This window comes from Megalops cyprinoides, chromosome 16 (assembly GCF_013368585.1).
Source record: "Megalops cyprinoides isolate fMegCyp1 chromosome 16, fMegCyp1.pri, whole genome shotgun sequence".
NCBI classification, from domain to species: domain Eukaryota; kingdom Metazoa; phylum Chordata; class Actinopteri; order Elopiformes; family Megalopidae; genus Megalops; species Megalops cyprinoides.
The window spans coordinates 7,813,475-7,873,038 of record NC_050598.1 but is presented as its reverse complement, the minus strand read 5'-3'; the positions used below and the strand labels follow the sequence as shown (position 1 = coordinate 7,873,038).

Here is a 59,564-nt window from a genome sequence, read left to right as displayed (position 1 = left end):
GTCAAACAGAAATCATATTATCGGAGATTGATTACACAAGTCAATTTTATAGCGATTATGCCGTTCGTGTTTAATTTTGCACTAGCTTCGTACACTAAAAACGTAATTATTGGGAAGTATAAAGCAAAGAGTCAAATATGTTACATTAGCAAGGTTTAAGGGACAAAAAACATGCCAGGAGTTCTGTGTAACCTCAAATGAACTTGGTTGACATCACACTTGTTAAATATCTTCAAACGCGTCTGTAAAACAAATGTGGAGAAACTATGATAGAAAACAGGCCACATGTGCAACCCATATTCATCTCAAGGGACAGGAAGTTCTCGTGTGTTTTTGCATAATAGCTAGCCAGCCAGTTTACCACAATTATCAGTGTTCTTTGCTAGTCAACAAATGTAAATTGTAACAAAATGTGCATAATGTTTTAAGATGTGCCGCACCTGCCTGGCTTGAATGCCACAGTTCTTCCTTCCTTTGATGTTATTTTGAGGGCTGCATCTTTAACCCACGTAAGCCGCAAAACGCCAGTTATTCAGCACTGCAGATGCACTACAGTACAGAGGTTCAACTTTTTCATGAAATGGCGAAGTACTGACACCTAGTGGGCTTACTGGACACAATTACTTATTTAACTTCAGAATCTGTACTTGGAAGCGTGTTCAACCCTCAGATGAGAATGGACCTCATAAAATATACGAGTGAAGTCCTGATACATTCAGATTTGATAGATATATAGATTATATGTTGATATTATAAATATCATATATAAAATGAAATTATGTTGGGATTCTGTCCTCATTGGATATCAGAGAGACTGTTAATCTCTCATTGTCTACCAGACAGAAATACTGTCAATAATTTATGTTAATGGAAAGCTGTTCTTAAGGAGGTTCAAGTTAAAAACTAATGCTAATTTTTGTGACCATGCGACTTTTCCTATTTGTGTATTTACATTTTTAAATGGAAAAAAATTGTGTGTGCACAAATGGAAATCACTGAGGTTTTTGTTATGGGGGAAACATTATGTGCATTCAGGTGATGCTGTAAGGACACACCAGTATGTGTCTGAATTTGCTTAATAGGTAAACTACCTGGAATGAGTAATACATTCTTACGAATGGAAAATGACCCTCAAATATATATGCCCAGTTCTGGTGATAACAGCATGAAAGTTAAACTCCCTGAGATTGCAGATATATTCCTAACAATGAAAAATGAAAACCTTGAAACCTGTTTTTCCAATTCGGGTGACTGCAGCAATTTGATACTAATAGTAATACTTTCTCAGATGTTTTCTGTGGGGGGGTTATTGTACCTGTTAGGCCATATCCAATCCTTCCCTGCCAGGTTCCCTTCCTGGAGGTCTCCGCTGTCTGAGTGCTCCACGTCCTTTTCTCTAATCTCAGATACTGCCGTAGCAGTTGGGTCAGCTCACTTCCTGTCTATAGACCCTTTCCAGCCCCAGCCCCAACCCCAACCCCCCCCCCCCCTCCCCCCATCACAGTGTTTTATTTAGACTATTCCACTGGAGGGGAAAAAGAGAAGAAGGAGCCGCTGCCAGAGAAACCCATTTGAACTGCACGGGGTCAGCAGGGAGATTTTGTTTTGACTGAGGGGGGGAGTGGGGTGCCTGGATTATGTCTGTCCTTGTAAATGTATAATCAGCTGTTCTTCCTGCACTCACATTTTGCGAACTGTAAATATTTATGCACCTTACTACCCACAGGGGGGTCCAGCTTACTCATGGGGCCTGACTCCATGGAGCATTAGGGCAACGCTAATAAGAAACCACTCAGAAAACTTTTATTTCTCAGATGTGATTTTTCACATTTACAGAGATGGGGTTATGTGTGTGTGTGTGTGTGTGTGTGTGTGTGTGTGTGTGTGTGTGTGTGTGTGTGCGCGCGCATGTGTGCGTCTAAAGCATTGCCTTATTTTTCAAAGGGACTACTTTCAAACCTCATTTTATTTCTTACCTGCAGTAAGTTCCATGTCTTCAACAGATCATTTATTAAGAGAACTGAGACACTGAAATCTCTTAAGTCTCAGCTACAGGAAGCTCTGGGGGAATCTGATTAATATACTTAGATATTATTTGTGTGTTAAGGTATAAGGTTGTGAGTTAAAAAATAAGATGGATGGCGGGGGCTTTTTTAATGAGTGAACAGAAGAGGGAAAATGCAGAAATGAGGTAAAGCTGAAGTCAAAAAGTCAATTGACTTCAAGTCAATTTCACACTGGCACTAGAAGGTATTCTTTCAGCCATAAATGCATGGAATTTTGCATGGGCTTTGAGATACACCAGGCAATCTGGATTTCTTCCGTAGTATACTGAACAAAGCAACTAATTCACTTTATAGGGAAACGAAATGCCACAATGAGCCAAATGTTTTGTGGTTACACTCTACACCTACAGTAAAATGATAAAAATGCTAAATATAAAATCTAAAGTAAACAAGGCTAGGTGAGTCAACATAAATGACATGGAAGAAATCAAACATCAAAGACTCATTTAGATTAAAATAGTACATAAATGACATGGAAGAAATCAAACATCAAAGACTCATTTAGATTAAAATAGTATTATTATTATTAATGGAACTTGTCAGACATCATACAAAACTTGTTTTTGTTGTTGCAATAAACCAAGAACCACATAAAAATATGAGGCCTTGTTCCACATGTGTGTCTGTTCCGCTCCGGACCAACGGGCTGCTTCCAGTTGGTGGGCGTTTACAGGATGTGGAATGGGGCATAACATTAAAAACAGGCATATATACACAGTACACAATCAACAAAGGCAGACATGTGCTTCATTGTATAATTCCAATAAAACATTTACACATTTCCATTCTATTCTGGCATAGGACAACAGAACGGTCCCAACAATAACAGGCTGAAACAGCACTTCTGCTGCAGATATGTCTAACTCTGAAAGGCAGAAATTAAAATAGAAAGCAGCTTTGTCTCTTTTTTTTTTTCCTTTTTTTTCTCTGAAGCAAATCCAGTTTCTCTCCAGTTGGTTAACGCTGAGACCTAACAACCTTTCCACTACAAGCAGTACTGCGGGACAGTTGGCTGTTGTACCGCACGTGGAAAGCTGTTTTCACCGAAGTCTATGGCATGAAGGATGAAGTGATAAAACAGATGAAGGGGAGTGTACGCGCGAGCTGCCAGCTTCCAGCTTCCAGAACCTGGCCAGACGGAAGCTGGCAGCAGTGTTTTGCGAACACGTTGGGGGCAGTTAGTTGCGATTAATACTGCGTTAGCACGCTGTGCGCGACTTCTCCTAAAGCACCCGATCCCAGCGATGCGCTTCTTTCCAGATTGCCTGACAGAAGGCTGGCAAGACCTGCAGAGGTTATTAAGGCAATCAGGATCTAAGGAATTACATTCTATTTCGGGAAAGGCATGGGAACTCCTGTGTTCGTGTTTGTTTAAAAACAGGGCAAGAAAATCTTTGGCAACTGTAAGAGCGATCCTGTCTCCAGAGCAGAGCAGGAGCATGCATAAATATGACAGATGGCAGAAGGATGGCGGACTCGTCTGCACTGCGCGCCCCTGCCACAGGGGGGCGCCTCATTTTTCAACAGGTGTGGCACAATTTCGACTCTGCGTTTTGGGGGGGGGGGGGACACTGTCGCCAGCACCACGGGAACAGGACCTAGTTCTAGTGTTTTTATACATTAAACGGGCGGCGCTCAATGGTCTTTGCCCGCATCTGAGCTGATTTCTTAGTGTTTCTGTGGCATCTGTGTGTCTGGTTCGATCCCTGCTTCATCCCTGGGATGGAGGTGTTGCAGTAGTGTGGAGGCAGGCGCAGGCTGAAGTTGTCTCCGCTGCATCGTGATCTAACGTCAAGCATGCGACGAGCCCGGTTTTAAAGCGTCCATCCTCACGCTGCTGACATTAATATGCGCTTCTTGGTCCACCATTTAATCCAGCTGTACCACCATTTTGTCCTTCACTTTTAAAGAATGTTACCTTCTTTTCTTCATTAACATTCTTCATTAATTTCAGTAACTGGCAAGCTCGTAACACACAAAACAAAACAGTCACTTTCTGTAAGAATAGACTGTACAGAGGTCAGTTTGAAGAGACACTAGTCATTTCCCTGGATGCACATGACAAACATTGCACTGCAACACACAGCAAGAGGACGACTTCCGTTTAGCATGGACACACTGCATTAACAGCCAAGGCAAGCGGACGGCTTGGCCTGCACTGACAGCCTCTGACTCTCTGAGCGTCTCGCCTTGAAGGTGAACTTGGCACGCGCTAGCACACAGAGTACATCTGCTGATATGTTTGGAGGTCCTGGAGAGCGTACTGGGGGCCTGAAACGGGACAGGGTCCTTCTGCAGACGCCCGGGAAACGCCGCCGTCTACCAGCTCAAAGGATCGTGGGACGGTTAAAGGGATTGGCCAGCTCCACCTGGCCCCTCCCCTGCAGATAAATAAATAAATAAATAGCAGTGCCTAGAGGGACCAATGCTCAGTCTGCTCTAACACACGCGTGAAAGGGCACTTTGGACGTAGTGTGTAAGGTTGTGGTCACCGCTGGCGTCAGCCAACGGCGGCCCAGCACCGCGCATGAGAAGAAGCTCCATGCGGTCACTCTCTCAGAGGTGTGTGGTTTTAATACGGCACCAAAAATCCACAGAGGAGAGGGGTGAGCTCACCTCTGAAGTAGTGTTATCAACAGAAGGCAAAGGGAGGCCACAAGGCAACGCTTAACGGAAGCGTAAGGCAACGGAGGGGACACCCCCCCCCCCAAATTATTCATACAACAAAACACGGGTCTCTGTGCCCCACACCCCCTGCTCAGTCTTCGGCTCCCTCTCCCCAGTTATGACACAAAAAGCCCAGATTAAGGAGCCCGGTTAGCGCAGGTTGTCCCTCAGTCCCTCAGTGTCACTGTCCCAGCCGTCCCTGCGGGGTGTCCTGCCGCGGGGGTCAGTAGCGGCCGTAGCCCAGGCCGACGGGCACGGCCACCCCCAGCCCCAGGCTCTCCCGCAGCGCCCGCAGCTGCTCCTCCCCCAGCCGGATCTTGTCCTCCAGCTGCCTCTGCTCCACCAGCAGCGCCGCCTTCATCTTGACGAAGTGGCTGTAGTCGCGCAGCTGCTCGGGGGTCAGGCAGCGGCCCAGCACCCGGCACACGGCCTGCTCCCTGCGGTCCACGTGCTCCTTCAGCTCCTGCGCCTCGCCCAGCTGCACCTGCAGCAGCTTCTTCTTCTCCAGCAGGGGGAGCTGCGGAGCGGGAGAGAGAGGGAGGGGGGGAACGCTGTTAGCGCGCGCCGAGGGAGAGGGCCGTGGTGCACAAGAAGGGGAAGAGCGTCAGAAAAGAAGGGGAGGGAAAGACGGAGACAGGAAGAGGAAATGGCCGGAAAAGAGGCGAGGTAAAGAGAAACGGAGGATGCAGAAGCAATGCCAAAAGGAACACCCTTTTAACGTTTTACTGCTGCAGAAAGAGTCATGCAAACCCTCCACATACACACATATAAACACACAAGTAACCCTGAAAGAGCGAAAGAGGGAGAGAAAGAGAGAGGGCAAAGAGGAGAGCAAAGGAAAGGGAGCAGAAGGAGAGAGGGCAGACAGGGAGGAGAAAGGAGAGAAGGACAAAGAGAAAGCACAGGATAGCGAGAGGGGGAAAGAGCACAGGGAGAGAAAGAGAGAGGAGACAGAAAGAGGGAGAGAGGAAGAAGAGGGGTGAGAGGGCAGAAGGAGAGATACAGAATGAGAGGAAGGAAGAAAGAGAGAGCGGAAGAAAGAGGACAGAGAGAGGGAGAGAAAGGAAGAAAGACAGAGGAGAGAGAGAGAGGGAGGGAGGGGACACGGGGAGAGAGAGAGAGAAAGAGAGACAGAGACGGAGACAGAAGAGGCGCTGCCCCGCTCACCCTCTCGTGGTGGCTGCACTCGGAGCCCAGGCAGTCCAGGGCGCTCTCCACGCGCAGGAGCCGGCCGGACAGCGACAGCAGCAGGCTCACCACCTTGTCCAGGTCCCCGATGAACATGCGGTACTTGTCCACCTCGTTGGGCTTGCAGACGGCCAGCACCAGCGCCTCCACCTCCTCGCCCAGCTGGGCGTTGGCCCGGATGTCCTCCTGCAGGCCGCGCTGGGCCTCCCGGAGCACCCCCAGCTTCTTCCGCAGGCTCTCCATCAGCTGCCGCTGTGGGGGGGGGGGGGGGGGGGGGCACCGAGAGACATCAGGGTCACCCCCACAAAAAGTGCCACAAGGGCACTCCAGCTGCACTCCCCTATTCTCCTTTGCAACCTGATATGAGACCATCAGCACATTCCTCCCTTCTTTCTGACTGACCACAGATCAGTACAACTGAGTGGCATAAGGATGGAGGGAACAGCTTGCACAGGAAACCCTGTTTCTGCTATGTTACATATCAGAGACATGAACTACACGCATAGCCTGATGACAGGGGTTATCAAAATCTGTCAATGTTTGGACGTGAGAAGGAGGATACCATATCATAATTTTGAAAATTATGATAAATGTTGGACTCTGAATAGGATAATTAGCTGCAGTCCCAAAGTCTGGCATTACCTTGTAGGAGAGCTCCTCGTCTTCAGCTTTGTCATTCATCTCTGACAGTTCCTTCATCTTGTTCAGGAGCTGGGATTTAGCAGCAGAGGTACTCTGGTAGGAGGAGCTGCCGGAACCGGGACCTTGAGTACAAGGAGGTCCCTGCCTGGAGCGCCTGCAGTGGGCAGAGAGAGGGAAAACAGAGGGCTGGATGAGTTGAGGCCTGTGGAGGGCTTCCAATATCAACTTCTAGGTCCTTAAATCACATTATCCATTTCATGTCTTAATTAGAAAATTAACCTGGCCCCTCTGTAAACCTATGGGACCATTTCCCACTCTTTGGCGCAGTTATCAGACGACCTAAATAAGGCTCACCTCTCCAGGGTGTCCACGCTGTGCTCCAGGAGGCTGTGGCCGCCTCTCCAGGTCTCCCCGCGCGCCTCTCCCTCTGCGCTGTGGGGAAACAGCTCCCCCATGAGGTCAGCCCGGGACCTCACCCCAGAGTCCTCCACCAGGAGGGCCTCCACCACGGAGCCGCGGGGCGTCCTCGAAACGGCCGGGGGAGGGGGCTGCTCCTCGGGGAGGGAGTCGATGTCCGTCTCCAGGACGGTCACGGGCTGGGCGAAGCACTGCGTCTCGGCGGCGATCGGGCCCTCGGCGACCCCGTCGCGGAACTCGTCGATGTCGGTCTCGAAGGGGCCGTTGAGCTCCTCCCCTGCGGGGGCGGGGGCGGGGGCGGGGGCGGGGCAGGCCGGGGCGAAGCGCTGTTCCCTCTGCTGCTGCTGCTCGCAGTTTACAGAGAAATAGGACTGAGGCGAAGGCGGAGCCAGGCGGGAGCTGCCACCGACGTCCGCCGCCGAGACCCCCGAGCCGCGCCGACTCCCGCTCGCAGGGCCCCTGTCCCACTCCGCTGTGCTCCGCCGCGTCACGGAGACGGGCGCCAGCGCGGCCGGCCTGTCCTGAACCAAATCCGCCTCTGGCTCTGTCAGCCTGGAACGCAACATGCACACAAACCACAAAGCACGTGTAAACACAGGTCCGCTGGCAGCAACAATCTCACTACAACAAGGCAGAGGTGGAAGTGAAAGCTGAGTTTTGATTTTAGGCCAATACACTTCGCCTGAGGGTTTTGGCCTGAGGCTGGATCTGAGGGTTTGTCATCACCTCTCTACAACTCACAGAAAGCTGCACTTCATTTCAGCTAACCATAAGTGAATAGACAAGCTACGGAAGAAATAAGCTGCAACAACATCGGCTACACCATAAAAGTAAATATAAGAACAAGATACTTTAAATCAGTCAAACAAACTTAAATATTCATTCTCAGACAAGCAATCTGTTGTAGACATACATTATTATTACTGCTCTGCAGCAAGGATTTATAGACCTTATGTTGTGGTTCTGTCATGTATGGAATGGTAATATTGGTAGTACTGGTATATTGGGTAGTGTGTGAGGGAGAGAATCTCACCTGGTGCAGGGCTCTGCTGGAGGCATGACCGTGCCCTTCAGCCTGGGCGGGTTCGGGTGCTGGAGCGGCAGGCTGTGCTCTTTAGGGGACGGGGCCACGGGTCTGAAGGCTCTGAGAGTGAAGGCAGGGCCGCTCTCAGGCTCCTCCCTCGCCGGGGGCAGGCTGTGAGACCTCGGCCGGGTGGCGTCGGGGTCGAAGGGAGGGCGGGCGGTGCTGTTGGGGTAGAGGAGCCCGGAGCGCTGGGAGGAGGGGCCGTCTCTGGGCGGCGGGGAGGAGGAGGCGGAGGACGGGAGGTTGTGGTAGGACGCCGAGAGGAGGCCCTGGTGGGAAGCCCTCCTGCGGTGGAACTGCTCCCAGTTGGGGGGTGGCGGCCGTGGCGGCCCCTTCTTCTTGGGCGCGGCGGTGGTCTCCTCGAGCTCGCTCAACGTGGGCGGCGTGAAAGCCGCCATGCGCGTGCACAGCCGCTGCGCGTCCAGGCGGATGTCGCTCTCTGAAAGGGCGCGGCCTCGCTGCGGGTACTGTGCTGGCGGCTGCAGTTCCTCCACGCTGCACACAGACAGCCTCTCCGGGAGCCTGGAGTCGCCCTCTGCTGGCTGGAGGTCTCTTCTGCACCGTCCATAATCCCTTTACAGCAGATATGAGAAGAGAACACATATTTTACCATCTATAACCAGGCAGCATAGGAAATAACCTTTAAAAACATTTAAGCAAGAACATGCCAAATATGAAATGGGAGAGGCATGGCACACTCTCAGCTTTGGAACGCAACTAAAAACAAGTCATAAAAGGGAAAGATTGCACATGAAATTATCGGCCTTTTCAAATTGCCCTAAATGACCAATCATGCGGTGCTTAATGGTAATCAGACTGCTCGATGGGAAACTATTAGGATGTCTCTGGGAGCCAAAAGTGAAGTGCCTTACCTCTCCGTCAGACTGAACTTCCTGTTGAGTTTCGTTTGTTCCCTCTCTCGCACAGGATATGCCTGCAGAAGAGATTTGCCATGTTACCCAAGAGGGGAAAAAAAAAACATGCAGAGACCCGTGCGAATTGTCCCAACAATGGCAACTGTATCGAGGGCCGCAGCTATTGCAGATGGGTGTAAATTCCGATAAGGTGGCTAATTTTGGACACCTGTGAGAGCCAAGAAAAGCGCACTTCCAAAATGATTCCATACGTCTGCAAGTTTCCAGTGATGCTGAGCCGAGGAGGGAGGGGGAAGAAAAACGACACTGATGCAAAGTCCCAAAACACTTTTATAATATACACATTCTGTATCATTTCAAAGGAGGGGACCGGTTCATGAACTCTTAGATATTCCATGCATTACCCAGCATTTAGCCTTCTGGGTCCTTTAAGCAAGCCATTTTTTACTATGTTCTGCACATCTGGCAGCGTTAAATAGGAATTGGATTCTTTGGTGGAAGTAAAACATGTATCCAGCGGTTAGCATCGCGGGACTCTGCCGACGGCCTTCGTCTGAAAACTACTGAGGCAGTGAATATGGGGTTCTGGCCCGGGTGGCAACCGGCCAGGAAAAATACCTTAAAAAATCGGCTATGAAAAGTTACACCCGCAATCCCACAGGGATCGGCTTACACAGGAAGCAACATCTCGAGTTTTTATAAACAGAGATAAGTTCGACAAAAAATTCACAGTAAAGACTCCTCGGTATGCAGCAAATCAGCAGAGTGACTTCATCACTGGTTACAGCTCACTGCAGTGTCACGCTTATGATCGAGTTAATAATTCTTTGTGAATTCAGTTTAACAGAGTAAAATATAACCTGGGGGGCCTTTTTAGGAGGGGAAAAAAGCAATGTGAAATGCATTTTACAGGGAGTGCAGTTGATCTCGGCGAATGAGTCAGGTTCGGAGCGAGGGCGTAATCGGCTTTGTGCTCCTCTGCTCCTGCTTGTGTTAAGAGCCGCAGCTGCGAGACGCTGGCTCTCTCCTGGCTCTCTCCTGGGCCGATGCTGGCCAGCCGTAGAGGCCGCGTTGTGAGGCTTGCGTGCAGATCCAGGCAGGAACACCCTAGGATCACGGCCTGGGTCACTGATCCATAAAATCCCACTATATCCCCTGCTACACCTCCAGCCCACGACCCCAGCTATCGTGTAATCTGTGGAGAAAAGGGGTTGAGGAGCTGGGTTTTGGGACTGTGTAGGGTCGTGTGTATGCGAGTGTGCGGCCAGGTGTCACTCACCTCGGTAGGAGTCCGGCTCCTGTGGTCGTAGCCCAGGCGCGAATGGTGGTTGTCCTGGGAGGCGGGGCTAGGCACCAGGTGGAAGGCGGAGCGGGGGGAGCGGGGGGAGTGGGTGTTGTGGTGTTCGTACGGACACTGGTTGGGGCTAGGAGTCCTGCTGGCTTCGTCAGACAGGGGACGCTGTTGGGGCTTTGGCACCACGGGGCTATGCACTCTGTCTCTGCAGAAGTCCCGTTCGGGGTCCCGTTCGGGGTCCGCAGAGACCCTGTCCCGCCCGCTGCTGCTCACGCTCTGCCTCCTGGCCTCCGGGGGGCCGTGGGGGGATATCTCCGGCTGAACGCCCCCCTGGTAGGAGAACCTCCTCCGGCCTGGCTCAGGGGCGCTCTCAGGTGCATCCCGCTGGGCTGGACGCGGCTGAACGCCGTGCCTCTCTGGTCTCTGGCGGCGACTCGTCAGGCTTGGCAGGTTTGAGACGGAGAGACTCCTGATGGTCTCCTCAAAGAACCTCCTGCGGTCGGCGAAAGGAGGGATGTCGCAGTCGTCCGATCGGGAGGAGGAGCGGGAGACGGATGTGACGGCCCTGCCCGGCTGCACCGCGGAGGTCACCCCCCCGATCCCACCGCTCCTCTTCTCCGAGTCCAGCTCCGGCTGCAGCTTCAGCTCCGGGGTCCAGCGCCACCTCCTGGCCTTCCCCGCCAGCGACAGCTCGTCCGATCGGCCAGGGTCGGCCGGGCCAGGGCGCTGAGAGGCCTGCGGGTGGTCCCGCGCGCTGTCAGGGTCTCTTCTCCAGGGGACAGAAGGGGCCATGACGTGGAGCTGAGGCGTGGAGCTGGAGACCAGCCTGTTGAGGGGGCCGGCGGCGCTCGGGGACGGGGCCCGGTAGCGGCGGGCGCGGTCGGGCTGGGAGGGCAGCGAAAGGAGGCGGGCCTGCGGCTCCGGGACGGCCTCCCCGGCCTCCTCCTCCTCCACCGTCTCCTCCCCATACAGCAGGGCCCCGGGCCCCTCCCGGCTCCGCTGCAGCTGTGCCTTCTTGCGCTGGATCTCGTTCCGCAGGTTGGTGGCGAAGCGCTCGCTGCGCCGGCGTGACTTGGATGAGCGGTGCTGCCGGGACGAGCCAGGCTTCGGCTTCGGGGCCTCGCCCCCACCCCTGCCCCCTCCTTCTCGCACCTCCTCCAGCAGGGTGTCCATGCTGGCCGACCCGCTGAGCCCCCCAAAGTCCCTGGACAGGATGCTGGATTCAGAAGTTGAGTCGGCCCCCGCCGATTCCCCTGGCACGCTGACGGAGCGGCCCCAGGGGTGCGGGACCGGGGACGGGCCGGGGGCGGAGCCCGAGGCATCCACCTCCACCTGAGGATCCTCCATCTCTGAGGGAGCCGCCGAGCCCGGGGTGGAGCACCTGCTCCCGCCCCACTTTCCCTGGGGCGCGTCGATCGGCACGGGGCTCGCCGGCTGCTCCATGGGGCACAGGAGAGATTTGGACCACTGGCTGCAGGGGGACAGGGTACCATCCGCCCGGGAGCCAGACAGCTCCAGGAGGCGGAGCTGGGCTGACAGGAGCTTCTCAGGGGCGCTGTGCCGGTGGCCTCCGAGTTGGTGCTTGTTGGTGGGTGGCAGGAGCTGGTGTGCAGGGGGATCCTCACTCCTTCCCCCTCCCGGCGAGGTCTCTGTTGGAGGGGGGCTGGGGGTGGGAGAGCCGCCCTCCGGTGTGGGTGGACGTCTGGACGGGGCGCCCTCCTTGGGGTCCAGGCCCCGGTCACAGTCGCGGCAGGGCTCCAGCTGGGAGCTGAGGGTGTAGTACTGCTCCAGTCGGCTCCCCTTGCAGGCCGCCTCTCCCCAGGACTCGCATGGGCACCCTGCCGCGTTCTTGGGCGCGTCCTCCGCCGCGCAGCTTGTCAGGCTCAGGATGTCGACGGGGGCGGAGGCGCAGCGCTTGTCGGCGGCCCCCGGGCGGCCCCGCGTCGCCCTGAAGCTGTCCCTGCGTGCGGGTGGCTGCGGGGGCCCGCTGGGGGGGGCGCCCCTCTCCTCCTCATAGCTGTAGGAAGACGGCCTGGCCCGGGCCTCGGAGCGCCGGGACAGGGACTGGGTCTTGGCGGCGCCCTCCTCGGGGAAGTCCCCCGCCTCATTGGTGGAGTGTGGGCAGCGCCCATCGCCATAGCGCCCCAGGCCGTGCAGCAGGTTGTCCATGGAGCTGGCCTCGTCCGGCCGCAGGGACACGGTGTAGTCGGAGGTGTTGGAGCTGGCGGAGAAGGAGCTGTAGGCCGAGTCCCTCTTGTTGTTGAAGATGGCGGGGTCGACGGGCGACAGCTGGCTCTCGTAGTAGCCCTGGCTGGGAGGGTCCAGGCTCTCCATGCTGCCCAGCGAGCTGCTGCGGTCGGTGCTGCAGTGTCGGGACAGCTGGCTCCACTGCATGGACAGGTCACTGCACAGACAGAGGACAGGAAACAGGCTTTACACCGAGTGAAAGGGCAGGCCTCACCAGGCAGGCGTGTCCCACCACCCTCCACCATTATAATACAGTAATTAGGACAAGCAACAGCAGGATGACGTCTGTTCTCTGGCTGGATTATGATACACACTTCATGTTTCTTTCGAAGTTTCTACAACGGCTTTTGTTGTAGCACTTAATCATAAGATTTGTGTAATTTCTGACTTTAATTTCCCAAATGAACTATGTAATTCATGTTGATTCGGGGAAAAAAAGAGGTAGTGAATAGATCAACAGATAGGGCCAGCCAATCACAGTTGTCAGCAAAATACTATACAGCCTCAGTTCCACCCATTAAAAAAAGATCACTGCCCCAGACACAGGCCAAGGCCTCCAACAGCAGCCCTCACTACTAAATATTACAGATGTTGGGGCTCCAGAGTGGCTCAGTTGGTAAAAGCGCTCGTGGGATGGGACCGAACGTCGATCATGACAAATTGGACATTCCAGAACTGGGGGAATTAGCCATTCCAAATTGGGGAGAAAATATAGCTTATAAAACAGCATAGAATTTGTTTAGATCACTTGAGTGAAGAAATCAAGTTTTACAAAATAAAGCACAAAAAATACATCAACACAATCGTGAGACAATACAGGGCAGTGATTACAAGTGATATACAGGCACTAGACTGCATGTTTTAAAGATTTCTTGGTATAATTACAAAGAAAATACCCTACACTAAAGCTATACGATAAAAGCTGAAGCTACTTCGTACATTTGTACACGACTGCAGTTGTTTTAGTATAAGAAATCAATTTCTTACCACAAAGATGTTGCAACATTTCCAACGGGACATTGTCCAGAACAGCCAATATTTATTTAAGTTATTTATCCAAGTCTCATGCTATTTGTTATCAATTACTCATAAGAAAAGATTTCCAGACTTTGCCCTCTTTTTTACCAAAGCTCACGTCTCATGGATTTGAGGGGGGTGGTACAACATGCTTCAGTGCAGTGATTTCTTTGGCAAACATGATCTAGGCCTCAAACTGAAGGAAACGCAATGGATACAGTAAAGACAGTGTTCACTGAGTGAACTGAAAGCTTATTTTTAAACTGCAGCGAAAGCAAGTTAAAAACACCAGTAATAGCCAATCTTACAAATAATGTAGTCTTGTCAGACATCAGACTGAAACCTTGGGAAACTGCCGGAACCTTGTAAAAAAACAAATCCAGCTTTGTGTAACTGGTCCCTGATTGTAGCCAGTTATGAATCATTTAAAGTAATGGAGGAAAACAATATAATTGATATCCATCCAAATATAACCACCACCAACCCAGCAGATTTAAGTTAATGTAGTGCAGAAACTACATGGAGAGCAAGTAACAACTAAGCTCCTGCATACAGTATTTTAATAAACTGAGATATGTAAACGTAACCCATGGTAAAACTGTCTGCTCGTTCCCTACACATACAACTGTACAGTGTCAATTTAGAATCTCGTGATTACAGGCCATTGGGGTTGCTCTTCAAAAAGTGTTTTTGAGAACTTCTTTTATTTCTTTTGATTATCAAGAAAGTGTCAGTAATTTCAAGAAAGGCAATTACTGCTTTGTGTGATAGCAGCCTAGAATCCCTCCCTAAGTGCAGGGAACACTTTAAACGTTCCAGAATCATCAGTCACTGCTGTATTGTACTAGGGACAAAAAGGTTTTTTAAGCTAGAAAATGGTTTCTAAAAAAAGCTCTTTATGTTCTCATTCAGGCCGTTTTATTGGTCATCTCTGAAAAAATAATGCCCAGATGACATTCTGAAAGTTATGGTGGCATCCCGTGGGGCGCGTGTTGACATTAGACATGAGATCATCAGCTTCCTCTCGATTGTTTTTCTCTGGAAACTCGTCAGGAACAAAAATCCACCCCCCCCCCATCGCGAACGTCACCAAGCCGTTTTGCAGCGCTCTCGGCCACCCACGCCTAGACCATTCCACAGTGTGTGGTATCTGCTTACCAGGCTCTTTAGGTAATCCCAAAGCATTTCCATATACATTTAAATCACTGAGTAATGTGTTCAAGTGTTCTTGAACTCATAAAGCTTAGCCATCCGTGTAACTCTACGCTACTTATTGAAAGTGAACTCAAGCTTGCACTTGAGTTGCCCTCTCTCATTACAGTGCTATGCGGCCATTGTTTGGAGTGAATTCCGTCTGGCTCCGCTGTGTGCAGGCACCACCTGCATGTGGCCTGGGACGGGTGGAGGGGCCGGAGGGGTGCGGTTTGGGGCGCCGGCTCACCTGTTGTCGCCCCCGGAGTGCCACGGTACGCTGAAGGGCACTGGGTGGAGCTGCATGGCAGGAGGGGCGTCGGGGGTGGCGGCGCCGGGGGGCTCCGAAAGCTTCGCCAGGTGCCAGGAGTGAGGCCTGATCACGGGCACGCTCCGTCTGCAGGGAGCAGAGACACACATACAGGTGAGTGAGCTCACAGACACACATACAGGTGAGTGAGCTCACAGACACACATACAGGTGAGTGAGCTCACAGACACACATACAGGTGAGTGAGCTCACAGACACACAAACAGGTGAGTGAGCTCACAGACACACATACAAGTGAGTGAGCTCACAGACACACAAATAGGTGAGTGAGCTCACAGACACACATACAGGTGAGTAAGCTCCCAGACACACATACAGGTGAGTGAGCTCACAGACACACAAACAGGTGAGTGAGCTCACAGACACACATACAAGTGAGTGAGCTCACAGACACACAAACAGGTGAGTGAGCTCACAGACACACATACAGGTGAGTGAGCTCACAGACACACATATAGGTAACTTCACACAACATCACACAGAGATGCATACAGCTACAGCACCAGTCAAAAGTTTGGAAACAGCTGATTAAGATAACGGGACACATGCATTCAAAGACATCTTGATCTGAAGACTTATGCTTAAACACTTGAAATTTGTTTCTTAGACAATATAAATAGTGAAGTTGATGCCTATGTATGAACTTCTTTCCAAAATTAATTAATTATAATTATTAAAAAAAAAAACTTTGAGGAATCTAAAATATATGATAGTTTTGATTTGTTTAACACTTTTTTGGTCACTGCATAAATACATTTGTGTTATTTCATAGTTTTGACGGCTTTACTATTATTCTAAAATGTGGAAAATAGTAAAGATTAAGAAAAACCCTTCGATGAGTAGGTGTATCCAAACATTTGACTGGTACTGTAGGAAAGATCATAAAGAGAAGCACACAAGTGAGATCACACAGAGACACATACAGGTGAATGAAATGACACAGATAAACTGTGAGAAAGAGACACGACACCAAGACAAATTAAGCTACAGGAAAGTGAGAGGGAGAGTTCATGCAGGAGCACGCACTCCACAGGTGCAAATCACACACAACACAGGTGCGCGACAGGTACGGAGACTATTCATCCCGTCCCTTTCCGAAACAGCCCTGACAGCCATTTGGGGTAAAAACACAGCCACTTCACGCTCAATGTCCCCAAACTACTGCCCCAGGCACAGGCCAAGGCCTCCGACAGCAGCCCTCACTACTAAAGAGGCTCTAGCGATTTGGGGGCACATCCTAGGACATGCACATATTTTCTCAGAACAGCAGCACCGGTCACAGGCCCCTCTGGCTGTCAGAGGCGCAAGGCACCAGACGGGGGAACAGACGCCTCCCAAGAGAGCGCAGTTATGAATGAATTGTTATTCAACCATTAATAACTGCCGACAATTCCCGTCTGAACAAGGGGAGAAGGGGGGGTAAAACACCCATGATAAAGATGTCTGTGCAAAGTCTCACAGAAGAATGTGAATTTGGCAACCAGAGAGCACAGTACACGTCCTCTGTTTACAACGCAGAGTTTGAACCCAACTCCAGAGTAAACCGACCGCGATCTGAAGCGCTCGTTCGATTTCCTGCTTGATCATTCCACGGGACTTCCACTATCCATGGGAAAGTCGATCATTTTAGTGACAGGGGAGAGTTTGTGTATGAAATGCCTTATTTAAAATGGGATAGAATTACAGCCACCACGATTTAGCTTGTGCTGTTCAAACACTGTTTAAACAGTATAAATCTGGAAATGTAGGGCAATGGAGTACTGTAAGTATCTCAAACGTAGGATCCATTTACACAGTACAACTGTAACACAGGCAACGCCATTATACCGGTTCCCACCATCTGCTGGGGGAATAAATGTAATTATTTCCTGTAACGAGTTCCATCCAATTACTCAAAAATAGAAAAAAAAAATCAGGAAATGAAATAAGCTTCACAAGACACAACTTGTGTCATAATTTTATTTATAAACGTCTGGCTTTCCCTGAAAAGTGCAGACCTAACACTTGGTCTGAATGACCGCACTTTATGGTTAACCGGTTTGTACATAAAACGCAGGAGATGAGGAGGTTAACAAACAATAAGATAAAGAAAAACCATGCCGATATACACCCTATTACAGATATTACTGACACAGGGCTCGGCTAAAAAAGAATTGTACAATCAACTGCTCTATTCTTCTCTGTATAGCCATGGTGAGCAGCTATACAAACGCTCTCAGCACAATGGACAAGATGTTCCAAAACTGCAAGTACTGACAACCTTTAGTCCTGAGTCAAGTACTTACTGTGCTCCAATGGGGAACTCATACAGTCGCAAAACGGCCCAAAGCAGTGGAAATACAGACAAAACAGAGAAGGATAACGCGAGGCCAAAACCAATTTCCCGTGTCCTGGTTTCTCCTTAGTCCATGAACTGGTGGCAGCATCCAAGCTTTAGTTGGAGTGCACCCACACAGGACGCAAGTGGTCCAGCTCTGCACTCCTTAGAGTTTGACAGTCCCTAGTGGAAGCCAAGCACTTTGCTATAAGGAGCTCGGGAACTTGGGAACGCAAGCAGTTAAGTTTATATAGCTTCTCCAAAAAGTTGCCGTTTTCAAGCCCCTGCACTACGTCACGCCAGGCCAAAAATACTGATGCTGAAAAAGAAACGGCAAAGAATGTTTTGTTTTTTTTGCCCTCTCTGTATTTTGTACTGAAGTGCCAGTCGCTCAGCCAATCTCAGTGTAGAACAAAGAGAGCTAAACCGCTGTGTCCGCAGCAAGGATTTCTGTCATCGGTCTGACTGAAACAGCCCTGGATTCTAATCGAATCGCTACAACAAGAAAATGAACCATGCCCCCCCCCCACCCCCCACACACACACACGCACCCCCCCCCCCCCCCCCAGAGAAATGCAAACGCCCAGCTCCCTACTTCCCACTCTCTCCTCGCTCTCCTCCTCTAATGATATTATAAGGCAGGAAGCCTGGCTCAGACGGAAAGGAAACTATGTTCAGGGAAGATAAAGGCTAAGCTGCTGCAAAAATAATACCCGGCTTCGTTTTATTATTGTTTGAGCGGGGGGGAAAAAATGTGAGGCCGCTTCCTGCCTCTCCGCAAACGCCGTCAGGTTTGGCCGGAGCGCCGGCCCCAGGACCGAGAGGGGCTTCGGTGGCGCCCTGCCACCTGAATGTTTTCTTGCCCTCCTCTTTCGACGTTGATAGCGCAACAATGTGGGGCGAAGACTGCGGAATGGTAACCGGACACGCTGCTTAATCAGCGCCATTAAACAGGGGGCTTAAAGGTCTTCGGGCTGGGCTTCTGAAGCCGCCTTCTAAAGCGCAGGACAGCTTATGCGCTCTGAGCCACCGGACGAGGTCAGCAGTATTCCTAATACCGCCAACCGGCGGATGAGAGATGGAGGAGCTGGGGGGCGGGTGGGAGGAGGAAAACGGGATGAATGGAGAACGAGAGGGGGAAGAGGAGGATGAGGGTGAGCAACGACGAGGAAGCAGAAGAGGAGGGGAACGTCTGGAACAAAGCGGGAGGAGGAAGGAGCACATCCGAGGGCCGTGTCCAAGAACATGACTGCTGCTCCTGCACTGATGACTGTTCCTGTTATGAAACTGAGAAACAAGGACGCGGATGCCTTACCGGCACTCGAAACGTTTAGCGGGGTTTGAGGCATTGTTGTAACTGTAGCAGCTGGACTGACCACACTAGCAAGCACAGATTAGCTAATTAACCTCTGATTCCACACTACGCTCTGTGGCCTTCCCACCTCCATCATTTCCCTGGCGAGGGTTCATTTCCAGCCACTGTGTGAATGCTGACGGTCTGTGAACGGCCTCTCTCTCTGCGGGTGGCCGGCGTGCGGAGGAGACTCACAGGGCCGGAGCGATGAGGTCAGAGCCCTCGTCGGTCCCCCCGCCCCCTTTCCCGCCGCTCCCAGGGCTGCGAGCTGACGTAAGGCCAGCGCGGACACCGAGGGGCCCGGCCCCGCCGCTGCCTGTGATCTCGGCTGCTTCTGTTTCCATGAGTCAGAGCCATGCCGTGACAGCCTGCTGGAACGCCAACTGCGCCTACTGTAACGGGCTGTTCAAAGCCACCCTCCAGCTCCCCGACGGCTCGGGCCAACTGCTGTAATACGTGCCTGGGGAGAAGCACCGGTTGCCATTCTGCCCTGATCCATTAAGTGAGAGTTCAGATTCTTAACGAAGCCAAATGCGAGAAAGGGCTGAAGTCACTGGCACAGCTGGACTGGTAACGGAGAGAAGATAAATAAACAGAAACCAACGCAAAGGGAGCCAGATGGGTGTGAACCACCTTCCCTCAAACAGAAAGGCCGCGGCTGAAGCCAACCTAAAGAAGCTGTCCAAGGACATCAGCTGCGTCTCGAGTAAACAAACACTGCACCATTATAACAACATATAAAGAAAAAACATGAGTGGTTAGAGGCTGGACCGAGTCAATTTCCTTCGGTGCCCGGACGCGGAGCTTTGAGGGGGCGGAGGGCGGTTTGACTCAGGGGGAAAAATAACGAAGTTTGGGGTGTGGCACCAGATAGGTTAGCCTACCTCTCCATGGCGAGGCGGTGCCCCGGCCCCAGCGCCGCCCGCCGCCCGCGCCGCCCTGGCTACGGTCACGTTTTTTTGCTCCAGGCACGCGTTTCCCGCTAACGGGTCAGAGCGGGCCCGCCGGCGCATTCCAGCTAATCAGGCAGGCGAGACCGGGCCATTAGCGCTGCTCGTCCAGGAAGGGTGAAGCCCGGGACCGCTTCCCAACACAATGCCCTGTTTGTTGTTTCGGGTTTGGATAGCCTTCTCTCTTTTTGTCTGAGCGAGGAATGCGCAAGAAAACACGCCACGTCGGCAAACAGGCCCGCAGGCATGCTGGAAACCCCCTTCTGGACACCGGCAGGAAGGCCGGCGCGGGCAGCAGGGGGGCTGCCGCCCGCCCCGGCAGATTTTCGGAGAACCCCTGGGGCATGTTCCCTAGAGAAGGGCGCTGTCTGCACTGCAAAAACCTCACAACATTTCTTTTCAAATTACTATATAGCTGGCTCATCTCAGGACAGATCAAAGATCAACAGTTAAACGTACTGTGATGCCACAGTCTCACTAGCCACATTCATAAATGTCAGTTTGCACCTGTTCGAAATGGTTGTTTGTGTTTTAGTTTACACATGTCCAGGCAAACTGACCTGACCCTTTACAGCAGCATCAGAGGCCAGCTATCCCTTTCACCACTTGTACAGTGTGACAGAGGAGTGTTGATGAACTTCAGTTATTTCATGCCTGCATTATTTACAGATGAAAACAAAATTTGGAAAACCAACGGAGACAAAACAATTATGCCACTACCTTTGTGTTTACTGATTTCATTTGTGGTTTGACAATAATAATTTCATTTGAAATACTCAACAGACTTACTGTCAAACTACCATTCTGAGGATATCAAGGGTTTAATAATTAGTAATTAATTTGCTACATCAATACTGTAATGAATGACCTTTCCTTGACCTTGAATACACTGTCCTTGCTCAGTACATTACTGCACCATTAGCAGTTCACTCCTCTGTCTGCAACCCAATCAGCAGTCCTGTAAAACTCCGCTGGTTCAACCGACACACCCACTGAATGCATCTTTGAACTCTAAAGCAGGCGGCAAAGCATTCATTTCAACACTAAATAAAAATAGCTGCAACCCAGTTCAGACATTTTTTCAGACATTTCCCCACATTCTGTAGCTAATGTTTCTCATGGAAATGCAATAAATCAACATTTCTTTTCTGCACTGTTCATTTATGGAAATGTGTGTGAACAAAAGCTTCCCGATTCCTCATTCAACACGTAAATAAGGCAAAAAAAAAAAACATGGCCGTTTCCTCTTGACCCAGTTTGTCCACGGTGAGTATCGGGGTCGGGACACAAGCCGCAGAGAGCACTGCGAGGCCCTGCTGAGTTATACCTAGGAGGCAATGTAACGTCAACAGCACACGAGAAACGGCCAGGCTGAGGTGCAGCTGGGGCTGAGCTAGTGTAAACACGGCATTAGCTACCTCAGAGAGGGTGTTTCTCCCTGAATAGCTGCTTGCTTTTCTGCTCCTGGTACCAGTGCACGGTCTGCCATCTTGTCGAAGAAATAGATACCCTTCAATCTCCCCCGACTGGGTGGGAGCATCCATGTGCATCCCAGTTGAAATGGAAACAGGGACAGGAACTTTCGGCTTTGTAGTACATAGTCTGTGTTCCCAGATCCCCTTTGCTTGCGATGACAGTAGTATAAAACCCTTCCTGTTTTCCAGTCCTGGAGATGTTGAGCTACATTAAATCCTGTCTTAATTAGCTTGGTGGTTAAGCTGGCTGTTGATCTGGACTGTGAATTTATTGAATAACTGGCCATAAATATTTTCGAATGAGTAACTGACTGAAAAATCAATTCAGCTTGATCATAAATTTGTACTACCAGTTGTGTAAGACGTACAAATTAACAAAAGTAAATCACACTGCTCTTAAACCACGCCCCATCTCTGTCAGCTGTCAAAGATGATAAATCCAGATGAGGATTAAAGACTTTCTTCATTATTAAGAATATGTTTTGTATACACCTGTAAGCAAGAGGTTTGCAAAAGGAAGCCAGGCATGCAGAGCAGTGCTTCCTGATTCCGGAACGTTCATTCTCACTCCGTATGGAGTCAGGTAATTCGGTCTGAAGGAGCTGTTAACAGACATGCAATCGTGGACTCCCGGCGTAATACAGCAGCGAAGACTTCAGGTTGCTTCAGCTGAAAGGACATGCTGACACCCAGTCTCCGCGAAGGAAAGCTCCGTTACGGCTCTGGTGACTTTGCGTGTTGGGCAGGCTGCAGACCGCCGCTCCATATGCACGCACAGCAAAGTCACGTAGGCGCGCCCCCTGCACAGATGCCCACGGTCCGAGGGAATGGAAATGGCAAAGCTGGTGGAATAGCTATTCCTGGAGAGAACACAGGAAGAGTTAAGGAGGGGGCAGGGGCCTCAGAATGCGAGGAATGTCCGTTGTTTTGTTTGGAGCGCGAGGGCCTTTGTTTTTTTGCTGTTCGTTGGCACAGCAGGAGAAGACCGCTATTCCCTCCGGCCTCTGCGGTGGGCTTGACCCGGGCCAATCGGGACACTTCCCCGTTCTGAACGCCACCTGAACTCCCTGCTTTTGCCCCCTGACAGACTATCCGGTTGCCTTACCGTGGAAATAGAGAGAGGATCTTAAAAACCTGACATAGTACATTCAAGGTGCTTGCTGTCACACTGTCAGTTTGTGACGACGGGTTCAATGTCGGGGGGGGGGGGGGCTGGGGACGTCCCATTATAGTGACCTCTGTGCAAAAGTGATTTGTTGTAACCAAAACCAAACACATTCTCAGTATAATACAATGTAGCAATGCAAAAAAGTGGTGTGATTATTATGTGTAATTACAATAATGCTACATTCACATGGGAAAGGTAAGGTAACTGTAAGAGTGTGAGTGTGGGAGAAAGGCTGAAGCTGGGAGGCAGGAAGTGCCGCCTGACAATGAATGTATGAAACCGGGAATCGCAAGCCCACAAACGGAGCGGCTCTCCTTCACGTTTTCAACCACTACTACCATGACCCTGATCACGATCTTTAAGCGGGTTCCAGTGCTCCTCAGGTAAATCAGTCAGGTAAAAAGATAGAACCGCAGAAGGTGGAAAAAGGCTCTCAGTGTTTCTGCACAGGGCTGTCCGCCAGTGACAGACATTCAGCGGTTTTCAGCAGCCTTGTTTGTATGTCTACAGCTGCGATCCTCTCGCAGATGCTGCAGGAGCACCTTCCTCCTCCATCTTCGAATCTGACTGCGGATTCCTGTCCTCTCCGCCCTTCTCTGTCCAACCAGAAGCATCAGACCTTTAATTAGTCAAAACAAGCTATTTTTTGTTTCCATTTGGGAATGGGTCCGTTGTGTAAACAGAGTTATTTCAACCCACCCGACCCGACCCCCCCCCCCCCAACTCTGTGGCAACGGTTGCTTGCAGTAAATAAACTACATAATCTTAACCTCTGAACTGGGTCTGTCAGAACCTCTCTGTTGGGGCTGTCACGGGAAGAGGGGAGGAAACCGCCAGTGGGCCGAACAGGAAGTGTGATCCGATGTCCAAAGAATCTGTGAGAATCGCCGTAGTGGCAGAGAGAGAGCATGAGAAGGAGAGAGAGAGAGAGCGGAGTGTCTGACTAATCCCCCCTGGCTGATCTCACTGCCAGCCGCCGCAGAAAAATCCATTCATATCACAGAAATTAAACGCTCGGGTTTGGAGTCTGACAGCGACTACATCTTGTTTCACTTCCCTGCTGTGTAACTCGGCTCTGCGTTCACAAAAGCGTACAGGAAACGCCTTCGGAAAAATCACATCACAGCTCTTAATGTTATATGAATGGCAAAAAAAAATAAGATTTATAAGATCCATATCTAACGGTTGTTATAAGATATAATAAGGTTTTCACAGCCTTCCTATACTGGACCATGCTTACATCAGACGGTTTGCTCTTCATGCACCATTTCAGCAACCGTTTTATTGAAGAACAGACCTGGGGCCTGGGCCCGGGGTTGGCGCGACTGTGTGGATCTTGCATTTAAACGTTGAGGTTACGATGCAATACCCTCAAGCCAAGCCAGCTCCAATTTTAAGAATGTCGTTGCATTTTTGACAGATTTTTTTTTCCAAGGAAATCTGGGCAAGGGAGGACAATAGTGATGCTGATTCTGAGAAGCAGTCAGAGTTCACATCTAGTTCACATCTAGATTCATTAGGAATTTGTGTCTCTTTAAAAAAAGCCTCCTGACAGTGTTCTTGGGGGGTTTTTCCAGCAACAGCCATATATCAGTGGGCACTTCTGCACTTCAACAATGACTCCGTTGACATCCAAAGAAACCGCGTTGCCGACCCACGCAGACTGTGTTGTCAGGACAAGAGACAGGAAGAGAGAGAAAGGGATGCACACGACCAAAGAGGTTAAAGCTGGGTTGGGCTGGGGGTGCAAACCAGGCTAGTCTGCTTGTTTGGTGCGTCATGACTGTCAACAATAGAACATGCCGACACACCAGGACGCAGGGAGCGGCCATAAGATGAGTCCACATTGATGAAGGACTGAGATTGTCATCCTGTCATTTGGTTGTAGTTTACCCCTTAGCCAATGTGCTGGGAATATCCCACGGGCATACTTGGGGAGGACTTGGAGAGGACTGGGGGGGGGGGTGTCTGCCCCCTGCAGCTGCCCAGTGGGATGACCTCCCTTAAAACCTCTTAAAGACACAAATGGCCCATAGAGATTCCCCAACAACGGGAGGGCAAACGGCAGGCTGCCACTTTACAACCCGAAGATGGAGGGAAAATACACCAAATAAAGACAATCGGTCACGGTCTGGGACAAATGCCACAACTGCCCTCCTTAACTCAGTCCCTTCCCTGAAACATTCCAAAATAAGACACTCAATCAACCAACAAAAGACAGAGCCTGCATTTTTTGGGGAGTCTGCTGCTAATATGCCGTTATCATCCCCATATTTTTTGACTGAGACCGTCTTATTGTTGGGGCAAACAACCAACGGTGACAGTGACCACACCTCCATGTTATTGCCGATTCCACTTTTGTTTTTTAACCACAGAACAGGACACATTGACTCGGTTGATATTTTAGTGCTGGTTTTCGTATTTTGATCATCATAAGGCGTGTCCCAACACTGTTAACTGTGTAACTGTTGCGTAAAATCGATCACACTCAGAGGGTCAGGAAAGCCAGCCTTAGGAATGCAGCAAAAGGAAGTACAATCAGGCTGCTACAGGTCAAACAAAAGGCAATATCCCTTTTGCGTAGTCTCCTGCTAACACGACAGCGTCACCCAGTTTACCAGAACTGTAAAGGAAGCACAAGCTAAAGGAACATGTCTGTGTTTCCACATCCTAGACCAGCCAATTAGCATACAATCACATCCTGAGGAGGATGAGAAAAGCTTCTTTTTTCTGCTCAGGGAGGGAAAAAAAGAGTGCTGCTGTTACCGGGAAACCCTCGAAGAACGTGTGACTAATATTGAGCAGGAGGTCTTTGATTCCTCCCTTGGCTGGTCCAAAGCCTTCATGTCTAGTGAGTTTTAATTGAGCTTGATATAGCACCGCTTGTAAAATGGAGAAAAAAAAAGAGCTGAAACTATAATGAAAAAGCTGAGAAAAATCCCTGCTGTTTGGCAAGTGCTCTGCTTCTTGGCAGAGTCTGGCCCTGGAAAGACCAGAGCAGCAGGGGTGTGAGGGGAGAGGGGTGCCCCAGCCTTTCTCTGCACCCCCACCTTGCCGCCCAGGTCTCCCGGTAGCGGGCCTGGCGTTCACCGTCGCTTGTGCGTGAGTGCGCCGTCATACATTCCCTGCGCTTTACGAGAGGTGGTAATGAGGCTTGGCGAGGCGCTAACGCGACCTTTTTCCACAGCACAGCCAATGCCCTGAACACCTTCAGTGGCTCCCGCCCCATCCAAGAGGCCCGTGTGGATTTTGGCGCCGGCGACGGAGAGCGGCTGGCGCCGTTAGACTCGCCGAGTCAAAGCGCACCTGTGTGATGGCTTTTTCACAAGACGTACAATATTCTGACCATTCTGTCATCTTTACCTAATTGTCTAACAGGTTCCCGATTGGTGACAGTTCTGGTGCTGTCTGCGATGCTATGCTAGCTACTGATGCTAGCCCTTCATGGATATTGGTAACAAGTCAGAAGATCAGACAAGTTTCAACAAAGGCACAGCCAGAACTGTTAATGTGAAGCGCTGGGTACTGAATATCTGGTTCATTTACAGGAAATCTGTGGCTCTCTTGACAACCAGGAAGTGACGCCTGGTGGGTGGACGGTGTTTGAACCCAAACTTGACTGCACCTCTGGAGTCAAATGTAAAGCCTTTAAACTCTTACGCTCGCAGTGACTGTGACCACAGCGTGGTGTGAATCCCACACTTCCTCAACCTGACCACAACCAGGCTTCCATGACCGACAAGCGTATCGTGCTGCTGGAGCAGGCCCCTACCACTACCTCACCTTTACAACAAGCCAGAACTTACAGAGCCTTCACTCTGGAAGTCGCTCTGAAAAAGAGCATCTGCCGGGCGCCCAAATGTAAATGCAAAATGGAATCCAGCACTCCGAGAGGAGAAAACCAATGGCAGCCAAAGCAGCTTGTGCCGCGCCTCTATTGCTGCAAGCCCCTGGTTTGGAAACCGCACTTGGTAATAACAGAGCTTTCGAAACGACTTTTTTTTTTGAGAGCCCGCCAAAAAATTGGAAGAATTTTTCCATCTTCACCCCTCCCCTCCGCCCAAAAAAACCCACTCTGCTGTGGCGAGGTCCCTCAGGGGAGGTCCGGCTCAGCCCGGCCCGGCCCTGCAGACAGCGGCTGGGTCCCGTGGCCGCCCCCGCGGAGCTCCTGGCCGGCCGCCGCTCCTGGGGTACTTACCAGCTCCTCTGATAATTATGGATATTAATGGGGTGCTGATGAAGAGGAGTCCAGCAGGGAGAGGTCAGTAGAGGTCATGGTGGGGAGAAAGGGGGGGGTGGTGGACGCAGCTGAGCCCTTTAGCTTTGATGTGTGGTCAATGGAACGGAATGTAGTTTGGCCTCTGCACCGTTACAGAACTCCCTTTGACAGATTGAGTCGTCCCATTATGCCCCCACCCCACGCCAAACACACAGTATCAAAGAGCTGTTTACTGCTGTACTGCACTAACTGCTCAGAGTGTTTGCTGGGAGTTTACATCTGCCTTTTAACTGTGGCTGGCTGATTTGCTTGTCCGTGACAGGTCGTTTTGGGTGTGCGCAGAAGCTATACAATACCGCGAGTTTAAACGCAAAGCCAAAAAACAGCCCTTCTTGCATTTAAAGACACAAATGCCATTTGAGGAATGTTTTCTGCCTACCCTCTAATGGATTTTATAAGAATCTAGATACTTCGCTACAACATAAAATTATCATACAAAATAGGCTACATTAAATAATCATTCCACAGTGAGGTCCAGGTCACAACTGGAGTTACCGGCATTGATGAACTTGAATTTGAATCATACACCACTTTCAGGGAAATTAAGCAACTTCACTGGAAATTTAGTCTGGGTTTCTTTTCTGCATCTGTACCCTGTCATTAAACAACCCCAACCCTATCATGTGTCATATCTGTAGCATTTTATTTTCTCTTTGGTCTGTTGCTAAGAAATACTCCAAAATGTGGTCTGGTATTTTACAAATCAACACATTACCCTTTTACCAGTCAATGCTGTTATTGTGTAGATACATGTCAGACATCTTACTCTGAAGTGCATTATCAACATGGAAGATGCTCGCCCCCCAGTAATGGTTCATAACGTTGTTTAGCACCATCTCCAATTCTCCTGTACTACATGCAGCTGTCCAAAGCCTGCCTATTCCCTAAGCAGCCAAAGAGCTCTTTTCCAGCAAAAGCTACCTGTGCAAGAAGAAAACACTCTCCAGTGCAGCCTTGAAAACTGCATGCTGGGATGGATTTTAAATCACATGCTATGTACCAGACTTACTGTAACTATGTTATAGGCAAGAAGCAATCATCTCATTTTGTTTTCAACTGTTTTTATAATAGAGAAAAGGTTCTCCACCTTTTTAGGACCCCTACACCTCGCTATTCCAACATCAGCCACCGTGAGGCAGTGTTACACGAGGCAGAGACCACACTGAGCTGTGGGAAAGTGAAGCCCCTCTTGCTGCCCAAGCTATGAGTCAGAGAAAAGCAAACAATACTTGTGGCCACAGGAAGGGACAGGGTGTGTCGGGAGGGCAAAGGTAACCTTATGTCCTGCTACCAGCCACCCTGACGTCAGCCGACAGCAGATTAACCAAAGTAAACAGATAAAAGAAAAAAAAACGGCCAGAAGGCAGCCGATTCCCTTTCTTCTCCGTTCTGCACTGTCTAAATGTCTGGGGCAGACGTGTCTGAGCCTTCTGCTCTGCACATCCAGGAAGTCACCAGGCTGACCAACCCCAGGAGGCCAGGCGCATGCTGAGGACCTCACCACATCACGCTGCCCACCTTCTAGAACCTAAACACCTACTTCCTGACCGGTCTGTTCACAGAAAGCCCTGGGAACACACAGGGTAATATACTTCACCCGCTATTAATTTTGGATACGTGCCACGCAATACCAGTCCACCCACTTCATCTATGCAACACAAATTGCACCTAGCACATAACTGCACTGTAGTATCCTCAAACTGACAGATCTGGGAGTGTTGTTAGCCTGGCCTGACACTGTTGCTCGTTAAATTGAATGGGTACACTTATGTACTATTGTACTGGAAGTCGCTCTGGATAAGAGCATCTGCTAAATGCACGTAATGTAATTTAGTTTTAGCCTTTTTGCTGAACTGGTACTTGTCCAGAGACAGTACTTGTCTTACTGTCTTACCCAAATCAGTGATTCCTCTTACTACTCCTGGATCACTGTAATCTGCGGGTACAGCTCCAGATATGGCAGAGACAAGGCCTCCGTGCAGGAGACAGGCGGACGATCTCTCACCTGCGAACCACCATCTTGAGGATCCTGTAGGAGCCCTTGATGAGGATGAGGGCCTCTTGTCGCGAGCCGTAGAGCGTGGAGCCGTTGATGTTGACCAGCTCGTCCCCGACTCGCAGCTTCTTGCACTGAGCCGCCTTCCCTCCGTCCTCGATCTGCGGGCGGGGAAGGGTCAGAGGTCACATATCAGACAACAAGGAACGCCCTGTGGGACAGCCAATGGCACGGATCGCCACTTGGCACAGACGCTCCTCACAGACAGTACATTATACACTGCCAGCTGCCAGCTGTTCCCCACCACACGCTGTGAAGGGAAGATTAAGACATGAGGTTTCACACATAGGTTACACTACGGCACACGTCATACACACAACTCCACCGCGCAACATGCCAACGCTGGAGACACTTCTCTTTTTGTCATTCCAGCAGCTGACAACGTGATGACCGAAGCCTATTGCCACACCACACCCCCCCTTTACCTCACATGGTAACCCTGCTGCCTCACACGCGCTACTTTCTGCAGAAAGGTGCAAGTACAACCCCAGAATCAATAAGAGACAACGCAGGCGCCGCTCGCCGACATGAACTTTGGTGTGTCGTCAAACGCTGTAGCTCATTTACCGAGAAACGCTGTCATTTTACCGTTTTTCTGAACGGCACAGGGGCTCTCGCATGGGTAGCGGGGCGCCGCCCTTCGCCGGGATGCCGTCACTTCACCCCCCCCCGAATTCGAATCGATGCGCTCACCCAAACGGACTCGCGTAATCGCGGCCGCCTCTGCCAAAACGGCGAGGCTCCCACGCTTCCCGCCATCTGTCTCTGTTGCAACAGGCAGCCGAGGTCGCGTCTCCCCGCGGCCCGTTGCACAACGCTCCTGGCTGAGGCTGCGCTCTCCGGAGCCGCCTCCCCTCTGAGGCTCCTGTCTGAGGGTTTACTTCAGGCCCAGGTATCCCTCAGTCAACATGACTCACATACACAGTAGCTCTGCGAGGCCCCCTCTGGACTGCCACCTCCAAAGACGTACATCAGGAACATTTTTAGGGGCTTTAGAGTGCCACAGAAAAATGGAGACAGGGTCGAAGCTGACATGGGAGATTGGGGGGGGGGGGGGGGGGGGGGGGCAGGGATGGCGTAACCCTCCCAATTACAACTCACAGTGGTTAAGCCAAGAACGCAAGGCAGCCACTCCACAAAGAGGAGTCTCTGGGACCCGCTGTGGGACGGGACAGAGAGGGGCTCTTAAAACCCTCCATCGAGCACCGCGCCATCCTGTCCTGCGGTCGCCCAGAGCGTCACAAAAGCAAAATGAAATGTCGCCGGGGGCCCTGGGGTTTGTGGCAGAGGGACATGGGGTGCATTGCAGAAATACTTCTCTGTGGGTTTTTGTGTGTATGTGCTGGGGGGCGGGCAGGGGTGGGGGGGGATCTTCACAGCTGAAAAAAGGGAGATGTTTATGTTGAAGCACGGGATGCATTTACCACTAGACATTTTCCAGAGTGCACTTCGCATACATTTAGCGGGGGGGTGGGTGCAGTTAGGTTCAGTTAAGCTCGCGTGACCTCGGGAGGAGTGGGAAGCTCCAGGAAGGGGGCGAGGGGGGTCTGCCAGAGGCGTGCGCGCAGAGGAGCGTAGCTCGCGGAACATCGCAGAATGCTCCGTTGTTCTGCCGAATGGTGAGTGCTGGCCCTGGCCGGCGGCTGCAGCGGCACCCTCTCCCCGCGCTGTGCCCTGCTGGCACAGGGGCCCGTGGGAGGGACCCCAGGAATGCATGTAATGGAAACAGAATTGGGATTTTATGGTCGCAATTACAGGCGTGCACAGGGCATTTTTCTTTCGCCTGTCAAACTGAAATGGAGACGTGGAATTTCCCAGGAATGGAGCGGTTCCCTTCTGTGACCAGGCAAAAAAAAAAGGAAAAGAAAAGAAGAGAGAAAAAACAGCCCGGATTTGTGTTTTACCCCCAACTGATAAATCAGCTGTGTTGCATCTGAACCGTTAAAAGTTCATTCATTTAAGTTTCAGATCGGATGGCTATAGGACGCTCGAGTGACTCTGAGGACGGCGCTGCGCACGTTTCGTGTGTGTGAGAGCGGAGATGATTCCACATGCAGAGCCCTTCATTTCCCCCATGTGAATTCCCAGCACAGCCGGGAGACAGGATCTCTGCACTACCAGAGGCATGCTAATGCATTAACTCCTGCACTTCAAACGCGTAATGCGCTTTACAACGCTGCAACCTTTACACGGTCCCGCCGGAAAATGCGAGACAGTCAATGAATGTGAAAAACCCGGGATTCATTCAGCCGGACCCACGGTGCCAAGCCTGCAGTCTGATGCTCCGCTTGCTAACGAACCGAGAGCTCTCTTTCCCCGTACCCCCCTCCCCACACACACACACCGTTTCTCGGACGATTAAAACCATCGGGCGGACGTGGCCTTACCTCATAGCCTGCGTGAGTGGTCACGAAACGAGAGCGTTTCCGTCCTCTGGAAAAAAATCACAACGGAAGAAATAACGGGGTGCCCGCTGCGCTGCCTGTCGTGCTCTCCATCAAACATGCTCCCGTCCCTCTGAGGAGCGTTTTAACGGCCGCCCGGGCCATGATGTAATGGAGCGCAACTCTCGTTAATTCCAACGTTTCGCCCTCCGTGTTTATTTAAGGAATGCGCTCCGAAGGGAAAGGGAAAGCGCCTCCAGGTTTTTTTGTGACACCCCCCCCCGGCAACCCCCAAAGGAATGGCAACCCTCCCCTGGTGCGTCCTTCTCCGCCTGCCCTGGTTGCGGACAAGGTCCAAAATTCCTCCGCGTGGGTTGCCACCTTCCATTATTTTCCAAGGCTCTTTTTTTTAAGGTTTCCTGGGCAGAAGGGGCTAAAAATAACGGTGGCGTTACGCCTGGTGCGTGCCACACCCATGTTTCCACAGGGTTTCTTTCCATTTTTATTTTATTTCAGAGCGGTGCGCTGTTATGGTTCCCCTGTGACCGTGAGGTGGGCTGACAATGACAGCCTTGTGCAGGTTGGAACTCTCCCTCCTTTTCTTCTGAGGCAACTGCCCCTCGCGGCCCACAAAAAACGGGGAACGATCTCCACCCCCAGCCCCCCTGTATTTCAAACAGAGCCTGGCAGCCCCAGTGGCAGGCAATGTCGTTTGCGTGTAGTATTTACGTTCCCTTTGTTTTTAATTAGTCATAGTTATGGAAACAGCCTTGGCGGAGTGAGCTCTCGGTAGAGGCCTCAGGCGCACACAAAGGCCATCCCTGTCCTGCTTCATCTCTCCATTAACAAGATAAAATACACTCCAAAGGTTACTGAGGAAGAGAGGGGAAAAACTCCAATTACCACAAATCCTGGAGAGATCAGGAGTCTCTTTGTGGTAATAGCTTTAATACAACAAGTGGCTTTGAAAGTCCATTTTTAGTTACTGTGGCAGTGTACTGTAAAGAATGTACACTCCCTGACTCTGAGATGCAGGAGAGGGAGGGAGGTTAGTTTAAACACAAAATCCCCCTTTTCACCTGGTCAACCACCCCACAGACATGGGTCCCAGAGGATCGCACATAAACACACTGTAACTGCATCATGGAGAGGTTGCACGTACAAAGCACAGACTGTGTGTTACAGCTAATTCATTCTGGTTCCTACGCAGTGCAGACAAGTGACAATACCCCCCCCTTTTTTTATTGGTTAGAACAACAAAACAGTGCCTACTGCTGAACCTACACGACACCAAGGCAGCCTACAATGGCCAAGGTAAAATCTGGCCAGCTGGTTTAGGCTAACTCTACATTTTTCATGATTCCTTGTGATTTCTTTACAGCATCTGGTGACCTGGAGCAACTCAAATTGAGAGTGGTTCGAGGGTTTGAACGCAAAACCCTTCCGATCAGAACCCATAAGCACAGCTGGCCCTCTCGGATCACCACTCTGCTAACATGGCGACAGAAACCACAGCCAAAGAGGAGGGGGGGGGGGGGGGGGTGGCACATAAGGTTCCTTTGAGGGAGAAGAATGCTCCCACTGTGTCCAGCCCTGTGTCCTGGTTGCCGGGGAGTGTGAAGTCACGCTCAGACGCTCCTATAAATAGCGGGGTGTGGGCCGTGGCCGTGGCACCGTGCCCGCCATTGTGCCAGGGCCGATTAGTCACTCCGGTATGAGTCTGCCACTGCCCCGCTGTCATGTGTGTGCTCTAAATACCCAGGCAGATGTGCACACCCTAACAGCACAGGACCGAAGGACTGTGCCTGCTGAAAGCACACCACGGCTTTAAATTTTCCTAAATAAAGCATGCATCACTTTCAATCTCCACCTGCGCATAGCCCAATCTACACTGCATGCATTTTACATTGGGAGGCACCGGCAAAGCAGGCAGACCATGATCCCTAATGACTCACTGGCTGCAGTGGTGACAGTAAGGAGAAATGGTAGCACGCTCATAAGGAGCAGGGCTCGTGACACAAAGGTTTCAAGTTCAATTCCCCAGAAGACCAGTTCTGTTGTGGTCTTGAGCAAGGTATGTATGAGCAGGGTATGTATGAATGGATAACATGCGAAACTGTAAGCTATTCAGTTCCCTCTGCTGATCGAGTATAATGCAAACTTGCATCTTGCAAAGGCAGGCCATTAGGTGGGTGATGGTGAAGCACCATTGCAATCGCTGTGCAGGGGAAATGCTGATACTCTTTACTACATAAGCCTGCCTGCTGGACCAAGAAGACTTGAGAAGAACTGTACCTGATTTAACATACTTTCATTTTTACCCAGGGAATTCAGAATTTCAACTGCATTTCAATTGTACGATTATATAAGACAATAAATCCAAAAGGAATGCGTCTGGGTGGATGCACCATGCATTTATAAGCCACCCTTGTAAGGTCATTAACAGGCAGGGGGTTCAGCATACATGCAAATAAAGAGTAGCATGGGGAAAGAGGCTTAACGGCCTGTAAAAGGGTGGAAGTGCCATGTGCTGTCACTGACTTCTTTGAATCAATCGGAAAATGCTTATCGCCACTGCAATACAGCACGATTGGTTCAAATCAGTGAGTCATCACACAATACATACATACAGCTCTGCCCAAGTCTCCCTCACTCTCCTGTCAATTATAAAAGCTTTGCCTGGAACTAACTTCAAAATACTTGTAGAGAATTTACATATAATTCAATCATATAAACGCTAAATTTATTGTTTGTTAATTTGTATAGCATATTACTCTTTAGAATACAGCTGTTAGTATTATACAGCTGTTCACAAATAAATGTCCTTTAAGGGTGCTGTATTTTCGCATGGGCCATGCTATGAGAATGACCTAAGGAGCGCTCTGAAATGTGTGGTCTAACTCATTCCACTTACACAAAGGCTTCTTTATCGATGCAGAGCATCGTTTCCTCGGCAAGATAATCATTAACGAGGGAGACGGGGCCAGAAAGCCGCAGCCTGCAGAGCGAGCCCGAGTCTGCTCTCCACGGGAGGACGCGACAGCTTGCAGAACATCTGCTCACCACCCCAATGAGCGCAAGAACGCGTGGCGCCTCGCATCTCCGGGCTGCGGCAGGAGGGGTTAGCGGCCGTGCAGCCTGACAGGTTACGGATGCGTGTTTGCTTAATAAGACCTACATCGTGACAAGGCTAAATTGGGATCTATTAGAAGGGGGGGGGGGGGGGGGGGGGGCGTTTGGTGAGCCAGGGATTAATGAGCTGGAAAACAGGAATTTGGAAATGGAAAAAAAAGCAGGATAGATTAGAGAATCCTGGGGTTTGCTGAGGAAGTATCCGTGTGCTCAGTAGCCAGAAACTCTGCAAACGTTGTTCCTCAGGCATGGAGAACAGGGTCGTCATCAGGAAGTCAATGTTACGCCCCAGTGTGGGAAGGTTCCAAATACCCTGCTCGCAAAATAGAACTCAACCACACCATCGATGCACAGAAAGGTGGCCGAATAAAGAACATAAGGACACATCAATTATACAAAAGCAGTGTCAACCACCGTGATGGCTTAAATTACAACAGGGAGGGGGCTGGACTGCTATCTAAGGCCTGTTTTGCTTTATTTGGGCTAAACACATGTATACAACCCTAACAAAGCTTCAAATAGACAAGTAAAGCAGATACAGAGGTAATTACTGACAAGGTCTCACTATTTTTAGAAAAGCTTGATTGGCGTATTTTAGTAATCCACTAAAAATGCAGGCTGTATCTCCCTCGATGCTCAATTGCTCGTAAATCTTGTCTGGTTGCAATCATACTCTAATGCTTTATGCAATAACTGATCCCAATTACTGTGCGCACGGCAATTTGTCCTGCTGTATCTAGTTATGTGTGTGAAAATGAATGCCAAATGCCAAAACTCCATTGGGAACGCTTCTTAGGGAGTTTAAACACACATCCTGAATACTAAGCCCTCTCAAAATGCCCTTGGTAGCCTCGGGCCACGCATGAACCCAGGCAATCAAAACCAGAGTCAGCGGGTCACCAAGGAAACACTGCTGTCACCCCCGCCCACAGTCACCCAAACCAGACATTGTTTAAGGGCTGCAGAGAGAAGGCGGAAGACGAATCCCACTCTCCTCACTCTCTCCACGGCTAATTCTGCCCTACCATTCTGTAGAGTTTGAGATTGGATTTGTCCCTCTTGTTAAGCTGAGGAGCTGCTAATAAAGACAGCGGAGATGTTCCACAAATGGATCCAGGCACCCACGACTTAGACACCCCCAGCAGCCCCGGCTTGTACAAAAGAGAGGGATAAAGACACACCCTGGGAGGGGGGACTAGGTGAACCCTGCTTTAAAGCCTTACTTTTGTTCTCCGTTCGCTTCCCATTCCCGTGATCCGGAGGCCTACGACCTCGCTGACCACAATTTGGCAGCGCTGACAGACATCTGAATTTCTCCCCGATCCCGGGGCTCATTCTTCCTAATTCCGCTTCTTTTTTTTAACCCCTTCTTCCTTCTGACGCCCACGTTCACACAATGCCCTCCTTAATCCGAGGGAGAGCTTTAAAAAGGACAGGGGAAACCCCGCTCTCGGCACAAGCACAAGCCCGCCTCTGTGATGGCGCATCCGAGGTCGCCGCAGCGGCGGCCCGCCTGTCCTCGAGCGGCCCCCTGTTTCGCCGCCTCACGCCGACGGGGGCGAAGCTGCACGCGGCACACAGAGCGAGGCTCTTGGACGGCTCTGCCCTGCCCCGGGTCGAGCCGGGCCGTGCTGCTGACACACTTGGACACAATTCAACGCCAAAGTGGGCAAGAATATCATCTCTGGTTTATGTGCTACTTAAGAAGAGAGAGGAGAGAAACGGAACGGGGGGGGGGGGGGGGCTGAAGAGAGGGGGGGGAACCACAAAAGCCTCCTTGACTGAGATGGAACTCTCACCCACAATGTCAGTGTGCCTCGCCGGCATTCCTGGTGCCTGTTCGTGAGGACGATCAAGGAGGTGTTGCAGGACACAGAGCTGCCACTTTTCCCAAACACAAACAGAAAAAGAGGACACATGCCCCACCTACGCAGACACACACACGGTTCAACAGTGAGGTTTTTGTTTTTCTGACGTTTTAAAAAAAAAACTCGTTGGAATGCTCCTCCAAAGAGTAGTGTGTGTTCACATTCCTCGGTTTGTTTGCCTCTTACAGTTTTCGCCGACTAATCTTGTTTGCGCAGACTTCCCTTCATGCAGCTGGGGTAGTAACAGGGTCTTTCACGGCCCCGTCTCCTGAAAAGAAGGGCAGCTCTATCCTCTCTGCCTCAGCGGCAAACTTCAAGAATTTCTGCATTTCCTTACGAGCCACAGGAAAAAATATATATCACTTCACAGAGCGGGTACAATTCATTGTCTCTGGCTAATATATTCACATATTTTCTGGAATTATCAATCATTTCTATAACACGTGGAAAAACAGGCCGAACATCTGAAGCAGATCCAAAGAAAAGCTTGGACTGCATCCATCACAGCTTCCACGGAAATGTGCAAATCAATTTACCTCTTTCAAAACAGTAAAACAGCAAGGGACAAAAATACTCAATATGTCTGCACTTAATACCATTATGTATAGCGTGTTTAAATTTGTTCATTTCTTTTAAATCTTCATGATTCATGACTTTCACATTTTCAAATACATTTCATCAACACCATTCATAATTTGCCTGCATGTTATATATACAAACTGCAGCAGTTTTCAAAGTACATACACTAATACCCATTCAATTGCTTTCCATCGGTTCCTTGATGAAAATTTCTTCTCAAACTTTGTCCTGTTTGATTTATTAGCATATAAAAGTCAATTTTTGCCATTTATTAACTCTGACAGAGCCCCACACCACTGTTACTATGGAATCACCCAGCCAGCAAAAAGTATTGATTTTGAAATATCAGCCCCTTGCAGGCCTCCATTAGCTAACGGTGGCCAGTTCCTTCAAAATACCTCATCTCAAACAAAGGTCATTTGTTTTATCATAATTCACTGACAAACATGCTACTTAGGTAGCTGTTGTTGCCTCACTAGGTAGGTAATACCATTTAGCCATTTACCACTGGAATTGTCAGTCATGGAGCTAGCAACATGCTAGCTCATGTTTCCAGGTATTAGTTCCATTTAGTTAGTTTGTCCAGTTAGTAGTTTAATTGCACACAAATGTATCACAGTTAAACCACTGTTTAACATTTTACAGTACTCACTTTCAGACTACAATCAAACACTGTGGCAGTGGCTATTACACTAATAACCCAATCCCAGCCAGAGCACTGTATATATAACCCTTTTTTTGCATTTCTGTCCTTTTTACACCCAACTATGTCACCAGTTATGCCATTTATGTTCATCACCACAACAACAGTAATCGCTGAACCCATGCAGGAGTATTGGGTGAGGCGAGTACACACAAAGTCCCCCAGCGCACCAGGGGGCAAATGCTGTCGGAGGACTGGCACATCCTGATGCTATCTGAGTAACTCATACGCACCCATGCGAGAACCAGGAGCCCGAAAAACAGAGAAACGAGGGGATGCCAACCCACCCACCACTATCCTCAGAAGAACGAAGGCAATTTCTTCTGCCAATGAGGACTCCCAGTCATTGTCAGCAAATGACACGGTCTGTTTCAAACCTGGGCCACACGGCTCAGCCAGCACCTCAAACAAAGTCTTTTACTGTCTGAGCCACTTAAGAGCCCTGCAGATCCCTGAAGCAACGTACTTCATCTCAACTACACCAGAGAAAATACAGCTGTGTAAATCAGTTTCACAACATGCAAGACTGTGAGCATTGTGACTGTGAGTTTCCCTGGATAAGGACATCCATCCAGAGAAAACAAAGAACACCCTATAATATGATCCTGCAAACTTAGCCTGAAATTAAGCTTACACCCAGGTTAGCATTCTCTTTATCGGTGCATAGACATGCGCTTCTATTCAAAATAGTGTGGAAAAGTGTTAACTATGAGTAAATTGATCCAGTTCTCAGTCACACTACTGGGAAAGCTACCCCCTTTTACACAGTGGACAATGAGTCATGTCACTGAGCTGATGGCCTCCTGGAAAAGGACTAAATAAGATAAATCAATCAGTGGCCTGACTGGTGACAGGAGGGAGGAGCAGGGCCTGACAGCTCCAACAGTGATAGGCCTTTGAATGGGTCCGTGGTGCACCATTCACGCAGTAACGCGAGTGGAATGACCTTGCTCTCGCCAAATGGCCCAGGGGAAATGGGGAAAAATAAACCTCTGTGGTTCTGTGACTGCCTCCCTCGGAGACGCGGGCTTTCTGGGGTGTGTCTCTGCGAAGAGGCCTCTCGGATGAGCGCAAAAGTAGGCAAAAGCCGACAGCAAGGAAAACCAACAGCAGTCAGAAGTTGTTCCAACAGTTTTCTTAGGGCAACCCAGAACAGATACTGAATGCCGGCACCGTTAATGAAGAAAACATGAAAGAGAAAACCCTTGTGATCTCACTTCCTGCCTCTTGAGGAAAATCAATAAGCGTAGTCTAAACAGACTCTGGGCTACTGCATTGCTTACTGAGGCTGAGCAGAGCTCCCAAATCAGTTTGTTCTCACTCCCTGCTGCTGGGGAAAGACCACCCAAATGTTTAAATGCCTTACTTTGCCTGAATTTTGCAGTGCTTGGCCACAACCTTTCCTCTACACAGCCATTTTTACAGAGATGGGTAGGCTTGCCTTAGTTCCAACGCCAAACTTCACCTGCATTAATTCAGTAATGATAGCCATGATTCCCACACTATGTTTGCATGTCACAATCACAGAGTAGTCACGGTTTCGGGGCTGGTGCCCTGGTGTTGGTCTTGCGAGGAAAATTATGGATCAATAGTTAACACGTCAGCAATTGCACATAGCCCAGGAGGAAGGACTGTAAGCACTTGAGCTTTGTTTGTGTTGTTTTTTTGTCACCCGGCAAAATTCACTCGTTGTGGAAGTCATGTGAAACAGAGGCCAACAGTATCCTCGTTACCAAGAATCAGTCCAAAGCAAACAGAGCGCCCAGCCACACATACCATCAGTCTCCAACACCTCTAAAAACCCTGAAAATACAGGAAAGGTCTAGTATTCAGATCCTGGTCACACAAGAAGGTAATGTTTCTACTACCACAGAGAACAAAGTTGGTTTTAAGAGCAACCGGTTCAGGTCAGAGAGGGCTAGACTCTGGCTATGCAGTCAGGACACCCAGGGATCAGAGTCCCTTTGGTCTCCGCAAAAGGGGAGCTGGGGGGGGGGGGGGGGGGATCGGCAACTTTCATCCTGCACCACAAGAATTCTGAGGGGGATATGGGGTTGCTTTCATTTCCGTTTATATGGACGTGAGCCAAAAAACTCTAACCTTCATTTATGCCACTGTGTCAGGACTCACAGAATGCAGGCTAAACCATACCCGACGCTAGAAAAGCAAAAGGCATTCTTCTTTCGACAGTCACTACGTCAAAGCAAATATAAAAAGGTTTAATTTCCTTTTAAAATCCCAGAGAGTGGGTCCCTTTGAGGGCAAATCAAGGGGAAGCCTCCCCGAACATATAAAATTGAATGTGCTGTGCACATACACCCTGAAAATACAAACAGCGCGTCCCACAGCGGAGGAACTGGTCTCCTTCCACAAGGCAGTCACGAACGCTGCACGCTTGATTCCTAACTTCATGCAAGCCCTCAAAGCAGGTACAGATGGCTGTCCTCAACAAATTCAACCATGTAATTTCTTCACTTTCAACCAATATTTTATTTGTTGGCACATCTTCCCAAAGATGTCTCCATCCTATGGAACGCATGCAGCTAGAGATAAAAAAATGCTAAAATGCATGTAAATTTTATGTGAAGTAAGGCAAAAACAGCTCAGCATGCAAAAAAGACTTCCTACAGTTTAGATGGACGTTTGGAGTCTGTATTTAATGCATTAGAGTCATCAAGAGCAGGTTTTTCAAGAATGGATAACAGTCCTGTGATTTGCTAATTTAATTTGGAAGGAGAGGTAGAGCAATGGATTCTGGGCTCTTTTACTAGACGCTCTTCTCCCGAGCAATTCATATAGAATGAACCTGGTTATGAACAGTAGAGCATAACACTGCAAATCAACTTTTAATCTTAGTCATTAAAATAAATGACATTTCCCAATGCGGACACACAGCACAGTAAAGGCAAGGAACAACATTAAATCTGAGACATTAACTGATGTTACCTTTAATTTGCCTCAGACAGTCCACTTTCTCACCTCCTTGCCCTTCAATCAAAATGCTTGGATCTTACAAACAAGTTCCATCAACAAATGAAATCTAAAAGGGAAAGAATGGCTAGCACACCCTAAGCTCTGGGTGCAGCATTAAGAGATTTTCTGGATTGATAAGGACTTGCAGTGTTTGCCAAACAATATATCTGCAGATTGTGGAATTTCAGGAAGCTTATTTTGTTTCTTATGGAAGTACTGGGAACAGGAACATTCTCTGATGACTGTGCCTCATGTTCCTAGCTAAACAGCCTCCCACACCAAAGCTCAACTGCAGCGGTTAGTTAACGATAGTTGGAATTGTCACACTGTCATCCACAGTGCTGGGCTGGGTCTAAAAGCTGGTCTGCAAGACTACTGACAGACTCCTACACTTGTAGCGTGTGAAACAAGAATACATTATGATAAATACTTAAAATATTTATTGGAACACCTATAATCAAGCATTCATGAAACATACATACAACTAAGCTAAACAAATACAACAAAATAATAATGTTAATCAGATCAACACCTACAAACATCCACATAATACAATCTCACTCATTCATTGTTTGATATCCTCTTAGCAACAGCAAAAAACGTAACTATATATGTTAAACCAATTCCAACATTTGGATTTTGAACTTTTTAGACATGGCAAGTATACAATTCGCTGAACGTGTACAACTGCCTTTCCTGATTTCAATGACCTGATGAAAACCGTGTCCACCACGCAGTTTGGCTGGACACAGACACAGGAGAAATGCACGCGCTCCAAGTGCCTTTCGCAAAGAGCGCCGGCTGAAATGTTATCTGTGAGCAGACGGACTTGCGGAGAGGGCGTAGTCTTGTGCGGGAAGTGCTTTCTGACAGGACCCACCTGCCTCAGGCCGTTTGGCGTGATCCGCACTACAGCAGAATAACTAATAAAGAAACTAATATCTGTAAATCCAAGAGGATTACTGCACATACACCTGTGTGGTAGTCTGCATTTTCCGTGTGCAAATACATGAGAAACGAGCTACTGCATTTTGTAAGAATGCCAGATGGGACAGGGGGCGGGCTGCTAAGAGGGGCAGTGCCTTCCCATGGTTCATTAGATTTGTTACAGTGCTGAAGTTCACTTTCCTGCGTTTGGATGAGGAGATCCTAGAATCTGCAGTGTGGACGTTTGTCACTCAATAAAACATCCATATGGCTGCCATGCGTAGCTATATTGACTGCACTCTGTCAGGTTGCTAGAACTGAATCACCTTCAGTGTTCGTTAAGGTATTCTGTAAGTACACAGTGACACTATACTTTCTAAAAACATAAAACCAACCTTTTACATCAGAAATAAAAATACAGCAGTCACAACTATTGAAACTTGGTCATGCAGCACTTCTACTATTGTGACTCCTTGTATGCCTTTTGCTCGTGTTATACTCTGCCTCACTTGTAAGTCATTTTGGGAAAAAAGCGTCTGCCAAATGAATAAATGTATATTGTAAACATATAAGGCAAAACAGCAGTCCAACATCCCCTTATGAGGCATTTTAACCCTTTCACAGGCCAATACAATGTATGACTGACACATATGTGCTTTGTGAACTGCAACAATTAATACATTTCTTCTATTTCTGTATTTCAAGTACCAAGCTACAAATATGATGGAAGAAAAGGCAGACGACTAATTGTACAGATACCTTTTATATATGATTGCATTTGTGTGTGCATGCCTGTGTACATATATAATGTATATGATGTGCACGTACTGGAACACATACATACTCACAGATTTAAATTTTGCACATTTTTTGTTGTTGTTAATGTTATACACAGGCCAGAAACCCCACATTGCACTCCCAGTACAACCGTCTGAAGTTTAACAGTTCACTTTGTGGTTAAGGCACTGGCACAGTGCTACTCTTAAACAAACACCCTCAGGGTGAAAGCGTACATAAAGGATTAGAAATTAGAGCCTAAATCATATAATGGGATGGAGAGGGGGATGTTGCTGTTGTACATGGCCCTAAATTACATTGAAAACAGGATGTGGTCCATATGACATTTATTACATTTATGGCAGCTACCATTACTTTAACTTCTCTTATCTGGCAGGCTTCTTATGGTGTTTATACCATTATCAACGCAATGAAAACCATTATGGGCTCTGTTTCCAGGGCAGCGGACACACAGCAGGCTGCTGTTAAGGAAGGGAACTAAAACTCACAACAACCAGACTTTCATGTCATTCCTTGCCTTAAATGTTTTTTGGCTTCCAAATGAAGAGTTCTAAACTGTGTCAGGAACAGAGGACTCTCCTGCTGGTTTTGTGGTTTCTGCTCACAAAGCATTTGCCAACCACACGTCCTCTGCCCAAGATGCACAGAGTGACTCCATGTTTGATATAAGACTCCCCTGCAAACAGGTCAGGCCTTTTTCCCTCTCAGCCTCATGAACTCTCAAAGCACGTTTAGCTGGCCAATTAGTCTTGACCAATTAGCTTAATCCATTTGCCTTTTTACAGAACTTAGGCTACAGTTTTTATGTTGTAAGATTTCAGCTGAAACAGACAGTGACCCCCTTCAACACTGCTGCTCTGTGCCTATAGTACTCAGCAGGTACACGGAGTTTGGTCACATCTCCTCTCCATTAGAGTACAAAATGTATTCTTGGGTTAGTATGTCAACCTTTGAGTAGGAGAGCTTAATCAAGTAACTAAACAAACTAAACCACAAAAAGAATTTCAAATTAGCGATATCAATAAAAATAATTAATAACAAAAAATAAAGGCCCATCAATGTGGATTACTACTATTGCAAAGGTGAGGATCAACACAATTATGTTTGTAAAATTGTGGCAACTCTACAGAACCAGAGCCCGAGGAGATGTACACTGAGAACAGACCCCTATGCCAAGCCTTTTCACCTCATTGCGTGTGTGTGTGTGTGTGTGTGTGTGTGGTTTTGACAATATTAAAGGGTCCAGGCTAGACTCGGGGCTAGACTCGGGGTCCTCAGATGGGAGATAGGACTTCACAGCAAGTCTCCAGACCCACAACAACATCGGCTCCATCGCTCTGGCTACACCCCCGGGGTTGGGGTGGGGGTGCTTAACCTCTCCCCAGTGAGGATCCATCAGTGGACAGTGCCTTGAACCTGATTTGCACTGATTTGTCATCACACTTCAAAGTGGGTCTTACAACGTTTCAGCTCTACAGTGTGCTAAGGATGACTCAGCATGCAAGGATGAGCCATCACTTAGGTTATTTTTTCCAAACTGACCCAGGAGACCACAACGTCCAGGGGTTGGAAAAGACCGCTAATGCCACAGGCCTGTGTGACCAACACATGAGAAAAAGAGTTTTTGCGTAACTTGCCACAAATGGTACACTCCTCCAAGACTTGATTGTCCCTCAGAATTTCCAGGGAAAGAAAAGTAATCTCTCTCTGGATGAACACCCCTAGCTTCCCTGGACTGTGTCACAATTTAGGTTTACCTCTGTTAAAAAAGAATAGTCACTTCCGTAAAAATGTCCCATTTACTCGCTTGAGTGTTGGATACAATGCAGTGATGTTCTGTAATCACTGTCATAAAGAGATCAAAGATCATTTGTATTCTTGTCATTGTGTTTCTTCCTCTACACCTCTCCAGCTGCATCCCCCCAAAAAACAGGCTGGAACATTGGACACGTTTTGGTGAATCAGTGTTGTGTCTTCCACAGAGCCCACGGTGTCAGCCAATCCCCATAAAGGAAATATCTGTGAATTTGCACAGCGACATCAATCACTGTGCAGCGCTGATGAATAAATTAAGTACATAATGTTTTCGAGCAGTCATTTTTAAGTAGTTACTGGCGGCCCCTCCCATCAGCTGGGCTTATGTCACCAAACACTGACGGTGAATCTGGCACTCAAAAGAAAATGCGATCAATCATAAAGTGATGATGTATTACAAGATCTGAGCTGTGAAAACGGTGTGCGATTCAGCATGCACACCCTGAATTTCAGCAAGAATGGCAGAAAACACGTTACAGCCATTGCCAGGTTTAAAATGGGTTAATTTTAAATGTGAACACCTCCATTTTTAAAACATTTGTAGCATTTTACTACCTTTCAGCTGTAAGGTAAAAATGCAACCCATAATGACCACAACATTATCACACCACAAAACCAGTGCAGGTTAAGATTTCATGGTTCATTAACAAAGCTCACCTAATCTCTGAAGAAAAATCCCTGCAACACACACACACACACACAATTCCATGGAACTTGAAACACACACATTCCAGCTGAGCAGAGCTCTAAGGGGCTGCATAGGGACTCGTGTGTCTGACACAAAGCATGTGTTTTGGGTTAACCAGTTAGCAAGTCTAGGCAGAGGATTCTCCACTATCAGATCGGCCGCCTCAGATCTGAACAAAGGGTTAAAGCTTCGCAGTGCTCTCCCCGGCTTGCTTCAGGGCAGCAAGTGCAGGGATCAGCACTCCCCACAGGATGTGTGGCCAAGACCCCCGCGCATACCAAAAATTGCACCCAATTATATTTGTTATTATGTCCCACAAGCCAACGGTCCCCTTGCAGAGAGGGGAAGCACAATTTAGCAGCTCTTGGCTGCTCCCCTCCCCAGCTGGGCTTTCTTATTCACTGGTGTGTTGCAGTGGAAAACGGACTGGGCCGTGATGCTGGGAATGGCGATTTTTAGATAAGAGAGTCTATGCAATGAGGCGTCTCTCACTCCCCACGCCCTCCCATTTAAAATGCTGACCCCTCGGGGGTATCGTAATCTTGGACAAGCACTTATCTCAGACTACCTGATGTCAATTTAGATAGGTAGCCTATTCAGTCTTGCCAATGACTCCCTGAGAAACAAACTGACGATTTGGTTCAGGCCAGCTTCAGAAATGACAGAACCGAGTACATAACAGATAGCTATCAAAAACTGCTACTGGAGTAATAATAATAGAAAGGGACTTCATTCTGACTAACAGGCAAAACTGACACACACAGATCTATTACATTACAAATTAAGGAATGCCACGTGACTCACGCAACATCACAGCCAATGACACCAACTGCACTGGCCAGCAGACAAAGTCACCCCAAGTTTCTCTGCACTCACTGGCTGTCCCACTGCACTTCTCCTGCTGGGCTCCTAAACTCAAGTAACCCTCCATCCCTCCCCTCCCTCACCCCTTCCCTTGCTCTGCAGGGTGAGTCTGAGAATGTGATCTCTGGGGTGGGTGGGTGGGGGGGGGGAGTCACCTCCTCCTAAACGTCTTCATTCAAGAAAAATAAATCAACACTTGCGCCGGAATGTGGCAAAGGAGACCAGGGGAGGCTGGAGGCTTCAGTGCACCAACCCTTCCCCCATACAAACGTGTTGGGAGAGAAGGTAGGAGATTTTCCAGTAATAACAAACGGAAGCACCCTATGCAGCTGAACTCCCACAAGCTATTACATTTTTTCTCATTTATTTATGTATTTATTTATTTTAGGTCAAGCTGAAGGTGCTGAGATCCAGGAAAAAAAACACAAGGAGGCAGCGCCAGGCAGAGGTTGGAAAGCTGAACTAGTGTTGTACACACAAATCCCACAAAAACCTGAAAAAAACCTGTAACTGTCCACCCAAATTACCATAAATATTCAGCTCTATAAAGGCGCCAGGGTAACGTGTAAGTTGACCTGGACGGGTGACGTAATGAAATTTGAATTTTAACGTGAGAAACAGCGCAAGCCAGACAGCAGCTTCTGTGCTCGATCATCGAGTTACTTAGTGCCAAAATAGCCTTGTCTAACCAGCCCCGGGCTACGCCACACACTGACGGCTGTGCCTGTAACATGAACACCAATCCCTGAGATGAAAGAAACATTTATCACTTTGCAGGACAAAACCTCACAATGCCTTCATTCATTCTGAGACCCAGGAGTGAAAAAAAAACTGATTCATGGCTCAACTATGCTAATAAATTAAATAAATAAACACCACTGTGGAGACATGGCAACTTTTCTAGCACCCCGCCACAAATGCGTACCTTTCCCAGATCTTTTTCCTCCCCGCAAAGTTGAGCATTTAATCACTAAATGTCGACACAGAAACCACTGTGATCCGCGTATTGTTCTGACACCCATTCAAACTTAGCGGGTGCTAACAAGGTGCTGACATAAAGCAGATGCTGGCTTTGATTTTTATCTTCTGCGAGGAGTCGATCTTTCCCATGGCAGTACGGTTCCCCCATCATACTGCGGGTCCTTTCCATTGACTAATGCGCTGAGAAGTCAGAAGCGTTCCGTCACGTGTTCGGCCAAAGAAAATGTAAAAAAAAAAACTACTGGCAGAGACAAAGGGGTTGTGTGTCGGGGGGGGGGGGGGGGGGGGTGGCACTGTCCACTAAGGTATGTGCATTAACCGCTGTAAATAAACTGCAACTGATGGGCCAAAGGCTCAAAGTTCATCGTGGGACACCGTGGGAGCCATTTGGGGCAATAGATTATCAAGATGAAAAAACAGAAGCAGACAACCCATTTCACATGATACCTGATTTAAACTACTCTCGGATGGTCTTTGCTGTCCCCATATGTCATATGCGAGCAACCATAACAACCCTGCCCTGCAACCATTTAGGAAAGCAACTGAGAATTCAGTTTTCTGCTTCTAGTGGCTTTGTGTTTATTTACTTTAAAATTCCTCCTACTTAGACATCGGGTGACGCATAACAATGACATTCAGAAAGATACTTGAACTTTTCTGGGTTGTTAAGCAAGAGTAATTTTACTGCAAATAGTAATCCAATTTAATTATAGTGCCGTGCATTTTCTCTGAGCGGTAGCTAACTTATGCCGCCAAGATCACGAAACCGCTGCAAGAAGCGACTGCTGACTAATACTTCCACTGTGTGCAATTTACATCATTTCGAAAATAATTACCAAGCATTCGAACGCGAGACATTTTACACAGGAATGTACGGCAGATGTTGCTATGGTTTGTTAACAATAAAAACATTTAATAAAAGCACCCGCAACCATCACACCAGATAAGCCACTGATCTTGCAATAACGTTCCCTGTGGCGAGAAAAATAAAATCACTGGAGAGCAGGAATTCGGCGGAACTTTCAATGATGTTCTCAGAAAGATCGAAAAGCGCTGAGCTGGTTTTCCCAGACATACTGACAACAGTTCAACAAGCTATTTTACCCATCCGATATTGTCAACGATGTTAGCTGGCCACGTGAATTGTCCATTGGAAACTTGAGAAGTAGCTAGCTACTTGTAGACCAGCTAACTACGACTAAGACATGCAATAGGCTCTTACAGGCTAGATAGGCTAGAACAAAACCCAAAATGTAAATTACCTAGGAGATAGGATACACACGTCCACGTGTGGTCGGTTGGACGAAACTGTCAGAATTACCTGCTTAGCCAGCTAACAGAAACAGATTCGCGACACATGTCTAAGAATAACGGATTTTTTAGATAGTCAAGTTAGCTAGCCAGCAACAACCGCCCCCGAGACAAGTTGCAGACAAGAGCAACAAAGGCAATTCAAAATGTTTCGCTACAGATGTGTCGTGGGAGAATGTAGCCTGTGCTGAAAACTTTAAAAAGCAAACTTAAATTCTTAGATACTTGGGGAGCTGAGGTTAACCGGAGGTTATTAGCTACGCAAAGTGACCAGAACTTACTTTTGTTATGATGAGCGGCTCTCCGTGCTCTAGTCCTCCTTTCAACGTGAATCCCCAGGGGGCACCTCCGTGCAGCTGGACGTGGATGTGATGGAAGGACACGAGCTGTTCCACAGTCTCCATTCTCTGCTCCGTGATACTCGCGTCCTTTGTCACTGGTGTACTATCCATGTGTTGCTGTAAAGTTTCGAGTCCCCATCGCCAGAGTTACATTGCAGCCCGAGCATTGAGATTGGGGAGAGAAACGGGACTCCGATTACACAGAGGAAGTGTTCCTGCCGAAAAGAGGGGGAGTTTGAGTGACGAACTGAACGGCCCATTGGAAACGGGGGGTTAACTTTTCAACGTCCAATGCGGAGTGCGGGAGGGGGAGGACACTCCACAGCATCAACCGTTGCATTGTTTTCCTACGAAAAATGTAGCGGCAGTTTTCATGAGATGAAGACACATTGGTGTGGTGCAATGTCAGCTATGTCTGTCTGAGTTTGAGAGTGGAGATATCAGGTTTAACTTGGTTGCATTGTAGGGAACTCTTTTTTTGTCGAGTTCGATCAAATTAATAGATGTTTCCATTTAATAAATGACCGCATATGGCCAGTCTCTAGCTAGGTAACTGTAAAATAAGTGATTTAGGACACCTGCTTACGGAAACTTATGTCGTTTCCGTAGTTGCTTCGCATTCCAAGGTTCTAGCCCAGTTTCTTGCTCAAAAAGTGTTATTTTAGTTCATTTTTAAATTGTTGGCCAACAAACGCAGAAAGTGAATGAAAGTCCTGTTGTGCTTTAAATTACGATATGTAAAGTTCCATAGCTTTTAGGGAGCAAGCGTACTTAACTTTGGCTTGTTACGTTAGGCTATATTCACAAAAAAAATCAACACGCAGAGATTTACCAAAACTTTTTTTCTCATTACAGTGGGAAAAAAAATCGTAAAAATGCCACAGGACAAAGTCTTACAGCACTGATATACAACACACACCGTCTTGTTATCAATTAGACGATGTGTGTGTATAGCAGCTTATTGAAGCCGCTTCGTCAAGCGAACAGCACTAGTCATAGCATAGCCTTAGCCAGCAAGCCAATTTGCCTTGTTTGTATTTAACGTTACGTCAACGTTGCCGGCAGAGCTCTTTCTGCAATGGCATTTCTGTAGCCGCGGGCCTCGGAAAAAGTGAAGCTATTTCTGTTCTGTGGAAAGACGAGAAGATTGAGTTGTAGGGACAAGAGACATATTCGGGTCCCGTAATTATGTCCGCATCTGTGTCGGTAATCATTGTTTCCCCTCCTCTGTTCATCATTATACACTTACCGCAAGTCAACAGAACGGAAGTCAAAGTACTCTCCTCGGAGCCCTGAAGTATTTAACCGTGGTCGCTTCGCGTGCGTTCATACTTTCATGCTGGTTACAACCCAACTGAAAGCGTGTATTCCCCTCACTGAATGGGTTGTAGAGATTCCTTACCACTGAGCGTGAAATAGTCCTATGTCAATGTAATGTGTTCTGCCTCGGTCCAGCAGGTTATGTCGGTAGGCATATGTTTCCTGAAGTTTCTCTTTATCAATTAATTTGATTAAGAAATAAACTGAAAAATGATATGCCTGTATTGATAGGACATCTGTTGTGTGTAGTTGGAGGCATGTTTATATCACTACGTTTCTATGAACATAAACGTATTGCTCGGATTTAAGTTACAGAACTTAGTATCTGCCCATCAAATAAGTATGGTGCCTCTGACTGCGGACTGCCAGTTAGAATTAGTCCACTTGGTCAAATGATTGTCACGTGATCAGATCATTTTGATCGCCAAGTCTGAGAGAGCCGATGTTGCTTTTATATTCTTCCTTTTAATTCCCATGACATGCATTTTTAAATTTAAGGCGCCATTTTGCAGAAATCATCAACAAAAAACAATACATTTAGCCCTAGAACCAAAATTATAGGATGCATGCAAAGACCTGCGTTCTGCTTTCATTTTTAATTATAGCCTACTTATTGTTGACAGCACGTACACGAAAAAGTAAATTATTTTACACATATCACCAAATCAATTACTTACTCAAAAATGTTGCATCATTATTAAATCATTTGACATCAGAAAACACATTACATTAAAAAATGCATCATATACATCAGCTGCATTCAATTTTCTAAAGAAGTGCTCCAAATTTATAGAAAACAAAACAATAATAACAATAATTAGAGAAAGAGAACACATTTTAAGAGTATATATACAAGGCATGGGCCAGCTTACCTATGTGCTTGTAGTCACAGATATTTATTGCCACACATCAGTAATAAAATGCACAGCTTGAGTTAGAGAAGCTACCAGGAAAGCTTGGTATGATAGCAGGTAAGTTATCATAAACTGCTGATGCAGAGGAAACCACTCCTGCCCCACTCCTATTTGGTGAGTATCCATTCATGCTGATATTCATGTAAACTTGGCCAGAATTAGAATGTAGTTGTATGCTATTTCAGGTTTTGCTCAAAGCAAATGTCAATTTGAGCCTCATGGTCAGCAGCATTTAGCAACATGTTGCCATACTGCTCAGGTGACATCAATTTACACTGCTGTTGCACTCAGCTGCATGGCTACAAAACTGTTCACATTTGTAGCACGCTGTGATTCATTCCATATTTGACTGAACAATGTTTTCAAAGAGGTGTCAAACTCTGTCTAAGTAAATATCTATAAAATATTTTTAAAGATGGATAATATGTTAAAGGGTAAACCATTGAGAAAAGCACTGAGAAATAAGTTTCCTTGGGTACAGGGGTCTGCTAAACAAATATCTACGGTAATGTAAGCAAGATTTTACTTGGCAGTCTTGGGTTAAAAATGTTGTGATTGATTTAAGAACATGCATGCCTTAAGAAAGCTACTCAAAGACCAGGGATGAGTGCTGTGTACTATGACGATAATGTAATATGAGAAAAATGTCAGAGGAAAAATTACAAAGTAGTTGTTTTTTCCCCTCAGGAATTTGCCATTGTATGTTGTATTCGATTCAGGAGAACCACCCTCCTTCCATGTCCCCTAGCAGCAGGGGAAACATCCTAGCCAGCTTCTGGTATTCTGGAATCTGACTAATGCAAAATGGCCATTTTAATTCTTTAACAATGAGTACAATAAATCAGGCTGACTGGATTCTCATTGTCTTTCTAAGGAGACAGCCAAGCCATCACTGTCTGTGCCATAAATTATTCTGCTGCCCCTTGTATAATAAAAAATGTGTTTTATTCCCTCAAAACTTGGTTTGCTTTCAGGAACTAATGGTGGGTTCCAGCATGTTAATTTGCTGAAGTTTTCCCTGCTCTCTTCCAGCTATTGTCTGAGGATAATAACTGTTGTGGCTGGCTGATACTATAGTAATTACTCCCCCCTTAGCCCCACCTACAGTCCTCAATAGTAACCATTTACTTGTTTGTGTCTCTGAAGAGGGACCCCAAGAAACAGCTTGAGATTATTAGAGATGGGAGGGGAAGATACTGGTTAAACCTGGGGGTGTTTGGCTCCAAACATTTCAGCAGACTTGATGCTATCTTGCTCCATGTGATCCTATCCTCTTGTTGGATCAAAAACAAATAATTAAATTAACTGCAAATACATTTATTTAAGCATATTATGCTACAATTTGATGCCTGTTTAATTTTATCATTCAGTCTGTTTTGTTTCGAATGGTTGTTATTGCTCCTAAATATGCATTTAAAAGCCTGTAAAGCAAAGCAATTCACTCTGGTTACGAGCGTCCGCCAAATAAATACATAAACGAACAAATAAATAAAAATGTTGATACCATACTATCCATGGAAATCGGAATATATATTATTATTAGTTCATTGCAAATGTCAAAAGAGAGCCTACGCAAGTCATTCAAATCCTCATATGTTTTTCCAGTGATTACGGCGATGTGAGCGAACATCCCAGCGCTCTGAGACTGAGGGATTTGGCAGGTAACAATGTGATGTTTACAAAACAGCTTGTGCTACTGTGTTAATGCAGGTCTCCAAAGGCTTCCGGACTGTGCCAGCGAGGACTGTGGTGTTTCTGGCTGAGCAAGCTACGCAGCGGAGAGCAGCAACTATCTAAGACACTTTTTGGACGACTTTTGGAATTCCCAGCAGCCGTCACCAGGACCGCGCCTGCATGCGGGACCCCAAGTTTATGCGATTGTGCCGTCAAGGAGAGCTCTTCAACAAACGCCAGCACTAAGACGAGAACAATGACAATTGCATCCTCAGCAGTGCAAAATTACAGATTCGTTGCACCAGTGAGAACTTCTAACACACAGGCACACACACGTGCAGGGGTAGCAATGTCAAGAAAAGCTGTCAATAATTCTGTATGTCCACAGTCATTTTTTTAAGATAGTGAAAAAGAACAAATCGATTCCACATCTGATTAAACAGTTCAACTATTAGTTGAAAAGCAAAAAAAAAAAAAGTGATAACAGAACAGATGTAACAGAAGTGTTATGTCACTTGTGGAATTGATTTGTTCTGTTATGAGTGCAGGCATAAAAGGTTATGGGGTACTTTTCTCAAGGTTGCTGCAGACACACTGGGAAACACAGGGGGCATTCTAGAGGGGTACACCACCACATCCCTCCCATTATTCTCGAGGGACTGGAAGCCCCTCTACATTCCTTCGGACAAACAATTTAGTAATGTTTGGTCCGTGGCGTGGTGCAATGAAGCGATTAGACCAATTCGGTTGTGTAGATACTGTGTCAACAACGACATAATCAGGACACGACAATTTAACGCATTTAAGATCATCATTCGTAAGACATTCGACTGAAACGGGACCTTCTTCACTGACATTTGATTGTGGCTGCGGTACTTGTTTGGACGGCGTTGGCCTAAAGCGTCACCTGATGCTGAACGTGAGGGTTAATTGGGGTCACAGAAGAACGTGCTCGTTTACGAAACCAATATGAGCTACTTCCTATAGGCTACCACGGCCTCTAGTTCTGGACCATGGTAGCCTTCCTTGTAGCAGTCATTCCCTTCAGTGGTTGAACATGAAGGCTACCAGCAGTCACAGCCTATTGAAAATTTTTAGATTTTTGTGCCTCTTTTCGATGTCTTCAACTTTCACACCGCCACACAATGCTGGGGAAATGGCGTCCTCATCTCGCAGCGCTGCTTCGTCGGTGCAACCCAGCAAAAATGACCATAGACAACCACACAATTTACACCACAGATTCCTCACTAAAGAGCAATCTGCAGACCAGAACTTGCAGTATATGTTAAGTTTGTACAACAGAGCTGCGGATACAGATGGCCGACCCAGAGAACCCAGAATATTAGGTTCCAACACCGTCAGACTGATTCGATCAATTTCAACACACAAGCGGTACTCAGCTAAGTCACCAGGTAAGTTCCATTGAAAAACAGTGAGCAGTATAGCTACCTTATCCCAGGTAGATTTCTTCTTTTCCTTAAATAAATGTAGACGGGGATGGCGTTTTGAGACTATTGAACGAGAAGACGGCGTTTGGGTTTACTTTGAAGAATGGAACCCATTTAGCATAATCAAATAATCGAACCATCCTCCTGTGAAGTTGTCTATTGCGTATTTCAACCTGCTAGGCACCTGTTTTTCATAGCAAACGTCATTATTGCTGCACTGCACGATGGTGTGCTTAGTGAGGCTTAATGTGTGAATTACCGCGTTTTTTTAATTTAGGTCTATCTACAAAACTTAACAGTTTATATTAGTACATGGTACGTGTTAAATATTCCTACTGAAAATTCGTGTATTTTAAGTATTTTAATGTTGCAAAGGTGTGCAGCACTGTGCATAAATGGTCATGTTTCAGTCTGAGAGGATTATTCTGTGATGATCAGCTGGAGTAAGGATGCTGTCTGTGATCATTATAGCCACTGTTTGTCAGTTGTCTTCTTCCTTTCTCTGCTTGTATCTGTGTAAATGTCACTAGATCTGCAGTACAGCTACACAGTGGAGTATGAGCTGAAAGCCCTCCCCCTGGAGAAACTCGTGAGGGCAGCCTTTGTCCATTTGCGCAGCCGTGCGCATTCTCAGCAACCTGTGAGCTGTGGGGTCAGTGTCTCATCCTGGGGGCCAGCCCGACGGCCCATCTCCTCTGGTGGCAGTGTGACCCTCAGACCTCAAGACCAGTGGACTGAGACCGACATCACACCACACGTGTCCCCACAGAGTGAGGGGCACCTCTCCCTGGGTGTCCAGTACCAGTGCGCGAAGGACAAGCCAGTGAAGGTCGCCGTGGGGAGGGGAAAGGGCAGGCGGAGGACACGGGGGCAGCCCACCTCACCAAAAACCCAGCTGAGAGTCCCTGCCCTCCTGCTTTTCCTGGAGGAAGAGGAGGGTGGGGCCCCCAGACAGAGGGTGGAGTCAGCCATAACTGCTGCCCGCTCTGTCCCTCGGCCCCGCCGGTCCAATGAGCTGGGCAACATCGGCGCGGACATCCCCAATTACACGCGCAAGAACAGCGTGGCCAAGAACCAGTGCAAGCTCCACTCCTACCGGGTGACTTTCCGCGAGCTGGGCTGGGACCACTGGATCATCGCCCCGCACAAGTACAACCCCCGTTACTGCAGCGGGGACTGCCCGCGCATACTCCACTACGGCTACAACTCGCCCAACCACGCCATCGTGCAGAACTTCATCAGCGAGATGGGCGTGGGGGAGGTGCCCCCACCCTCCTGCGTACCCTACAAGTACAAGCCCATGAGCGTTCTCATGATGGAGAAGAACGGCAGCATCGTGTACAAAGAGTATGAGGACATGATCGCAGAGTCCTGCACCTGCCGATAGGCTCTGCCCTCCCTTAACCCACCAATCGCAGAGAATTGCGGGCGCACCGCATCTTGGAAGTGTTGACCCGTCCCCGCCCCCCTCCCCCTTTCTTATCAGGAGGGAGAAGTAGTAGTGCCGGACACGGGAAGCCAGGGTCTCCCAGATCTCGGCCCCGTGTGTTTTAAAGTTCGTAGCTTGGGTGTTTGTGTTCCTTCAAGCCGTCACTGCCCCCCTTCCATTTCCTCTACTCCAGATGTGCTGAGCTGATGCTTTCACCACAGCGGTTTGTGTGGAATTCGGGAATCTGGGACGAACCACCACTTCCATGTGCATGTCATGTATGCGTGCGCACATCACCCCGGAGAAGGAGATGTTGGAACTGGGGACACTTCTTGCTCTGCACCTAGGCACAGTGTTGGCACCCCTTGGGGACTTCCCTGCGGTCACGTTTGTTTGACCCTCAGACTTTTTATACGTGAGAAGGTCCCTCTTTCTTTTCTTTTCTTTTCTTTTCTTTTTTTAAAATGAACCTACAGGTAGGGAACCATGGGTCTTTATAGGAGCTGCTATCACCTCTGTCCAAAACCACTGTTTTGCACATTTTCCGGGCAGATAAAGTAGCCTTCTTAAAGCATGCAAAGACACATGGACACTGGCCTGTTTATTGCTGCTGTTTGTCAGGGGGACTGTGCAATGCTTTCGTGAAAGAGGACCTTTGATATGAGTGTTTGTCGTGAGGAGGATTGAATATTCTTATAAACAATGGAAGTTTTAGGATGAATAATAAGAAATAAAATAAAATGCATGTTTTTTCTAAAATTTTTTGATTGGCTGTGTTACTGCACTAAACAAACTTGATCATGTTTGCATGTCCATGTGTGTATAACTACTACGATTCTGTCTTGAAATATATATTTGTTTGTGTGACACTTATTTGAAATTGTGTGGAATGGTATGTGGTCTTCCAAGCATGGACTATATATAATAAAATAGCTGACACCACTGCCCTCAAGTGTTGGACTTGAGTATTGTGGTCCCAAACCCAAACCATCCCCTACTTGAGTGAATAGGTGGTGTTAAGGACTACTGTAAAGATTTTTTTGTATGTAGAAGGTTTGAATACAGATTGTGTTTGTGGAATCAGCAGGACTGGACCTGACCTGACCTGTACAAGAGATGTTCAGGTGTCTCCAAAGAAATTTCCAGGTTCCTAAAGACCCTTTGCAGTCAATAGAGGGTGCTCTGTCCCCATGCTGGAAGAAGAAATAGCTTTTCTAATACCATAGACACAGTTTCTGTGTAAAAAGGTTTGTAATTCTGACATCTTACGTAGGGCTTCTGGCTCACTGGTCCTTTGTGCTGTACCAGTTGTTGGATATTAAATGAGGATTCAAGATCAGCTTGTCCTTTGTTACTGTGCTGTTCCTTTAAACGCACAAACCAAAAGAAGAGAGCATGGAGAAGTCACACCGGCTAGTGGGCAGACACAAAAAGCTGTCCAGATATCAGGCCCAAGTTGGCATTTTGTAACTGCTATGAGCGAATGCAGGTTACTTTGTATTGTGAAATTGGTAGTGTAAATACAGTTGTCTGTTCACTGAAGCACGTTTCCTAGGTCAGGCATCCTGGAAGCTCATTCTCTTATTTTTTTATAAGAGCTGGAGTGTTATTTACAACAATTCTGCATCATCAATTTAGGTGCAATTTAGGGGCGAAAAGGCTTTAAAAACACAAGCTTTTAATAGAACCTTTCCTTTTTAATCCATGCAGTGTTTAAGACAGTTTCCCTTTCTCAGATAATGGAAAATGACCAACAGGTCATTCCATTGCAGTGGATTGATATATTCATGTTTATTTTAAAGACTGTGTAGGTGTTTCCCCCTCTAGCTTGGGGGGTTGTCAGGGTTTTCAATTTCTGCAACAGGGAAAAGATATGGACTCCGAGTACCCAAGAGTGTGGGGAAAAAAAAAATGGAATAGTGTGTTTGTGTGTGTGTGTGTGTGTGTGTGTGTGTGTGTGTGTGTGAGAGTGAGTGAGACAGAAAGAGAGAGTGAGTCACTGATGGCATAACTGACTCATTGGTCAAACGACATTCAATTTCCTCTGTGGAAATTGTGTAAAACATTAACATATTTTTCAACTTGTGAAGTTTCATAAACATATGGTTGGTAAGGTCACTGGTATGCAGTTATGAAATGCCTAGTGCAGGACAGTAAACCTCCCTCTGTAATCTAGAACTGGAGATGGACATTTGGCCATCCTCCCACAAAAGTTACAGCAATGTTGGTGGCGTTTCAAATTCATGATGAAGCTTTCATTCCCCACTGATGAACAAGAATGGTGAGCAGCAGTTGCAAAAAAATTGAACTGAGAACTGATTTTCAAATTAGAATAAAGTCAGTTTGATTTTCAGGGTTTCTTTTTGCATGAATATTCCCCTCTTAGTCTACTGATACTGCTGATCACTTAATTGGTAAGTATAATCTCCTCAATGTAGTATTTTTGAGATCCATCCGATTTGGTGGTAGAGGCAGAGTTATGTCATAAAACTCCACTAAATCCTGAAAAATATGTTTAGATGTGTTAAACAGTTGCATACCAAACCTGCTGTTTTTGAGCGACGGTGTTAAAGTGCTGACGCGTCCTGTTTAGTCCTGCCTTTTTCCCGGCGATGAGCCTTTCTTGCAGCAGTGCGTTTGAAAAGCGCAGCGATTTTCCAGATGAGTCAGTTAAGCAAATATCCTTTTTTAGAGATGATCGCTGCCACCATCCGGCGGGTTCTGGAGACTGCTCCCCCCCCCCCCCCCCCACACACACACACACACACACCTGTGTTCCACGTCTCTTCCAGCCCAGATGAAATCACAGCTGTCATCTCTGTGGAGGTGGGGAAGCAAGCTGGTTTTCATGGAAACGCACCTCACTTGTAATCCTGGGAAGAGCTGGAAAACAGATGCTTTTCATGGCGGTAATCAATTAAATTAATGTGATGTCATGACAGGGTCAGTGGTGTTTGGCTTGTACAGGTAAGCTGTTTATTGCCATGAACATTCAGTCATATGCCCCTATCAATGAATGAGAGATGTGATTCTCCCAGAGAATAAAGGAAATTCTGTAGTGTCACCAAGTCACAGCAACACTTGATTGTCTCAGTGACTTCCCCCAAGAGAATGCAGATTTGTGTTCAGTGGCAAACCCAGCCCCTGTCAGTCTCCGGGTAAGAAAAACCCCATGCAACTTACATTTTTACATCCGAGTTAATTTTCTTGCCATGCATGGTGGCCAACAGTCCTTCTCAGAAAATGCAGGGCCCATTTTGTCCTCCTCAGAGCTTCTTACGCTGAGGTGGAAGGCTTGTGTGACTTCCTTGTCGGGGGGGGGGGGGGGGCTTCCCTGATCGCGTCTGTGGGGTGAGCCGTGATGCACCTGCTACAGCCTCAAAAGCGCAAGCCAAGCCATGCCTAGGCTTCGTTTCGAACCTTTGCTCTGAGCTCACCCGAGAGGGCGGCCCCTCCGCCTTCAGCGCAGTGACCCTTTGAGGCGATTGCAGCGATTCCTCTGACAGCCCCATTCAAATTTTGCCTTATGGGTCCAAGGGGAAAGAGAGAGAGCGAGGGAGACAGATCTGCACTCTTTCCCTCTCTTGGCACCAGGCTCTGCGTTACAGTTCAGGACAATGTACTTTGTCTTTCCTCTCATCAGTCCTTGAATCGCGTCCACAATCTAGATGATGGTCTGCCAAGACTCATAAACAAACAAGAAAGTACCAGCAAAGGTCATTGCTGGCCCCATGGCATTGAACAAGGCCTTGACAGCTATAAATCGCACTGCACAAACGCATATGTTGAAACCCTCGTTCAAGTGCGGGGCAGGCTAATATGTAAGTCCCTATATTGATTCCTCCCGATTGCTTGCCTATGTCTGTGCCTGCCTTGCTCAGAAAATATACATTATTTCATCTGCAGGTGATTCTTCAAGATGTCATGAGGCGTGCTGTGCGTGATCAATGTTAGATTTTCAATTTCACTGATGCAACTCATGTTGTGATAGTCGGGGCTGAGGAAAACAATTCTGAGGAATATAGCACATTTATACAGCAGAGCCAGGGTGACCTTTGTAACACTTGTTACTTAATGTCTTTTGAGGTTCAAAGATCTGCAGATGTCTCTACCAAATGGCTATGTCTAGTTGCTATTTTGGACTGGGAATATTTGCACAGTACGTGTATGCAACTGGTCATAGAATTGAATTGAGGTCACTTAAAAGAGCTGTATGGTTTTGTCCCCATTGTGCTTTTGGGAACCCTGACCTACTTGATTAGCTAGACATGACCAGGGAATAGAGACTGATTTTCCTTTTCATACCGATTCATTCTGAACAGAAATACTGATTTCTGATTTCCTCCTCCCTGTTTTCTAGGCACTTACCTACGTTTGTTACTGAATATAACAAAAATTAATGATTAATTTCATTTTTAAGTGCATCCATTTCTTAAATGTACCTTGTGTCTAATTTTCTATGCAAAACTATTCTACTAATACATGCATGGAATATACATAAAAATGTGCAGTAAAGCTAAAAGACAGCCCACATTATTCACACTGTTGCAAGTTTCATTACAAAGAGATCATTTTAATTTTAAAGCACAGATTCAGAGGTGAGCTGACCCAAAGCTGGCATGAATTAGCAACTCTTATGCATCAATATTTCAACTTCACATCACTGGTTAGCCAGCTAGCATCCTTGCCATGCCATGCATCATTGATAAAGCACTGGTGGCAGCCTCATAACTCTCGTCTCTGCATCCACAGCTCACTGTAACCACACATCATTATCCACTGCGATACGGACGCCCCT

General features: G+C 47.9%; 2 protein-coding genes across 2 annotated transcripts; one reads left to right on the top strand and one right to left on the bottom strand.

Annotated features, from left to right (window-relative positions):
* Positions 1–3,623: 3,623 nt before the first annotated feature.
* Positions 3,624–48,165, bottom strand: shroom4 (shroom family member 4). Its single transcript, XM_036548164.1, has 10 exons — positions 47,922–48,165; positions 28,567–28,718; positions 14,939–15,085; positions 10,219–12,637; positions 8,937–8,998; positions 8,014–8,637; positions 6,918–7,532; positions 6,564–6,717; positions 5,901–6,173; positions 3,624–5,250 (listed from the first exon to the last, which is right to left on the bottom strand). Exons 1-10 carry the CDS (start codon positions 48,090–48,092, stop codon positions 4,957–4,959), a joined length of 4,911 nt encoding a protein of 1,636 aa, XP_036404057.1. The 5' UTR covers positions 48,093–48,165; the 3' UTR covers positions 3,624–4,956.
* A 4,918-nt stretch (positions 48,166–53,083) lies between these two features.
* On the top strand, positions 53,084–54,724 carry bmp15 (bone morphogenetic protein 15). The gene is made up of 2 exons (XM_036549053.1): positions 53,084–53,301; positions 53,868–54,724. Exons 1-2 carry the CDS (start codon positions 53,172–53,174, stop codon positions 54,722–54,724), a joined length of 987 nt encoding a protein of 328 aa, XP_036404946.1. The 5' UTR covers positions 53,084–53,171.
* Positions 54,725–59,564: the final 4,840 nt, after the last annotated feature.

What these genes read in the sequence shown, in the direction of transcription:
- shroom4 (XM_036548164.1), bottom strand. Translation starts at nt 48,092, where the DNA reads ATGGATAGTACACCAGTGACAAAGGACGCGAGTATCACGGAGCAGAGA. An exon ending in AGCCGCTCATCATAACAAAA is followed by an intron (nt 28,719 to 47,921) that starts GTAAGTTCTGGT and finishes CCCCGCCCGCAG; the next exon opens with ATCGAGGACGGAGGGAAGGC. An exon ending in AGCGTGGACACCCTGGAGAG is followed by an intron (nt 6,718 to 6,917) that starts GTGAGCCTTATT and finishes TGCCCACTGCAG; the next exon opens with GCGCTCCAGGCAGGGACCTC.
- bmp15 (XM_036549053.1), top strand. Translation starts at nt 53,172, where the DNA reads ATGTTAAGTTTGTACAACAGAGCTGCGGATACAGATGGCCGACCCAGA. An exon ending in GTACTCAGCTAAGTCACCAG is followed by an intron (nt 53,302 to 53,867) that starts GTAAGTTCCATT and finishes AAATGTCACTAG; the next exon opens with ATCTGCAGTACAGCTACACA.